We start from the raw sequence: 72,089 nt of genomic DNA on the forward strand, positions 1-72,089 counted from the left end.
GATTAGTGAAACTAGCCAGAAAGTTTCAACTCAACGCAAAACTTTCAAACAGTCAAAAATGATAGCCGATCAAATAGAGAAAGATATCTTTCCAACACTGCCAAATCCAACCTTTAATGAAGATTTTGAAATTCAAAGAAGTTAGGGATAATATAATGTACAAAGATGTATAATATCGAATTATGAATAATTGAAAATATATTTATTTTGTGTATCTAAAATGTTCGATATTTGATTAAAAAGTATTAATGAATTTTGATATATAATGAGAAACAAACGAATACCCTGAATTATTGTGAAATATAAAATAATCTCGTAAATTTCAATTTAATAACACCTTTTTCCCCCTAATTATATTATAAAGAAAAAATAATAATAGTTTATCGCAGAATTAGTAATAGATCTCTTTAGCAAATTTCTGGAGCATAAAATGAACATGTTAAAAAAATCAAATAAAATATGCATCAAAAAATTTTTTTTTAGATATTCAAACATTAATTGGCATTAATTAATATAATTTTGGTAAAGAATAAGCAAACTATTTAACTATTCTCTAATTTATTAACATAAGAAGATAGACTTCTGAAAATTGAATATTTTAATTAATAAACATTTTCTTATAAAAATAGGGCTTCATCGTTGTTGATTAACATAGGTTACGGATTTGAAGAAAATATCGGATAGATATATAAAACCAATTCGATGCCAATATTTTTTTTATTAGATTCATAAGTAACCCGTTCGATTATACCGGAATGAACCTTTTTCTGAACCTTAACCCAACCTTTATAACAAATTGCTAAAAGGGGTGAATTGAACCTTTATAATGCCTCTTTAAACTCTTTCTGTTTTATATATATAAATTTTAAGATCATATATAATGATAAGTAACTTTTAACGGTAATTTTCTAAATATTTTAATTTTTTATTGCCTGATTATATTTAAATTTATTATTTATAGTGTTTGACAAAAATATTCATCCCAATTTAAATTCTATTTAATTAAATTGCCAAACAGATTATTTACGTTCTAATCAGTGATAACGCTTTAATATTTATTAAACGTTATTATAGTGGATATTATACATTTTCTCAATAAAATTAATACACTTTTTTGTCTGTCTTTTCCATATTAAAAAAAAAAATTTCAAAAGTTTGACAAATTTCTAAAATTCCACACAACCTATTTTTCTTAAAGAAGATTTAGGACACTAAAAAAACAATGGGAATTTCCTTGTGATGATACCAATATATTTAATACTCATAGACTAATTAGATAGTCTATTTACATAGGAGCAAACATAGAGAATTAGTGCTGTAAACATTTCTAAAAAATCGAAGATTATTATTGATATTAATTATCCTTCACTACAAAGGTGGGGTAAATACGACCCCACAACTTTTCAACGTTCATTGACAAAAATCGAACGCGTTCAAGTTCATTTTCTAAAAAAGGAACGCGTTCAAGGTCAAGAACACGTTCATAAAATCGTTCAAAATTTTATAAATTTTTTTTAAATTTAATTTAATATGAATAAACTTATATTTTTTAATACAATATATTTTAGCCATGTTAAAAAATAATATAGTTTTATTTTGATAATATAATTATAAATATAATATAATATAGCGAATAAAAAGATATTTTTATTTATAAAAAATTTTTCTTATTAAAATTTTAATAACAATTGTTTTCAAAATATTTATCTGATAGACAGGAACAATTGGCATTTAATACGGCATTAGCTATACTAAAAACGCGATCTACAGGGGCAGATGAGGGGATTGCGGTATTATACTTAATAAACAGCTTTTTTAAAGTGGAGAATTAATTAAAAACATATTGTTTTGTTATTTGCAAAAAAATTGAGATAAGTTATCCTCCAATCCATTCTCTACTCTCGACAAAAAAAGGACGAAATTAACAGTTCTCTAGGGTTTTCATAGCATTTTTTTCAATGACGTTATAAGTTTATTTTTAATAGGTTCTTTCCGTGGAAGTTTTATCCATGGCCATTGAAGTTTGAATGCTGGATGTATAATTGCAGAAAGAACATATTGATCCTATATATGTTCAAATCTTTAAAAAAATAAAATATATGTAATTGAGTAGTAATAGGTTTAATACCTTTTATTAATCCCATTTAATACGGCGTCTATCAAAAGTTGACCATATCTGAGGCCACTTATTTTTTTAATTTTAAAATAACTATCGTTACTGTTGGGGTCAAATATCCCAGATGCATTATTTCTTCAAATTTAATGATTTAACTTAGTTTTATCATATAAAATCAAATAATTAATATTAAAGTCAAATGTCGTTTTAAATTGGAACCTGAAGATTTTGACAATATAATACTTTTTGGCCACTAAGCATTGGATTAGTTCCTTCAATTTAGGATGTTAATGTAAAACATTTATCATATTTGGCCATTGTAATGATAATTCATCTGATTTTGGATTTTCAGAATCAGATGATGAGGATTAAATAATAATATCCATGCTTATGCTAATAAATTAAATTAATAAACAATAATATTCAAATTAATAAACTGTGTTAAAAAAATTGAAATGTGAAAAGGAAATACCCAGCCGATTAAAAATTTAAATAATACTTTTTTTTAAAAAATTTGGAAATATTAATAAATAAAAATATTTTTAAAATTGAACGAACGTTAAATTCGAACGCGTTCGTCATAAAAAAGGAACGCGTTCACGTTCAAAGTTCGTCAAAAATAAAAGGAACGCCGTTCATCATTTTTTTCAAAAAAACGAACTTCGTTCACGAATTAGAGATATATAGCGGGTGGGTCTATTTATCGCTCGGCTGAAAATATCGCTCGGCTAGAAAATATCGCTCGGCTAACCACATAATAAATCATTTATTACTAAATATCGCTCGGCTAGTAAATGTCGCTCGACAAACCACATGATAAATTATTTATTACTAAATATCGCTCGACTGGGCATATCGCTCGGCTAACCACATAATAAATCATTTATTACTAAATATCGCTCGGCTAATAAATGTCGCTCGACAAACCACATGATAAATTATTTATTACTAAATATCGCTCGGCTAGTAAATATCGCTCGATTGGGAAATGTGGCTCGGCTAACCACATAATAAATCATTTATTACTAAATATCGCTCGGCTAGTAAATGTCGCTCGACAAACCACATAATAAATCATTTATTACTAAATATCGCTCGGCTAGTAAATGTCGCTCGACAAACCACATAATAAATCATTTATTACTAAATATCGCTCGGCTAACCACATAATAAATCATTTATTACTAAATATCGCTCGGCTTATATTTATGTATTAAATTTCCAAACATTTTCCAGTGGGTTTTCACTTTCCTAATATTAATTAAGAATAAATTAGTTTATAAATAAGATAAAGGTTTGGACAGGTGTAAAAAATTATCTATTAGATATTTTAGCTTCAATACTTTTATAAAATTAAAATTGCTCATAACCTTTTTTATTTATTAAAGTAAAAGAAATAATATTCCATCCGCTAGATGGCGTCTTTAAATTTTTTATTATAAAATTTAAAAATAATATTTTTGAATGTGTTTAATAAATTTCGCCATATTCTATCATGATGACTAAAATATTTATGATTTTTTTTATAGCATTATCTATATTTTGGTAAAAAATTAGTAGTCTTTTTTAAATTTTGCAATTTTTATTAATCAGATAAATTAATAACGATGGTAATTCATTTTATTCATTCATATATAAATCATAATTATTTTTACCAAATTGATATATAATGTTATTATAATATAATTATTGCGTTCATAAAATATAATTTGTTCGGCAGAGAAGATTTAAATATACATTTAGGATAATAAAATTATATATATTGATGAAATAGATTATGAGCAGGGGAAAATTGGGGAAAAATAAGGAATTAAAATTTATAAAAAATATTTTATCGAGTCCTTTCTGCTTTAATTCTACGTCGCTGATGTGGTTTTTTTGAGCCTTTTGGTTTTAAAACAGATAAAGTTTTATCTAAAGAATGTAATTTATCTTTGCTTTGACTATTAAGTAAATTATTTAATGTATCATGACAATCTATCGATTCGGGTATTAAATAATTGCGATATTCATTATTTAAAAAATATTCTCCTTTTCCTGAGAAGGATCTTTTAAATTCTTTTTCTTGTAACATTGTGATATCCTTAATTTTTTCGATTAATTCTTTTAAAGGACGTTGTTTCCAGTTTATATATGATTTTAAAACATGGTTCATAGATTCGCAGTTGTTATTTGTCCATAAACAATTTATTATTTTATTTTTTAGGGGAATGTAAACATGTTCATAAATTACTAAATATTTAAATTTTCATTATTACAATAATTGTATAAATCGTTTAATTTTTCATTATATATTTGGTCATTCCGAGAAAATAAAATCCCATTAAAAGAAAAAATATCCTGTATAATTTTTTTAGACATAACAGCATTTACAACTTGTTTTTCCGACAAATATTTTCTTATATTGTCTTTTAAATGACGTGTGCATATTAAATGAGTATTAAATTTAAATATTTCCTGAATAGGTTTTACTATAGCCTTTTCTTGGTCACTACCAAATATGATATTTTTAATATTTATTTTATTTTTTAAAAATACAGAATGCAAATGAGAGAAAAAAGTATGATAAGTGGTCATATCAGAATCTCCATGCAAATATATTGGTCCTAAAAATATAGGGGATTCATCTGTTTTATATCTCTTAACTGCTATATGTTTAAATACTATAGCAGTTAGGTATATCACCCAAATTAAATGTTTTATCAACGCCTAATATACAGAAGTCAGATTGGTTTGACAAAAACTTAATAGTTTTAATAATAAAATGAGTATAACAAATTATCGATGGTATTTTCTCTTTGATGTGAATTATTGATTGGATAAATGGCGAAATATGTAGATCATTAGTAATTTGTAAAATATTAATCGCAAAATTTAGAGGTACTTTTGTATCTTTTTTAAGTTTATAATTTAAGTTATAAATTTGTTTAAAATTTTTTGGTTTAATTGGGTCTTTTTGAAATATATAATTATTATAAATATTGCGACATGTTTGATTGTCCTTTATTTGATTTCTAATGTTTGATAATAACTGATTTGAAGTCCGTACATAAGGATTTACAATCTTTTTGGAATTCCCATGGCAAGCGGGACCTGGCCATTGTCCTATATATTCAACTAAATATATATCTTTGAAATCGTAATTAGGCTTTTCAATAAAATTAATTTTTAAAATTCGGCGTTTATACTCTTTACTTCTCTTTAAAATACTATAGTATTTATAAAGAACAATTATATTTTTGGTTAAAGGTTGAGGTTCTATTTTTTTAAAAATTCTAGAACCACCTAGATGAGTGTCCTGCCTAAATAGGCCATCTTTAAAATATACGGACCTTGAACAATATCATTATATATATTATAATATAATTTTCTTGAGCTTGATTTTGAGCCTGTCCATGGCCCACAATCATCTATATATAAATTTTTATTCTTATAATTTGTAAAATTATTATTAGAAATTAAAAAATACATATTATATTTTATACCTAAAGGTATTTCGTGCAATATATTATTGGGAGAAAGCAAAATTTTTATGGATTTTACAATGTTTAAAAAAAACCCATAGTTTGGATGACCTCCTTCGGCTATAATATTATTTAAAAAAAAAGGTAAAGATTTTAATCGGATATCTTCGCTACATGGTTTTTTTAGAATATTTTCTATCGAAAATGATAAATCTTTTATGATATTGTTGGACAGTTGGGGTTTTTTTGTTAATGTATTAATATAATTATTTGATATGAGAGATACAAAGTGATTAATTCTAATATTAAATATATCATTTGAACATATGGTAGATGTCCACATGATTAAAATATGAGGCTTTAAACTCTGGCTTACACCCCTGCCATAAAGGATATCGGTAAAAGCCTTTAATATTTGATGGGCATTGGTTTGCCAAGAGCAGCACTTAATGCGCATATATGAATTTGCTCAGCCCAAACATTTATATTTAGAGCCGAATCGAGTATCTCATAATACTCATTCACCCATATATTTGGATTAATTTTATAGTTTTGGAAAAAATCAGGATGGTTTTTATCATAATATTGAGGATTTATAATTATTTCTATTGCCGTTATCAGTCTTAAAAAAATATGATGTGTTTGTGGTTTATATAACTACATTGAAACCGCCCGGTAAAAGCAATTACCATCAGATTCAATTTCCTGCGGAATATAATTTTCTAAGATTGGAGATTGCGCCCCATTTGTATAATTTTTTCACTTATAGAATCTTTTGATATTTTCCTTAACGTTATTGGTTGTGGCTCTCTTAATTTATTTTTTTTCTATTAAGGCCATAGCTGGATCTCTTTTTAATCTGCAAAAATAGAAAAAATTAATTTTTTTTCAAGTGATGAATCTTGAGTAAATAAAAAGAACGAAGATAACCCTAAATCAAATAAGATTTTTATAAAATGTAACCATATCAAGGTTTTATTAAAATTGACTAAATAAAATTTCTTGATATCAAATAAAATTGCCAAAATCTTTGATTTCCAATTTGGATGTATGAAAATGTGAGTGCTGTCTGAACCCTTGTGCGAATATTCAGAGTCGGCACACAACATTGGGTAAAATTAATATTTATATTAATATTTTTTAAAACAATTCAAAAACTACCCTACAAGTCTAATTTCCTAATAAAAACAGCGATTTGTCAAATTTTATTAAATTATGGCCCTAGAATGATATTATATAGTTCCATATTGTTTTTTTAAATGATGATGGTCACCAGAACTCCAAATGATAAATATTTTTACGGTGAATTCTTAAACTAAATATAAGATTAATTTTAATAAAAAATTTGTATCTGTTATTTTAACTAAATTAAGTTTTTTCTGGGCACCGAACCTGAATCCCAACCTGGTTCAGATATTTTTTGCACATAAACTCGAACCCTTTTTTAATAGGGTCACAGTATGTAACAACCTATGTATCTTTATTTGAATAAAAAGTAAAAACCATAATAAAATAATTGACTATATTTTGTGAATCATTTCATAGGTAAAGAAAATATGAAGAGTAATCCTCCATTGTGAATATGAATTCGAAAAAAAATTGATGATATGTAATAAATAAATGATTATATTTTGAAGTGAATTGTGATTGTGAATATGAATTGGAAAAAAAATTTATGATGTGTAATAAATGATTATTTTGAAGTGAATTGTGATTGATATTATGTTATTTTAATTTTTAACTATTAATACTTTTTGAATCCTTTTGCCCCCTGGCTGGCATCTTCATCTTAAAATGTGAGTTTTATTTTTTTTAATATTAATAACTTCCGTTTTTTACATATTTTTTTTTCTCATAATAGCATAACTTTCAATTGTATTTCCCTCCCTTTCCTTTTTTTCCCCAAAAGAAATTAAATAATAAAAATATTATTTGTTTCCATCTTTTTTTTCAAAAGTTGAAATCATAATTTTCATCTATTTCTATAAAAATCTATCATGTTTTCTTTCCAAGATGTCACAAATCTATACTTTTTATGTTATCTACTAAATTATAAAGTATCAAAGCTACCAACCGATTTATCAATTCTCATATTTTGAGATTGCCCTATATCGCTTAGAATTAAATCAGAAATAATGCTAAAAAAAATCCTCAAACGTCGAGAATAAATACTCAACTTTCAGAAAATACTGAATATAAGAAATATTTCCGTTATTTTAGCGGCAGAATTATTTTTGAAAATTTAAACAAAAATTATTTGGGAATTTTTTTCCGGTTTTTTTTCAAGGATTTATTTTCCCCTATATTTAATAATTTAAAACTTAAAAAATGGGTGTATTTGCATCTAGATCCATTTAAAAAGTGTATTTTAACAACTCTGGGGATCATATATATAAAATAATAGTTTGTATAATTTTTTATAAATTTGATAATATATAAAATATTTTTAAATATAGAATCGGCTCAAACGGCTTATTGAGCCGCACTAGTCTGAGCCGTTTTTTACGACTACGGCTCGAGTTCAGGGTCAATAAAACTCGACTATTTAACTATACTACCCTGAACCGGATTCAGAGATTTTTCACTGAACTCTCACCCGAACCCATTTTTTTAGAAGGGGGGTTTACAACTCTGATATATATTGATGAAATATATTCGATATTCTAGAAATATTGGATAATTATGATTATCCTATATAATTTCTTAATACAATAAGGCAAAATTTATTAAACGCATTCAAAAATATTATTTTTATATTTTATAATAAAAAAATTAAAAATATTTAATAGAATATGGCGAAATTTATTAAACACATTCAAAAATAATTTTTTATTATATTTTATAATAAAAAAATTAAAAATATATAATAGAATATGGCGAAATTTATTAAACACATTCAAAAATATTATTTTTAGATTTTATAATAAAAAATTTAAAGACGCCATCTAGCGGATAGAATATTATTTCTTTAATTTAATAAATAAAAAATGTTATGAGCAATTTTAATTTTATAAAAGTATTGAAGCTAAATATCTAATAGATAATTTTTTACACCTGTCCAAACCTTTATCTTATTTATAAACTAATTAATTCTTAATTAATATTAGGAAAGTGAAAACCCACTGGAAAATGTTTGGAAATTTAATACATAAATATAAGCCGAGCGACATTTAGTAATAAAAAATTTATTATGTAATTAGCCGAGCGTAATTTAAATAATAAATGATTTATTATGTGGTTAGCCGAGCCACATTTCCCAATCGAGCGATATTTACTAGCCGAGCGATATTTAGTAATAAATGATTTATTATGTGGTTAGCCGAGCGATATTTCCCAGTCGAGCGATATTTAGTAATATAAATAATTTATCATGTGGTTTGTCGAGCGACATTTACTAGCCGAGCGATATTTAGTAATAAATGATTTATTATGTGGTTAGCCGAGCGATATTTTCTAGCCGAGCGATATTTTCAGCCGAGCGATAAATAGACCCACCCATATATAGCATATGATTTAGTTTGTAAAATTGTTACAAGCACATTGACACAGGGGGGCAGGGAGTTAAGCATCCTATAGAAGTTATGATTGTGAAAAAATTGTTTTCACGGGACTTTATATTGATATGAAAATTAGCTCTCATTTCTTTTAACTGCTTAATTCTATAAAATTAGTTTAGAAATGTATTGTCACTGGAATAAGAGGCCGGACATTTCGTACCAACCGCCCAATTTATACTTACAAAATCAGACGGGATTTCTATAATTCCTCGTAAAATTATAGTAACCAACCTGGACATTCAAATTTTCTTTTTTTTTTATTTTCAAGCTAATATTCTAATTGATAGTATTTAAAAATAAATTACAATAGGCTTTTTTTTTTGCATTCTGAACTATCTGACTAAAATTTTAATCTATAAATTATATAGTAAATTCACAAAAAATTAAAATATTTATTTATGATTTGATCATATTACAAATACAGATATCAAACATTTGTTTTAAAAAAGGGTTGTAGAAATAGGTAGCTATAAAGGAGATATATATATATATAAGCGCTATTGAATAGGAAAAAAAACAGATATAGATATTAAAAATGTGAGGCGGGAAATTTCGTACAGAAAATTAAACTGGTCGGGGTAGACCTTCGTTAAATTCGTAAGGTAAACTTGTATAAAAAAAATTTAAAGGGCCAAGTTTTGCAAATATCTAATTCTTCTATTCAAAAAATTCAACGAATAAATAGTACTATAAGGCACATTTGATTTTTACACAATTTTTCTTAATAGATGATGTATAACAAATTAAAAAACCGTTATGATTTGAATGGGATCGAAATCTAACCTTTTCTATTTCCAAGTGTTAAAGCTCACTTAGTATAATTTTATTAAACAATCTCTAACTTTATCGTTTGAGAATAAAATTACCTTTTATTTAATTCCCATATCAAAAAAACTTATTTTTTTTACCCCCCCCCCTCTTCATCCACCTCCCAGGCCAAGTCATACCCATCAAGACCAGAATGAAGGCTTTCAGTATTTAAATTAGCTTTTATTTGATACTCATATCAAAAAAACTTATTTTTACCCCCCCCCCCTTCACCCATCCCCCAGAACAAATCATACCCGTCAAGACCAAGAATGAATGCTTTCAGTCAAAAGATATTTAAATTAGCTTTTATTTGATACCCATATCGATATTTTATGTTGATAAAAATATTCTTGACCCCACAAGACCTAGACCCTCCCACTGATTATTATTATTATTACAATAAAAACACTTTTTAATTACCTCTTATTTGATACCCATATCAAAAAAAATTATTTTTTTATCCCCTACCCCACCCCCTCTTCACCCCCCCCCCCAGATAAAGTCATACCCATCACGGCCAAGACTTTCAGTCATAAGAAATTTAAATTAGCTTTTATTTGACACCCATATTGATTTTTATGTTTATAAAAATATTTCTGACCCCCCAAGACCTAGACCCACCCGCTTTTAGTGATTATTATTATTACAATAAAAAAAATATTTTAATTTCCTTTTATTTGATACCAATATCAAAAAACTTATTTTTTTACCCCCCCCCCTCTTCATTCACCCCCCAGGCCAAGTCATACCCATCGAAACCAAGAATGAATGCTTAGAGTCAAAAGATATTTAAATTACCTTTTTTTTGATACCCATATCAAAAAAACTATTTTTTAACCCCCCCCCCTCTATCCGCCCCCCCCCAAGACCAAGTCATAACCCATCAAGACCAAGAATAAATGCTTTCAGTCAAAAGATATTTAAATTAGCTTTTGTTTGATACCCATATCGATATTTTATGTTTATAAAAATATTCCTGACCCCCCAGACCTAGACTCGCCCATTACGACGGAGAGATTGACCTCCAGTTGAATAGATCTTTTTATTAGCTCTCGATTGATACCCTATGTTAGACCTAACTTATTTCATAAGACCAATAAAACAACATTGAAAATTTATAAATAACAATAAAATTAAAAAGAAATAAAACGAAACGCGCGTAAAACGCTTTTTAAAATAAGATTCCTCTTTATCACGGTAAAACGTGATAATACCTTATTATCTTTCCTTAACTTAAAACCCTAAATTTTTAGTTATCCCTTTAAAACCCGTGAAGATCACGGATAGTCATGATCCCTTTAAAATTTACGACATATACATTAATATAAAAGCATGGTAATAATTTATTCCAAACAAGTATAAGAAATTTACTAATAAAAAGTAACAGACATATTTGACAGTTAGAGAATATATTACAGTTTATATTTTAACAAATTTTAGCGTAATCAACTCTCTTGTTACGTGCTTGGATACATAGAACTATAAGGGCAACAATTTGGCATTCAATTATTTATCGCCATCTATTTATTTTAAATAAAAAATTAAATAAAAAATGATATTATAAATTAATCTTTGTATTATTTATCCAATGTGTTTAAGAGATATTTTCTGATGTCCTTATCAATATTTTATAGTTTTCTGTAAAATATATAATTCGCTATATTGTTAAAAATTACTTAATTGTCATATGATAATTGGTAAAATTAGGTATTATGTAAATCTACCACATATAATATTTCACTGTTTGTATTGTTCTAATTTTTTTATTTAATTCATGATTTAATTTTATCAATAGTTTTATAATTATATTTTACTTTTATTAAGATTAAGATTAATAAATTAAAATTACTTACTTTATAAAAAATTTTATTTGATATATTATATTATTTAGTAATTTTATGGATCTATTATTAATAATTATAATACATTTCACTTTTGTCTTAAGACTCATCTTTGGCTTATATTCCATTTCTTAAAAAACATTTTTGGTTTTTATATATATAAATGATTTTTTCCAAATATGTATAAAATATCAACTTTTACATTCTTTCTTTCAAATTATTGTTTAAGATATATGCATACATTTTTGAGAGTCAGGGTGTGGGGAAAGGACTAAGGGGGTTATTTTTTATTAGCTTAAAATGATATTCACAAAAATTGATAAATTTATTAAAGGTGGATTTCCCCTCCCCCCACCTGGCTACTCCTATGGACATAATGAGTATTTGATCTTTAACAAAGAATTTGATTTCAAGCTAACAAAGTGAAAATATAATTTATATATATATTAATCTATTCTAATAATTAAAATAGCAATCATATAATAAAAATATAGATAGTCTTATTAATTAATAAATTAAAATCTTAATAGAATTATCAAAAAAATCGTAAAGGGGGCTAAAAAATTTATTTTTAGTTCAAGGGGATATTAGGTAACCTTAAAAAGGGGGGGGGGCTATTCAAATTATCCAGGATGTTCATAAAAAGTATTCGAATCGTTTCTGATTTGATAATAGATGACTGAGACCAATTACAGGGAAATGTTTAGTTGTAAAAACACAACCATGATAATAATGCGAAAGCCTGAGAATTTTAGATTGACAAGTTGGTATGAGTAAAGAAAGCGATTGGTTAGGGATGAATACCAGGTAAGATTGTAAAACGAAAGGAGTATGGTCGTATGATGAAACATGCCGATCAATTGCGGGACCGATGGGAGTTGCACCAGAGAGAGGTTTCGGAATAAATTCTGGAATGTAATATAGTATATGTTGTATTATAATAAATATTTATTTATTATATAAAAATAATTGATAAAAAAGTAATATTAAAAAAGAAATATATTATATTTTATAAAAATCGGCATTTATTGATTATTCTTTTTTTGTTGTAAAATCGTGAAAAATATATATAATAAAGAAAAATAAAGGAGTGTTAAAAATATTTTGTATTTGACTCTAAGAAAATCCAAGAATAAAAAAGTATAGAAAATAAGGTTAGAAAAGTGATAATTAATTTGCCATAACCAATTACTACCACTTATATGACGGCTAAAATTTTTTAAAAAAAGGAAAAATTCATAATGATCAAAGGTATATTTAATGTATTTTATAACAATTTTATTAATAATAATAGCTTTAGCGTATTTTTTTTCATTTAAAATTTTAAAGATTTATATAATAAAATTTTTAATAAATTTATTATAATTACACAAAAATTTGAATAAATTGTAAGGTAAATTTAAAAAAATAATTATGTTTAATAAAAAAGTGATAAAAGCTTATAATTATATTGAAGTCAGGAATTTTTCACAATGTATTTATTTAATATTAGTTTTAAGTCTAATATTAGGTATTTAGATTTGGTATAAAAGAAGAAATTTTAATAGAAAGACGAATAAAATAAGATTGTTAAATTAAATGATAGAGAAAAAAATGAAAAAAATGATAAAATGGAAAAGTTATATAATGAAATATGTTTGATGAAAAATGATGAAAAGTATGGAATATTAAAAACAGATATCTTTGGAGATTCTAAAAAAAGAAAATTTGGAATTAATGTTTATAAAATAGAGATTATTAGATATTTTAAAAAAGAAAAAAATGAAAATTGATACGGAAAATAAAAATATAGGAAATGAAAATAATGAAATTGAGATAATAAATATGATAAAGGATATAGTAATAAAAGAAATAGAGATTAAAAATATATATAAAAGGAAAATTGAGAAAGAAAATTTGGAAAGGGAAAATAAAGAAAAAGAAAAATAGGAATACTTAAAAGTGTTGAAGAGATGAAATAGGAAATTAAAAAATTGAGTGAAGCAAATCAAAGGTATAATAGTGGAACGGGTTAAAATATAACGTGTTATAATTGTGTAAAATATGGACATATAAGCAGAAAATGTAATGAAGGAATGAATAAAAAAATGTTACATGTAATTTGCAAAAGATGTGGAAACCGAGGACATAATGCTGAAGATGTTACGTTCCGGCATATAAATTATTAAATGAAAAATAAAAAATTACAGCGGCGTGTGAAAATTGTGGAAAGTTTGGGCATAATCAGGATAAGTGTTATAAAAATCAACAGGGAAATTCCAAAGCATTTCCAGCAGTAGAATATAGAAAAAATGAAGGGAATAATATTTACGAAAAAAGAAATGTAGAAGACATAACGTGTTTTAAATGTCGTAATATTGGTCATTATACGAGAGATTGTACAGTAGGATGACTGTATGATAGTGAAATAAAAAAATTTGGAGGAGTTACATCAAAAAATCAGTTGGATCAATTGAAGGAAAATATAGATAAAAATAAGGTAAATGATCATAATGAAATAGAAAGAAAAAATGAAGAAAATGTAAATAACATTTATGGGATTTGTAAAAATATGTTAGAAAATGAAACACGAAAGAATATACAAATTAGTAATTTGCCTATTTTAAAGTTGGAAGATAATAAAAATTTTGATCAATGTCCAAGAGTAAAAGTGAATGTAGGAAATAAAATATTTTTGATGTTATTGGATACAGGGGCAACAATATCTATAATGGGGTATGATGAATTTTACAAATTATGACCGAATGATACAATAATTAAAGATAAAATGAGAGTTAAACAATTGAATATATCGGAAATTATGGTAATGGGAAAAGTAAATTTACCGGTATTAATAAATAACGGATTAATAAATTTGGATCTTTGGATATTGAAAGAAAAAATTGATACAGTTTTGGGATGGAATTGGATATCAAATTTTGGATTAGAAAATATTTTGTTGAATATATTTCAAGGGAAAATTGATAATAAAAATATTGAAGGATTAAAAAAATCTGTAAAAGAGGTATATGTAAAATATTTGAGAAATAAATTAATGAAAGAAATTTTAGAGAATATTAAAATTGAGAATATGATAAATAATAATAAAGAATTTGTGACAATAAAGAAAATGAATTTTTGGAAAATAAAACACTAAAAAGTGGTGAAATTAAAAATGTATTAAATAATTCTGAGGAAATTCAGAAAAATGAAGAAATTATGAGTGATAAAATGGGTCAGGAAAAACTTGATATTTTGGATAATAAAATTGACATAAGTATAATACCTAATATTGAAATTGAAAAAAATATTGACTTGAAAAAAATATTGACTAGAAAATTGATTATATTTTAGTTGATTTGGAAGTTGATTATATTTTGGAAAATCCAAAAATTGAAAAAAATATTGACTTGGAAATTGATAATATTTCGGTTGATATGAAAGTTGATAATATTTTGGGAATTGATGATGAAAATTTTAATTTGGAAATATACAATGAAATAGTTTCAGAAAAATTGAGGATGTGAATAATTATATAAAATGTGATGAGATTTATATGACTCAAATTTGGAAAGGGAAAAATTACCTGTATCGAAAAATTTTCCGGTGAAATTTGTGAGAAAAAAATTAAAAAATGTGTGGTAGAAGAAGGAGAAGAAAATTTAGTTCTACTAAGGAATGATATGATTGATTTAAGGAATAAGTATAAAAATTTATTTGATGAAAAATTGGGCTGTTTCGTAGATTATAAGGTAGATATTTGTTTAAAAGAGAGTGGAGGATAATAAAGGGGTCAAAAAGCATTGAAAATAATTGAGAACAAGAAAGGGTATGAAAATGTAGTTAAAAAAAAAGAAGGAAAGAATTAAAGGAAAAATTTAAGAATATGTATGAGAATAGTACACTAATATCTGAGAGAATTGTAGAATTATATAATATTTTTTTTTAGGGTAAAATTGTTATCGATTGCTTAGTCCAATTGTAAAATGTTAGATAAATTGGATCGCTTAGTCCAATTGTTGATTGTAAATGCTTATTATCTGAGGGAATTGTGGAATAATATATTCTGAAATTATTTATGGGATAAAATGATTTTGGATCGCTTAGTACAATTGTTAATTGTTAGATGACTGGGATTGATATGTTCAATTTTATAAAGTGCTAGATGAGTTGAAAATTTGATAGTCGTGTGGAATTTAAATATTAAATATCGCAAAATTGGATTGTTATTGTTAGTGTTGTTAATAAGAAAATTGCAGTTGTTTAATTTTTTTTAAAAAACGTTATATTAATAAAATGTTGAAGTAAAATATGTGGGTCAATTGGTATGATGTTGAAGTTTAAATTATTTTATTTTGTTATTTATAGTTGGTAGATGAATGAGTTGGGATTGTAATAAGGTTGTAATATAAAATTGTTGTTATAAAAGTAATTAATTATTAAAGAATTAAGAAGTAAAATTAGAAAATTATAAAAATGTGAGCGGTATTGAGAAGAGAAGAAACGTAAATTGCGAAAAATCAACTGGTAGTAAAATAGAAAAATAATTGAAAATATAATGGTAAGAGTATAAAAAAAACAATAAAATGAAAATAAAAAGGTTGTTTTTGTTTAATTGTTCGTTATGTAAAAAAAAGGGTATTGTGAATATTTAGTTGAAGCGGTTAAAAAAAAAATTTGACTTACTTACTTTGTGTAATATTCTGTGTAATCAACTCAATAAATTACAATGATGCAATAGATCTGACTTACTTACTTTGTGTAATATTCTGTTTAATCAAATCAATAAATTACAATGATGCTCACTCAATAAATTACAATGATGCAATAGGTCTATTATACATTAACCATAATTTCAACAATGCTAAGGATATCAAGCTTAAAATAGAATGATCATGACTGACCAATGATGCATTAATCAGGATAATTTTTGATAACAACCAAAACCATCGTTTAATCAAATATCAGATAGTCGTATACGTCAGAAATGAACGTTATAAAAATATCAACGATATGAAGTTTCGCTCAATGTCGATATAAGAAAATATCAACGATATAAAGTTTGGCTCAAGGTCGATATCAAGAGAATTTCAATGATGCGAAGTTTTGAATCAAAAGAATCTAAAAAAATATATATTCTTAAATTATAGTTACGGTTAAATGTGGCATGTAGTACCTTGAAAAAGGGGTACATGTTGTATTATAATAAATATTTATATATTACATAAAAATAATTGATAAAAAAATAATATTAAAAAAGAAATACATTATATTTTGTAAAAATTGGCGTGTATTGATTATTCTTTTTTTGTTGTAAAATCGTGAAAAATATATATAATAAAGAAAAATAAAGGAGTATTAAAAATATTTTGTATATGAAGAAAATCCAAGAATAAAAAAGTATAGAAAATAAGGTTAGAAAAGTATGGTGAATAATATTTGCACCGATTGACATATATATATTGAACGTTGTCTTTCAATGTGCTTATTAATAAATATCGTAGACTACATTACTATAGTTATGAATGGTAAAATAAAGACGTAAGAAAAATAAAAGTTAATTCAAGATAAAATAACAATTTGATTTAAATTACCCCAAAAAATAAGTTAATTTAAAACAAAATGTAACATTTAAAAAATTGAAAATAAATTACTTAATTTAGGATACGCGCATAATGCTAAATAAAACAAAAATTCTAATATCAATGAATATATATTATATTTAATTATTATATACAGCCTAATTAGATGGATTGGAGTAATACAGATCCGGCTTGCGATAGTGAGTGTTGGCAGTAAAAATAGTTACTAATTCCTAAAATTATTATATAAATATTGTAGAATCATGTATCCTAAAATCATCATATGGTTGATAGTCTTAAGATAATTTTTGTAGCATTTTTATTAATAATCCTTGCTTTCTTCTTATCTAATTTAAATATTTATTTATTATATTTAATATGTATTATTAAATTTTTATTAATCTTTATTTTATATTTTGATTTTAGATATAAAATACATAATTTAAATATAAATTATGATAAACTAATAATTTTAAAATATAATATAAATTATAAAGATATAAGATTGATTTTAATATGTTATATAATTATAACCCATCTTATGTTTCAAATATATGTTTACAGTTTTATGGAGATTTTATTAAGTGAAAATCTTTTATTTATTTTTTGTAATGTTTTAACTTTATGGTTTCTACAAAAATTCTCTATATCTTTTAATGATAATGTAAGCTTTAAATTTAATTCTGACAATAATAGAGAAACTTTTCAATCAAGTTATAAATTTGAAGCTGAATCTAAAAACCTATTAAAGGATTTCAATTCAAAAGTTAACTCAAATAATTCCATAATGGCTAATTCCTATATAAAAAAATATTTTAACTTTGTTAAAAGGTTATTTATATTTTGCTCAATATTTAATATATTGTATTTATAGGTTAATATTTGTATTTTCAGAAAATACTAAATATTATAGTATGATGTTTTTGTTATCCTCCTTCCTAATGGCAAATTATGGTAGTCACCTCACATTAACTACAATTTGTACTCCTAAACAACTTTTTGGCTACTTTTTATATCCAAATGATTGTTCAAACCTTTCTTCAAATTTAGAGTAAGTAATCATAAAATATGGAAACAATCTTATATTATAAGATTTAATATCCAGTATTATATATTGAAATAGAAAAAGCAAAGAAATAATAATTATTAGAGCCCTGCATGAATGAATCCAATCTCAGATTGGCTAGACTTTACTGGCATTTTCTCATACTATGACCTTGATTTTTTAATTTATTTTGGATTATATTATGACCTCAAAAATTATATTTTTTGTTTTCCTAATGTTTTATGGATTTTAACAAGAATTTACACAAAATTGTTTATTATGTTTAAATGCTTACCACTTTTTGATTTCTTTGATATACCAAGATTTTTTAACAATTCATTGGGGGGAAAAAAAATTGAATTGGATATAGGCCTATTTATAAATTAAATTTTTTTATTAGACTTGGATCTCTCAAAAAAAGTTATTTGGATTGGATCAGGCCTGAAAAAATATGCCCAATGCAGGGTTCCAATTATTATCTTTTTATTTATTTATAATTCAATTAATCTAATTAAATTAAAAGAAATAAGGATGAAGAAAAAATTAACAATGCCTTGGTTTAAATTTTTTTTTTTATAAATTTATAGCATAATATACTAAACAAAAATTGATTTATGAGAGTTAATTATCATTGGTACTGACCACGGGAGTTAGTAATATTTAAAATATTGGCCTAATACCAATAACAAATATTAATGCATTTGGCATTTTTAAATAAATTTTTGGCAAGTTTGAATTGTTGGAAAATTTAGTATTTTTTTATAATATTTTTTTAAAAACATTTTTTTTTTAAATTTTATAAAAAAAATATCTCAAAATATAAAAAAAAACCCTTTTGCACCTGACTTTTTTTCTTAAAATTTATTAACAAGACATAAATAACACATTTCAAAAAAAGTTTATTCCAGATGTTTATATAGAAATGTAACAATAACTACAAATGGAATCATTGGTACATTATTATGTAAAAAAATATACAACATATCATTTTTATTTTTTTATATTATACAATAAAAAACAATTTATATTATTATTTAGATTTAAAAAAATACTGATATAAAATCCACAGTTGTTACGTACTACCGCTATGCTATTAGCGCACTATCAGTATCGCCACTCATCAAAAATAAGGTAGCGCGCTATTAGCTACTATTTTTTAAAAATAGCTTTAGCTACTATTTTTTAAAAATAGCTTTAGCTACTTTTTATAAAAAAAATTTAGAAACAAATTTGTTTTTTTTTGCTTATGTAACTGTATAGTAAATAATATATAAAAATCAACATTTATAATATTTAAATATGATTAGTTTTGATTATAAAAAAATTTATGCAATAAAAATAAATATTTATGGTGATATCTTATTTGCATTTTAATAATAAAATCATTTCAATATTATCACCTGCAAGTCTAGAGCCATGATCAGAAAGTATAATTTTTGCCTTACTAAATAATCTCTCAACACTAGCACTTGAGGGCAAGGCAGTATATAATTTTGTATACATATATTTAATATAAGAAAGATTATCAAAAATACTCATTTGAGAATTTTCAGATTTAAAAAAATCTAGGGTATTTTCTATTATATTATCTTTAATTTCAAAAAAAATAATCAGTGGAAGTCATTTTTGTGGTTATAACTAGTTTGGTATGAGCAGGGTTGTGCAGTATCGCGGATATTTGTATCTAAGATATGTATCTTGTATCTTCTATCTTTTTTTAAATTTTGGAAAATATCTTGTATCCAGTATCTAAGATACATATTATTTAAAAGTATTTGTATCTTAACCAACTTTGTATTCAAAAAGATACAGATACTTTAAAAAAAATTTATATTGGTTAATTTAAATAGTATTAAAATTTAAAATGATATTGTTTTAAGATTTAAATGAAAAATTTAATCAAAATTTAGATATTTTACGATAATTTTTGATATATGACGTTGGTCGTCATATAGCAATTTGCTAACAATTAGAACTACCATATTTGAATCGTTTTATATCTGTCTATTTTAAAATTATGGAAGAAGAAAATAGAATAATATGTTTATCTTCGTCTTCAGATGATTCTTCAACCGAAAATTATAACAATAAATTTAAACTAAGCATACTTAATGGCAAATTTTTTGAAGTACTTCAAGATGATCATAATAAAGAAATTCATCGTGACTTTGGTTTTGCGAAAAAGTTATAGCAACTGTTACAGATAACGGCTCTAACTTTAAGAAAGCTTTCAAGGAGTTTGGATATTCTATGGAAGCTGTAGAGAATGACTTTGACATCAATGATGATGAATGTATAGAATTGAAATTAATACTTCAACCAAATCTTCAATTGATGAAGATGATGATTACTTTTGCCTTAAAAGTATCACATCCAATTCTAATAATTCAATAAATGATATTGAAATAGAGGTCCTAAATTATATGAAAGATGACAGGCGGAGTATAAATATGTTAAATAGTTATAAATATATAAAAGAAATATTTATTAAATATAACACAATATTACCCTCCTCAGCCCCCGTTGAAAGATTGTTTAGCTTTGCTAATATGGTTAATAGACCAAATCGTCAAAGATTGAACGATAAATCATTTGAAAAATTAATAATATTAAAAAATAATGCTGATTTATTATTATTTACTAATTATATAATTATTAAATGGAATATCGCATTATCTATTATAATAAATTTGTTATTTTCTACAATTTATTTTAAATATTTTTTTATAAATTTATATTATAGATAAGAAAATAAAGCTTTATACATTTTGATTTTGACTATTTAAAGTTTTAAAAAAAAGTATCTTGTATATTAGATACTTTTTTATAAAAAAAATACTAGTATCTTGTATCTTAAATACAAAATTTTATAAAGTATCTTATCCGAATACAATTTTCTGAAAATTTGCCCAACCCTGGGTATGAGACTATTCAACTTTACCATGAGCCTATTACATTGATCTTTAGCATCATCGGAATTGATATATGCCCAATTTGGTGAATCACTGCAGCTAATAAATTATCATCATTGTATAGGTTGGGGAATTTTAACGTTATAAAAATAGAGTATTTAAAATATATCTCAATCATAAATTTTAAAAAATTTTAACTTTATGTTAGAATAAATTATTCAGTCAAAATCAAAACAATATAAATTTTATTTACCTTCTCTCAATGCCTTTTAACATAGCTACTGGGGGCTGGCATAAGATTATATTAGTCAATCTCTGTAATTTTGTAATTAGGATACTTAAAGTGGGAACATAATACCCCATCTCCATATTATCCTCAACCTTCCAAAATTTCAAGGGAAAGAGCCACATATTGCATAATTTCAAAAATTAAAATTATATGAAATTGAATAATTATTATGCTCTTTTATAAATGCTCTTCATCGTTAATATATTGAATTCCAACATGATCTAGAGAATATCCATTTCTAATCTTCCTTCACCCAGAAAAATGTTATTAATTTGATAGCGTGGTATGAGCTTACTGAGTTCTATCTAGTGGGGTTAGTTAATAAATATCTGCCTAATTTTTTTTAAAGTATGTTTGAGCCTTTAGAAGATTTGTTCTGCATATTCTATAGAGTTTTACATTCATAAAAGTGGATCTTGATACCTTTTAAAATCTTCATTTGTTAAGGCTCCTTCAGCATCCATTGTTGCTATTAAATTTAGATTATGGCATGAGCATCTCTGTTTTTCACCACTTTTATCTGCTATCTTATTCATTAGTGTTTGGCGACATATTTGTACCAGGGGATTTTAATCATCATGGTAAATATGAATCATCAACCAAGGACATAGGCTGAACTGTGTCAATTATAAAATCAACAATAATTTTATCAGCCAGTTCCTGAGAAATATTGACATAAGCATTATTAATCATTTTGGTTTGAATTGAATTGGTCTTTGGATGTAGAGTCGCCTATACGAAAATTATTTAGATGTTTTTCTATTTCTGTAAAACTGTTGTCATGAACATTTTTATAAAATATCTACTATTAGAATTTAAAAATGACAATTACCTTTAGGTGTTTTTTGAGTTTATAGTGAGGATATATTTTTTTACATTAAATAAATAAATTTATAGCCAGGTTTGGTTTTTATATTATTATATTTCCAAATTTTGGAAATGGGAAATTTGTATTGTTATTAAGAACATTTTCTTCCCGGGTATCTTCCATACATTAATATCATCGTCCACTTTCAGCTATTTAGATATCCATTTGCGATGACATTTTAAATAATACACATGATTTAGGTTTATAATTCAAATTGAAAATATAAATTACAAATTGAAAATATATTTCAATCTCATAATTAAATAATAAATCATAAAAATTATAATTAATTATGTTATGATATTATATTTAAATTTTTATGTATAAAGTTATATTCATTATATTTTTAAAACAAAAAAGGAGCCCGCTAAAAAAATAAATAATTTCAAAAGTAGCGAATTTAACAACTTTGATAAAATCCTAAAATAGCCTACATTCTTTGCATTGTTGCTTTTTCGTTAACGCCAATGGCCAATTTTATCAAATTTTATACCCAATATTGGTTTAATACTTTTCGATCTCTTTTTTCACTCTCCAGTGTAGGTCTGCCTACTTTTCATCGTAACATGTGTTACTGCTATAAATTTTAAAGCAAATGAAATTTTAAACTCTTTGATGACATAAAATGTACAATAATAACACATGGTAATATTAAGATCTATCAAAAGTGAGGAAAGTAAGAACACATTTGAGGCGAATAGGAACTATATGTCAATCATATTTTTTTGTCAGTTATATTGATTTTATGTTCAAAGTTTATGTACATAAGTAGAAAGAAGAATCCGGTCATATAGTTGATGAGATTAAACAAAAGTACTAAATCTTTACAAATAAAAATTAATATAATGATTAAGATAGCATGTCAAACAAAAACAAGTAGTATTCACCCTGCGCCGTGCTGAGACCTTTAGTGGTCAAGTGCATAATTTACCTAGGCTTTTTGATAATTTTTCTTAAAGTAATCCTTAATACAATGGATATATTTGGTAAGGTTTCCTTTAACCCAATGGAGTTTTTATGGGATACTTATTATATTTACTAAAATTTTTAATTCACTTAGTAGATTTTGTGGATAAATTTTCTAACTAATCTGTAAATAAAATATTTAATTTACAACATTTTTCCTTTAGCTCCCTTTCAGGCACATTTATCAATTCTGGTATATTAAATAAGATCCAAAATGATCTTTAAAGAGCTTTAACTGCTGGAAACATCTCTCCTTCTTTATGGAGCATGGAGGCACACGTATAACATGGAGCACATTTATAATTTTTTTCCATATTCATATCAGGCCACCAAACATATTCTCGCGCATATGATTTTATTTTATTTCTGCCTTGATGACAGGCATTAATAAACATAAAATCTTATTATGCAATTTACATGATATTGCAGCACGATTTCCACGCATTGTACAATGGTCCATACTATTCTTAATACGACGAATGTGGTCGAATAATATATATCAAATTTTGAAAAAAAACTAAAATTTTTTAACGAAAAATAAATTAAGTTTTTTTTTCTTACTAAAATATAAATCAAATTTTTTGTTATAATACATATATGGCTAGACATGCCAAACCTTTTTTCAAAATTCATACATGGATTTTTTACGAAAAAGAATAATGTCTTGCTTGTATATAGTACATACAAAATTAAATTCTTATTTTTCAAGAGGCTAAAAATAATTGATGAAAATTACAAAATTTGGCGGCCCCTAATATTGTTTAATTTTGGCGAATCGATGGCGGTTACCCGCTCAACCCTATTTGCACCGGCCTGGGATTCATTATATGATCGGATCCCCGTTCCGTGAAAACGGATATGAATAATTTGTGGATTAATGTTTTTTTATTCCATCATATTATTATTTTCGGGGATTAACACACTGTGTAATGTTGTACCTTTAGAGCATATATATGCTTGATTTCCTACAATGAAGATTGAATGACTCAACAATATAAACAAATTTTTAAGGTATAAAATGCATGTTCAGTAATGCCATTAAAAGGCACTCAATGCTACAATGTCACACCAAATTAGTCATAATAATTCTATGCCTTGTGCAAATTCAGATGCAAAAAAAAATTGAATTTAGATGCACTGTTAAAGTTATTTCTTTTTTTTATGAAAAAATTATTGATACTTTCTTTCAATTTGAGAATTTTACTGTTTATATCAAAGGCCCAAGTAGGCTAGGAAAGTAGGATTTACATAGATTTGAGCTTTGATAGCTCAATTTTTTTGATATCTCTTCTATTTATTCCTCATATTCAATGCATGTTATTTAGAAACCTTTAAATATTTCGTCAATTTTATTCAATTCAAACGATAAAAGTTAACTTTAAAAAAATATTTAAAAGAAAAGCACATTAAATGCTAAACGTCCTGATTTATCTAGGATTAGCCCGATCCCGATTTCTATAATATTTTTCATTTAAAATATTTTGTTTAAAATAAAATTTGGAAATTCAATAAGATTAATATTTACCAGAGACTTGCAGATAGAAGTACCATTTGCACGGCGATTTTCTACCCGGCCGGGATTTTTTATATATACATTTATTCTTAATTTTTATAGCTAATAATTGCAATTTAAAATATTAGGTTTTAAAAAAATTCTGAGGCCCGCCCTGGTGAAATAAAAAATTTTAGGCCAGGCCCGGGTATATTTAAAAATCATTTAAATACGGGCCGGGCTTAAGGCCGGGCCTTTGATATTAATTATTTGTTTCTAAATTTAAAATCATATAAAGGTTATCAATAACATCATATCATACTGTCAAATATCGTTTTTCTAAGATATAAATTTTATATTTTCTTATAAAATTCATAGATTCTCAATCCCTTTGAGTTTAGCAATCTCATATATAATAGACTCCTCGTTCTCCGCCTTACTAATAGTGCAATGGATGAAATTGACTTTTGTTAGAAAATAAAACGCTGAATGATTTTGTTCTGTTTTACAAAGAAATTAAAATTTTATAGACATGTTAGGTTATTCGCATTTATAAATTTATTACACAAAATATTTTTTAGTTATAATTTATAAGATAATGAAAAATAAAATAAGTTTATAAAATAATATATCATGATATAGAATCAATAGTCATTTTTTTAATACCGAACGATGTGATGACAATTTTAAGAATCACAGGATATAAAAACTAGTTAGTCATACCCTCCTAGTGAAGTAGAAATATATATGGATTGCCAATCAAGATTAGCCAAAGGTAAAATGAATGATATTCACTTTATAGCATCAGTAATTTTTCATTTCATGAAACATACATAGTAAGAAGAAATTGTGAATTTTTTTCTCTTACATATACTAATGGATTTGTTAAGTAGATAGAAAATTTACTTCAACGCGAGAGAAGATTGACAATAAATCTTTTACATGGAATATATTTATGATAACAATGATATTATATACTATATAATGAGTTTTATAAAAATCGAAAATTTTGCATTCATTTACTAAAAAAATTTAATTTTATTGATTAAATCTTGTTTTTTTTTAAATTTAAACCAAATTTTAAGTAAACTAGAAATAATCATAAAATCTAGCCCTAAATAAAAATAACTTCAGCGACAAAGTTATAAATAAAGCATGCATACATTTTTATCTCATGACAGCTATTTTCCTATGAAATATATGAATAAATTATTATTAATCTAGCAATAATTGACTAAAAATAATTCATTTATGATAATTATACATACTTATTATTTTTTCATAAACTAGAATTAATATTTAAGAATTGTAGATCAATGTGTAGCACAATCCCTCACCTACAAATAGTGTTGTTAAACGACTTATTTTGAGCCGATTTTTAAAACGGATAACTCAATATTTTACCCAAAAATAGTGTATAAGTCTCGAGATTTCTTTAATAAATGTCTAGACCTTTGTTCCTTCTATGAGCAAAATCTTCAGGCTTGCGTAAAATTTTTCAGGATGAAATATTGAGTTAGCCGTTTTTAAAAATCGGCTCAAAACGAGCCGTTTACACTACCTACAAGATAAAAAAAAAGATATGATTAATTATTTAAAGTGTTTTTTCGCCATTTTTCCCCAATTAAAATTGAACACATTATTGTTTTCATGAGCGTAGACAGGATTTTCTAAGGGAGAAGGGAAAATTAATAAATTTTTGGGAGGCCTCGACCTCCAGACCGTTCTTTTGACGTGTGGGTTTCCTTAGATTAAATATAGCTCGAAAATATTTTTGTAGATAGGTTAATTTATTTTAATAAAAACAACTTATCATTATTTAAAGTATACGAAATTGGCTATCAAGAGACGGTATCAAAAAATAAGCTGTCTGGAACAAATAGGAAATTTATTTATAGTTTGTACAAAATATAATAAAATCCATATATATTTATACAATCTTAGTATAATTTATAATTAGATCATTAGTAAAATTATGTATATTGCATTCTTTCAAATTATTGCTTAAGATATATTCATAAATTTTGTGGAGAGGGGGCTAAGGAGATTTTTTATTAGCTTAAAATTATATATTTTTGAATGGGATGGGAGAAATTTCTCCTTGCCACCACCTCCCACCCTTCCTCCGTTAAACCTAAAGTTTTACTGAACGGAATATAAGAGATTTTATTACTTTTATATAAATTAAGAAATTTAAGGGAAGTTTGCCTATTTCAGAAGAAATTTCATTTCAAATATTCCCTACATGTGCGACTATTTTTAAAATTTTTATTCCATATAAGACTATTTATTAGGCCATCACCTGGTTCGTTTTATTATCAAATGGGGTAAACAGATTTTGAATAAGGAGTAGTAAATTAATAATCTTACGCCAATATATTTCTTTTAACCCTTTCGGTGGCGGTAGTGCAAATATAAAACCACCTTACGACCTTTATATCTTTTAATGGAGTTAATCATATAAAATGAAACCAACACGAATATATATTAAAAGATATTCTTTTTCATATGTTTGTGGAGGAGTTATTTTTTAATTTTTTTTTTCGCGCTTTTATTTCAAAATACGTTTCCAACGGGAATTTTTCTTAAAATTCTAAATTTAATTATAAGTAAGTGTATTCATCAAATATTTTTTAAATATATATATTCCTCACTATATTATCTATCTTTCTAATATTTATTTTCCTCAAAATTTATATATTAATTTGATCTTTTTAATGTGGTATATTAAACTAACCATTGCCACTTTACAACAATATTTTTAAAATAATTGATAAATTTTGCAAATTCATTTAGCAATAATTTTAGCTTGTTATATGGATGATTATCTGGATATTTCATCTGAAGATTCTTCGTTATACTCATCCACTGATACCAAAGATGATTATGAATTTGATACACGTTACCAAATTGATAGTGATGACTATGAAACTATGAATCAGAAACACGTTATCAAATCGAAATTGATGACAGTCGGAACAAGTTATGAATGATCAATCTGGTACAAACCATAATAATCCTATCTGGTGCAAAAAAATATTTTTCAGAACCAGTATTAGAATTTGATAAAATATCAGGTCCAATATCATCCCTAAAAAAGGACTCATTGTATCCATCTGATATATATATAAAATTTATTAATGATTCATTAATAAATACAATTACATTCAATACCAATTTATATACCCAACAAAAAAATATTAAATATCAACCAACAACTCCTACAGAAATAAGAAAATTTTTATGTCTTCATATACTTTTTGGAATTAAAAATATGGCAAATTACAAAGATTATTGGAGTTCTAAACCAGAATTCCAAGACAATTTCGTTTCATCCATAATGAAAGTAAAACGTTTTATTTGGCTTATGAGCCACATCCATATAAATGACAATATCTTAGAACCATCAAGAAATGATGAAAATTATGATAAATTATACAAAATAAGACCATTCATTGATAATATCCGTTCCTCTTGCTTGAAATATTTTCTTCCCTTGTGGAATATCAAGCAAATGACGAAGGAATGATTAGGTTCAAAGGCCGTATAGCATTTAGGCAATATATGCCTAAGAAACCTACTAAACGCGGTTTCAAGGTAATATGTGAATTTTGTCATTATTTATTTCGACTAAACCATATTTTTAGGTATGGATGAGGTGTGATAATTCAGGATATATGAATGATTTTAATATCTATACTGGGAAAAATAAAGAGGTTGAAAGTAATCTAGGTTATAATATTGTAACAAAGTTTTGCGAAGGACTTCAAAATCATAAAATATTTTTCGATAATTATTTTACGAGTTATACTCTATTATCCGATTTAAAAAAGAAAGGTATATATGCTACCGGAACATTAAACAAAAATAGGAGATATTTGCCCATAAAGAATATGTAAACAAAATTAACAAGAGATGAGTTTGACTGGAGAAGTGACAAAAATATCCAATGATGATAAAGATATATAATAAATTTATGGGGTCTGTTGACCATTTCGACCATTTAAAGTCTTTATATGAAATCTCGCGAAAGTGGCGAAAATGGTGGCTGCCAATAATCTTTTGGCTGATTGATGCGGCAATTATCAATTCATTCATAATCTACAATATTCTTACAGATAATAAACTCTCATTGAAAGAATTCCGAAGACAAATAATTGCTAGCGAATTGGCACACTGCAAAAATGTTGATAGGGATGATAATATTGAGAATGATAATAATTATATATCAATGCAAAGAAAAAATAATAAGCCTTATATCCTTTCAGAAATTAGACTAAAAAACTCAGCTCATCAACCTCCAGAAGGTGTGCCCACTGTAGTACAAAGTTAAATCCCAGAAGAACAAGGTGGTAGTGCAAATCATGCAACGTACCACTATGTCTAAATAAAAATAGAAACTGTTTCGAAAGTTTTCATAAGGTGTCTATGATATGAATTTGAAACCACCAGAGAGAGCCGCCATTTTAAATTAAAAAAATTTTTTTTGTGGGTTTTATATTATACTATACATGAATCAATAAAAAAATTACTAAATATCGTGTTGCATCATATTAATTTTATCAGGGAACTTAAAGGGTTTTTTTAACATGTCAAAGTCGGAATTTCCTCTCAATAATTCTATTATCCCAATCCCATCCTTCAAATATATTTCCATTCAGAACTCATCTTGGTTCTCCAATTGGTGGTGGCACTGCAATTAAGACCTTTTTAGACAAAACCTATCCTAATCTAGTAAAATTCCAAATAATTGCCTGCCCATCAGTTAAAAATTATTTTAACATACCAATCGTCTGATTCTATTACAAAATATCATATCCACACAATGCTTGAGGGCACCATCAATATAAAATTTGCAGATAAATTGTGGCTGCTGGTCTCTCTTCCATGAAAAAATGGTATGGTTAGCTTCCGTTCCCCATCTCTGCTTTCTCTTGTTACTTTTATCTCCTCACGATTAAGCAGTTCAAGTTTAATACCTAGTAGTGTTGTTAAACAGTCGTTTTGAGCCGATTTTAAAAACGGCTAACTAGATATTTTAGCCAGAAAAATATTGTCTAAGCCTCGAGATTTCGCTTATAGATGTCCAAACCTATGTTCCTTCTACAAACAAAATCTTCAGGCTTGCGTAATATTATTCTAGGTAAAATATTGAGTTAGCCGTTTTAAAATCGGCTCAAACGAGCCGTTTAACAACACTACTACCAGTCATGATCTTGAAAGCGCTATTCGCACCTGGGTGAGCAATTGTCAGCCTAGAATTAGTAGACCACATCCATCCTTCAAAAAGCTTAGGATATTCCCCTAGTATATCATTCCTAGCCATGCTAATCTAAATTTTAAATCGGGCTACCAATAGCTGCCGGCTATTCCAAGAAAAATCCTGGTCTTCCCTGAAGAACTTCGTATTGCTATTTCACTTCGTCTCTGGTGCAATACATCTCTTCCTTTCATATGTAATTGTTCTTTAGAATCTGATTCCAAATGAAACCATCCTTTAAATTGCCAATATTTCAATGCTGCTCCCATAACATACAAACATAAATAAGTTAATCCCAAAAGTGCCAGTATCCCAAATACCCTAAAGCCGAATAATTTATGCTTAAGTAACAGAAGACCCGATGGTATCATTCTAATACGTTTGTCTTTAAGTTGCTTATCATCATACTTGCATCTATCAACACGATCCAACATTAGCAATTAGTTCGGCCGAAATCTTGAAAAAATATTCAGACATTACTAAGGTAATTTTTATCTTACTTCCCCAATACTCTTGGTATTTTTGGTGAGAATTCCTTAAATTTATAACATTATAAGGAAAAAATTTAGCCAAATAAATGACAACCGTAATAAAGTCTTCTATAAACAAGCCATTACTATGGCTATTCGTCAAAGTATTTTCATTGCTAATCATAGTTTATCAATGCAAGTAAACCGATCTCACCTTTGATCTTTATTACCTAGTTTAATAGTTTTATTTTAATTTTTTATACATATATATGCTATATCTTATAATCATCATTCATTTTTTATATTGCCTTTGTTTTAAATTCTAAAATAAGTGTGAACATTAAATAAATAATTTAGTTTTAAAAAAGTCACTTTCTTTTTAGGCTGTTTTGAGGAAGCTATATAGAGGTTACACAGATGACTGTTCCGAAACGGTCTAAATCATATGATATTTAGCACATCATTTGATGAAGATATATTAACAAATTTATTGTATAATATTTTACACATAATTTTGTCAAACTATTTTTTCCCGTCCATTTCAGCCTTTAAACTAGTGTTAAGTTACATTGGAGCTTAACTAGTTTAAATTCTAAAAAAATATAGATACAGTAACATTCTTAAAAAGCTCAGTTATATTTCAAAATTAACTAGTTACATTTTAAAAGTTATTTTGAAATTATTTATACAAAATATAATTTTAAAAAATTAACTGACCACCTCATTAACGTTTGATCCACTAATGGGAAGTGAAACGATTATATTTTAATTAAAAGATAGATCTGTAGGCTAGGAATGAGATATTGAATTATATTGTGAGGACCATCTACACTTGAATGATTTATTTTAAACAATAATTTTATTATCCTAAACTGTAAACGATAGAGCTAACTTTAATGTTTTTAATAAGGATAGCTTAAAATTATAAAATTTATTTAAAATTTAAAAAAATTTCAAATTAGTAAATTATTACCTACTTTAATAATTGTGATTTGGTTTACGGCAGCATATAAAAGGTATTATAATAAACGACGAAAAATATACGCTTTAACAGAGAACTAGGATTGATTTGTTGACAAGTGTTATAAAAAAAATCTATAAAATCAAATATTATGGAAAAAAAATGAATTAAAAATTAATGATGTTATTATATGGACATTCCTAAGAGCTGAAGGGCCTTTTTTTGAGCTAACACAGTTTCACGCATAGCGATTAAATGAGCCAATTCGAATTCACTTTTTACGTACAGCATTGCTTTCTCAAAATTTGCCAATGCGTCTTGAAATCTACCGCTTTTTTTAACAATAAATATTATTAATATATATATTCAACTAGAAATTTATTCTTATAAAACATAATTATAGTTCACAATTTCTTGATGTTTGCGAATAACTCAAACCTTTGCATGTATATTGTTCCCAGCGTTTCGTAAGCAAATTCACATCTAGGCTCGATATCTAAGCATTTATGGATGTATTCTATAGCAATCTTAACTTGGGATTCTTGATTACTGGCGTTACTAGTTTCTAGGTTTAACTTTTGCAGGTTAAGGAGAGCCAAGTGCACTAGCACACTGAAATTCTGAGGATCTGTTTCTAAAGCTAAATTTAAATGCATTTCGGCCTTATCGTAATTCATAATGTCGGAGTAAGCCTAAATTGAATAGAATAATAAATATGAAATTATAATGAAATATAACCAGGTCAAACTAAGTTTAAAAAATAACTGAAAATTAGAAATAACTGTAAAAAAAATATATATATAATTATTAAACTGTTTTAGTTTGTAATAGTTATTGTTGATATTTATTTTAATAATTAAAATGTCAATCAAAAAATCATTTTATTTTATTTTGTTAAAAATCCCTTATGTTTTATGATATAAATTATGGGAACATATTTTTCTTCGATGAAAAAAGAAGATATATTTTGGTTTTGAGTTTTGTTTTTATTGAGAAAAGATCGCCATTATTTTTATATTTGAAGCATATGCGATTTTTTTATACATATCTGATAATATATTGCAATTACACACATATTGATTTTTTTATATTTAAAATATACATTTTTGTGAATTGGATATGATTAATTTTTTTCTTGAAGATTTTTTGTAAAATTAATTAATTTTTTGGATCATTAATTTTTTGATTATTAATTTTTAATCATTAAATTTTTTGAATTGGATAAATTTTTTTCGCATCAATTAATTTTTTTTACGATCAAATTGAATAAAAAATATTTAGTATTAAAGGTTTTTCCGATTTGAATATTTAGTTTAAGGGGTTTAAGTTTAAATTTTTTTACTTACCATTAATTAACTAACTTTTTTAACATTCTTTGTTTTTTTTTAAATAAACAAGGTACGAAAATAAATAATATTTTATAAATTAAATAATCAGGAATATATTTAATCATTTTTATAATGATTTAAATTTTATAAGGTTACAAGGTTTATTATTTCAGATTAATTAGTGTTGTAGTAATTTTTTGTAGGCTTCAAAAATATTTTTTAACGATATGCTTAAAAAACTCATTAGTAGGGCATGCCTAATTTTATTGGATAGGCCCGAATATTAATTATCTTAAATAACATATCGATAGATTCGATACACCAAAATGGTGGATAAAAACATAGTTTTGGAATTATAGAAATTAACTTCAGCCTGGCCCTATTTTAATTTTTCTTCATACATTAAATTAATATATTAAATCAATAAAATAATCTCTGGAATTTAGAAATTAGTTCTATAAAAATACTGTGTATAATTTTCCTATTTATATGAGTAAAAAATTACGGATGGGGGTCAGACTTGAAAAATAAATTTAAAAATAAGCAGAGTTGTTAAAGGATCTAGATACATTAAAATGTGGTATCTGTATCTATATCTAGATAGATTTTTGATTTAAATATCTGTATCTAGATATTATTTTAGACGATGTATCTGTATCTAGATCCATTTAAAATGTATCTTTTAACAACTCTGAAAATAAGGTTAAAACTCAAAAAATAATAATTGGGCTTTAGACTGAAAATACTTAATATGTTGAGCTCTAGGGGGTCAACCTCCACCCCCATAAAAAGAACGAGATAATTTTTAATAAAATCGCATACATAAAACAAAGTATATAATTAATCTGCAGTTAATGTTATTAAAGTTAATAGAATAAATAAATTAAATTACTGATTATAAAACTAACTACCCAATTATAGCGTCAAAACAAATTGTAAGTAGGATGGAAAAAATATTAGATCTGTGGCCAATATTGGATAACTAAAAAGAGGTAAAATATACCGTACCCTTCTACTAAAATATTATTAAGCTTTCCAAATTCAAATATAAAAATTTATTTCCGAACAATATAAAATAACAAAATCTATTTAAATTTAACTAGATAAATAAAAATATAACTAGAATATTCCTATTCCATAAAAAAAAATAGGGAAAAACTAATCTAAATATATTTTTTATATTTTAAACTTAAAATAAAATAATCCAAATTTCTATACTTATTATACTAAATCAATTTGTTGATTTTAAAAAAATTATGAAAAGTTTCAATTCTAAGTACAGGGTCTAATTTTTTTTTTAAATTTAACAGTTTTATTTTTAATCTCTACATATATAACAAAATATATATTCTTCAAAAAAAACTTGCGCCAAAAAAACGTGAGCTTCAGAAAAATTTTCCCCCTTGTCGGTTTGGCCTTTTATCATTTCCAACATTTCTTTATTGTAACAATGCGGTCCAAACTCAAATCCGTTAGCCGATAAAGAGGTAGAATTTTGCATCAAATTGATCAAACAATCTTTAAGAGTTGTTTCAATGCCGTCATGTATCAATTTTGTAGCCTTTTCAGCTAATTCGGTTTGCTGTTCTTTATTAAGAGTTGGCCCTAAACCTGATAGACCTGTGGGGAAGTTGCGTAGTGATACACCCGAACTAAATTCGGCGGATGCTTCAGTATCGGACCCGGTTGACTCGGCGAGAAAAATTTTGAAACGCGTGTAGTCTCTTTGGATGGATGGCAAAATGGATGACAGATTTGGAGTGGAGTGAGAAGCAGCAAATTCAAAATCGGTTTTTGCTTTGTCATAATGACCAAATAGAGTTTGAAACTTGATTATATTTTTTTAGATATAAATTATTTCTAAATAAAAGTATATTATTATTTTATTTATGGGTCATTGATGTCCAATCTCCAGACCTCTTGGGACTTGGGTGTAATTTTGTATACAAATTAAAGTTCACGTAACTAAGCAGTGTTTAAATTTTGGCATCCTAACTCTTATATTTTGGAAATATCAAGGGTCAAAGTTCGATAACCTTTCAACTAATGATTTACTAAAAACACTAGAATTATAAATAATGATTCTAAATCCTAGTATAAAATAATGCTTGTTTTTAAAAATCGGAATGCCAATTATTGGCTTTCTTGAGGAAAATCGTTAAAAACATTGTTCAATAGATAGCATATGAATTAATTGTTCTATTATTATAATGTATTTATGGAATATTAAATTTTTTAAAATTCTGAGGCTGGATGTTTTGAGAAATACTTCTATAATTTAAAACAATTACATATTGATATTATGATTTAAAAAAATGTTTTAGTGGTTTCATTGATTTTTACCATGAATATGAAAACTTATATCCAATATTTTAATACAAATATAGATTGGTTTTGCTGACATTTGGATAAAGTTTTATAAAATCAAAAAAACTCATTATTTTTTTTATAAGAATTTAAACTTTTAAATGGGGGTTAATGGACCGCCACATTCTAAAAAAACTTTTAAATAGGGATTTACCAATACCATTTTTTGGAGGCCGATCTGATATTGCCGATACTAATAGATATCAGCCGATTATCGATCCGATACCATATCTTATTTTTTATTCTATAAACATACTAATTGGTTTGATTTTAAATGCATACATCTAGTGTTGCAAAATCGATTTTTAGCCCATTTGTAAAAACGGTTAACTCAATATTTTATCCCGAAAAATATCAGACAAGATGAAGGTTTTGCTCATAGATGGCACAAAGTTTTGCACTATTAGCGAAATCTCGAGGCTTTAATATTGAGTTATCAGTTTTTAAAAATCGGCTCAAATAGAGCTATTTTGCATCAATCACTATATACATCTACTCATCTCATATAATTTTTAATAGTATAACATTTATAATTTAACTACACCACAGCATAAGTCATTTAAATATATTGTAATGATCAGTTATAGTTTTATTCATGAATCTAAAATTATATTAAATATTTTTATTGATAAATAACTTATTTATAATAACATTAATCCATTTACATTATAAATAATAAACACATATATCGTGAAATTTGAGATAAATTTTTTAAAAATTAAGACGCCATTTTATTGGATCGGGAAATTTTATAATATACGCCGATAACCGATATTAAAAAAGGTGAAATATCGGCCCTATGTGATATAAAATATCGGTACATCCCTACTTTTAAATGAATAACGTACACAAAATATCACCCAAATTCATACGGATCTCAAGAAAATTGTGTTTATTTGAATTTGATTAAGAATATCGAAGCAAATTATTTGTTCAATACAAATAATAATTAGAAATCGGTATATTAGTTCTCCATTCTCAGTAAAAATTGTTTATTGTTAAGTAAAAGGACCAACTAATATTTTTATAGACTACTTTTTTAAATTATACATTTTTTACTTTATAAGATGAACTTAATTAAAAAGTAATTATGAATTGAGTCATCTTATTTATTTTTTAAAGGAATAAGATATTAAAAATTTTATGACATTGACTTGCTTGTAAGATATTATTTTGCCGAAATCAAATATTATATTATTATAAAAATCAAGATAATACTAATAATTTTAGAAAAATAGCTACGTAATTTTTCATCGATTTGATATTCTCTAATATTCATACAAAACCGATCCGATAACCTATATGTATAAGTATAACAACGAACCAATGTCATTAAAAAATCAATATCTTCTGCGCAAAAAAAACTAGCTTATACTAATGGGCAAAACGAAAAAACATTTTATTTTCTGTTTCACGTGGCCTTTCTCGCAAAGATTTTTTTTTTATTCCCCAAAACTTAATCATATTATTTAAAATTATGGGCAATGTTTATGATAAATTATTTTAATTTTTTTTTAACACAATTACAAATAAATTATATTATTTATTAGGAAGATATAAGTAAAATAGAAAATATTATATAATTTATAAAATCATAAATTAGCTATAAGTAATAATAATAATATCGGATCGGTATTTTTGAAAATAGAAAATACTAGAACAAATAAATATTCTCGTTAAAAAAAAATTCCAAAGTTTTAACCTGGCCTCTATGATAAAAAATATCACAATTATTCGGATCTAATTTGATTGCTCTGTCAAAAAATCCTAAGGCCTCTTCCGAATCGCATTCTTGGGTTGTGCAACTAGCAATTTTAATCAATAAATTAGCGGCAAACTAATGAAGAAAGATTAATATAAAATTTATAGAGAATCGAAATAAGAAAAAGTAAAATAAGTAAGCAACTCATTATTTAAGAGTACAAGGGCCATTTTTAATATATTTTACGAGTAAATAAATTCATAACGGAAGGCGTAATAAGCTAATGATAATGATATCAACAATCCATATTTAAAGTTTAAACAAAAAAAATCTATTTGGAATATTATTTACTTACTGATAAATTTATAGAAATTAACCTTATGATCTTTTAAAAGTGTGAGAGCGGAATCAGTGAATTTTATATCTTTCAAAAGTTCCATATCAACTTTATGATCGACTTGGTTAGTTAGGTCCAATAAAAATTCAAAATTAGATTTGGCTGATTTGTCTCCCATGAGTAGATAAAAGGTTGAGAGTAATAGGGCCATCAATAAATCCTGTTCGTTTATTAAACTTGGCTCGATATCTAAAAATAATTATTAATATCTTAATTAAATAATTAGTTAACATATATTTATTAATTATGAAAGGAAAATGATATCAGGTTTTATTCTTAGGGTTGGAAATTTAAAAATTACTAAATATTCAGAAACAAAAAGTTTTATATTTAAGTTACCTCAAAAAATCATCCAAAGATACTTTACATGCATAAATTACACTTTTCATTAAAAAAAATCATGTTGCCTTAAATTTATGATATGAGGATTAATATAAAACCTCTTAACCTAAATACTTTCAATATTACTTTTTTGACTATTAAGGTCATTCCATGTCAAATCGGTCAAGATTCTCCTAACCACTATAGATTTTAGTAAAATTTTGTGTATAAACTTTAAAAAAAATCAAACTAAGGTACATGTAAGCTTAGATCAATCTATATCTGTATTTAAAAAAATTGGAATGCCAAGTTTTCACTTTCATAAGAAAATAGATAAAAACAAAAAGGAAATATTTTTCTATTCAATAGATAGCATGAGTTAGATAAATATCCTAAACACGGACTATAAGTAAACAAAGAAAAGAAGGAATATATGGTGATAGGAGGAGATGAAACAGAGAGCATTGATATAAATGAATGGCAGATATCGGCAATTGAAAGCTGCAAATATTTGGGCTTCACTATACAAACAAACGGCACAATAGGAAAGAGATAAAGAGTAAAATTAATGAAGGGTGGTTAAAGTGGAGATCTTTATCTGGAGCGCTTTTTGACAAAAGAATCATGTACAAATTGAAGGAAAAAATATACAGTTCCATAGTACAACCAACTATTCTATTCTATATAGTTCGGAAACATGGCCAACCAAAGAATCAGACGAGAGAAGTCTACAAACTATGGAGATGAGAATGCTGAGGATTAGTGTTGTTAAATGGCTCGTTTTGAGCCGATTTTTAAAAACGGCTAACTCAGTATTTCATCCAGGATAGTATTACGCAAGCCTGAAGATTTTGTTTGTAGAAGGAACAAAGGTTTGGACATCTCTTAGCGAAATCTCGAGTCTTAAATAATTTTTTTCTGGCTAAAATATTGAGTTAGCCGTTTTTAAAAATCGGCTCAAAACGAGCCGTTTAACAACACTACTGAGGATGATTGCTGGGGTATCAAGAAAGGATAAGGTGTGAAGTACAAGTATAATAGGAATTTTAAAGGCAGTACCTATTATGACGGTGGTATGGATACAAAATGAGAAGGCCTATAAACTATAGGAAATGAAGTTAAGAGGTAGGAAGTGATGGGCAAACGTAAAAGAAGGCCAAGGTTTCATAATAGGAATTTTAAAGGCAGTACCTATTATGACGGTGGTATGGATACAAAATGAGAAGGCCTATAAACTATAGGAAATGAAGTTAAGAGGTAGGAAGTGATGGGCAAACGTAAAAGAAGGCCAAGGTTTCAATGAGGCCATAAAGTTAGAGCCAATATGAAGAAATATAAATTGATAAGGTGCGAAGTACAAGTATACTAGGAAGTTTAAAGGTAGTATCTATTAAGACTAGGATAATGGTGAACTGACTTAGGTGGTATGGATACACAATGAGAAGGCCTATAAACTATATAGGAAATAAGTAATGTAGTTAAACGGCTCGTTTTGAGCCGATTTTTTAAAACGGTTAACTCAATATTTTAGCCAGAAAAATATTGCCTAAGCCTCGAGATCTCGCTAATAGATGTCCAAACCTTTGTTCCTTCTACAAGCAAAATCTTCAGGCCTGTGTAATATTATTTCAGATGAAATATTGAGTTAGCCGTTTTTAAAAATCGGCTCAAAACGAGCCGTTTAACAACACTAGAAATAAGGTAAAGAGGTTGGAAGTGATGGGTAAACGTAAAAGAGGTAAGCCAAAGCTTCAATGAGGCCATAAAGTTAGAGCCAATATGAAGAAATATAAAGATGAATGAGATAACATGAATAACGTAAAGTGGAGAGAGATATTGAAGCATAATTAATGTTTTATAATATTATTTAAAATGTATTTATATAATAATTTCTGTAATAGTAATCTACAACACTGCAAAATTTCAAATTTTACAAATAATTTAAAAACAAACTGAGGTTGGATAGTTTAAAAAATATTTTTGGGTGATATGTTAGATTTAATTCATCTTATTTTAAGTATTTTCTTACCAAATAAAAATTAAAATATTGCATGTGTTTTCGATTCTTTACTATCATAAAAATATCATATAAAAAATAGTTTAAATAATATTAAAATAATTTATTATTGTTAAAAAAATATTGTAAAATGTTTTTTTTAATGTTTTTATCCATTTTTCTCATGAAAGCCAGAAGATATTTGTTCTTTGGTATAATATTAATGCATCTCTGGTAGTGTTGTTAAACGGATCATTTTGAGCCGATTTTTAAAAACGGCTAACTCAATAATTCATTCAGAAAAATATTACCTAATTTGCTCATAGAAGGAACAAAGGTCTAGACATATATTATCGAAATCTTGAGGCTAAGGCAATATTTTTCTGGTTAAAATACAGAGTTAGCCGTTTTTAAAAAATAGGCTCAAAACGAGCCGTTTAACAACACTAATCTCTGGTATAACTAATTAAACCAAAAAAAATTCCAAAAATGAGTTTGATTCAGGTTTACAAGGAGTTAAAAATGAATTTGAGTGTAAGATTTTCCTTAAAGCCCATTCCACAGCATTGAATTCATCAAAGCCATGACATCTATGGAATTTTTTTTATAAAAAAACCTGTATTTAATTTTTCATCAAATTCCTTCAAAAACACTTTGAGGATAGATTTAGTGAGAGCTTGTTTGGCTAAATAGTTTTTACAATTTTTTATGACAACTTTATATTCTTGATAATGTAACAACTCTAATGCTTTAAGCAGTTCTATATTATTTTCCTTTATTTTGTTTCCAGGTGCTTCATTATCACCAGATTGATAATCCTTTAAATTTTGTAATGAGCTATCATTTAATATGTTATTATGATTAATTTTGGGTGTGGTGTCATCAGTGAAAGTCATGCCATTTTGTATTGGATTAACACTATGTGGTGAGTTAGGCAAGGAGTGATAAATGTTTTCATGTTCATTTTCTTCCATGCTAAATTATGATACATAAATTAAATTATGAATTGAGTAAAATCTTAAGTTTATCCCTATTCAAGACTTTAAATGAACTTCTTAGCTGGGCTATTTTTGAAATTTGCTCAAATTTATTGTAAAGGTAATGTACCCCATCCCAAATAATTGCCTAGAATTTAAAAAAGGTAGAGATATATACACAAAATCTATATTTTGAACGGGTATTGCAGGTCAGGTTAATTCATTTTTGTATCTCTTGGGGAAATTGAATCAGATCTATTGCTGTTTGTTTCAGAAATTTTTTTGCCAATATAAACAAAACCTTTGATCTTTATTAATACTAAGCAGGGATTCAAACCGAACCTGAACACAGAGAAGAAAACCTGGGATATAGGAAAAAAATATAAACCCAAACCGAACCCCAGTTTATAAAATTTTAAAAACCCCGAACCGAACCCAGGAATTTTATTTGAACCCGGGTTCAATCAGGTTCAATGTATTGTTAATCATATTTTAAATTTGTATAATTGTAAATACAAATATATAATTTAATTGAGATTTTATAATATTTTTAAATTTCCAATTAAGTGTAATGTTAATAAATTTTAAAAAACGTAATTTATTTACACCATTTTTAAATTTTTTAAAATTAGATTCCTATTAGAGTGTTAATAATTTTTAAACAATTAAATTCATTTACGCCATTTATTTTTAATTTTTAACTTATTCTCAAAGATTATTAATTAGAGGAAAATAAAAAAGTACAAGTCAAGTAAAAATTATTATATTGGAGTTAATTTAAAGATATTTAAAATTGATACATGACTGCTTTGTATTTTATACCAAATTTATGTCTAGATTTTTAATTGTGATTTAAATATAGATTTTTTTATCAATTCAAAAATTCTTAAACCTGAGTTGAACCAGGAAACCCAGGTTTAAAAATATTTCCTTGAACCTACCTATTTTTTTATCTTCCGAACCTGAACCTATCTGGCAAAAATTTTGGCAGGTTTGCATCCCTGCTACTAAGTATTATATATAACTAAACAAATTATTTGTTATTCAACATTTGATTCAATTTATATTAAAAAAATATGAATACAAAATTTAAATTATTCAATTCAAAAACTAATAAGGAAAATATATTTTCTGTTGAATAATTTTTTAACTATTATTCCATCAAATTATTTGCATAATTTCAAATTATTTAATAATTTGTAAATCAATATTATTCATATTTGAAATCATATTTTTGCTCCTTGTGGAGTTTATATTTTTCCCACACATCTATAGATGTCTTAATAAAATTTTATTCATCCATTTTTTTTACATTTTTAAAGAATTACTTATTGAATCAAATATTTAATGAATCAAATTGAATAATGTTTTTATTATATATATACTAGAGATGTTAAAAGGCTCAATTTTTAAAAATATACTCATAATTGGCAGAAAAGTTTGGACACTTATTAATAAAATCTCGAGCAATTAAAAAAAAACAACACAAATTTTTACAAATAGGGAATTTATACACAAATATAAATAATATAATTATTCCATTGGGAAATATAAATTGAACACAAATAATTAATATTTTTGTTGGCATACTACTAAGCTACTGAACCACAGAGGCTATAAAAGAATTTTATTAAATTAGTATGATATACAAAGGAAAATGGTGTAGTATAACCTCTTTCATAAAATAAATATATTATTAATAAAAATATATTATCATCAAATTGTTCAAATTATATACCTATCATTTGCATTAGGGAAGGTAGTTTTTTGAATATTATAATTAAATACTGGATCACAATTAAAGGATTGGATAAATGAGTGGATAAATTTTTCTGCTGGCAATTCAGGGTTTCTAGTCTGTTTAAAAATATATTATACAAATAAAATTATTTTACCTTTGTATACTCTTTTGCCTTTTCCTTAGCCATTTTTTTTAAAATTCTATCAGCAACTTGCAAAGTTTCCATGTTAGAAAATTGTTCAAGAAAGCATACAGCAGTGATATCTGGTTGCCAAAATTATATTCCTGATAATAAAAAATATTAACTTAACCTATGTAGCCCTCACTAAAATGATCAAGCTTTTCATGAGCTACAGCTCTTCTAAACAGAGCTTTTGGATATGATTTTTTTAATTCAAAAGCTTTTGTGGAATCTTCTATAGTTTTTTCATAATTTTTCTTTACATTTGTATAAATATAATCTATGCCAAATATTTACCTCATGAAAAAATGCTACTGCTCTATTATTGTAAAAAGTTGCCAAATCATCCGTTTTTATAGCTGGACATAATTTTATAGCCTCAGTATAATTGTTAATAGCTGCTTCATAATTTCCATTTTTAACATATTCATTCCCTTCTAATTTAAGATCAATTGCTTTCTCAAAAGGTGGCTAAAACTCATTATATACAATTATAAAAAAAAGAAAAACCTTGTCCACAATTTCTATATCTTTATCAAGTATAGTTTCAGCTTTCTTATCTTCCTTCGAAATTTGTATTTTATTTTTTTTATATTTGTAATATATAAGCCCTATAAGTATAGGAGTTGTAACTGCCAAGGATATGGCCAATACATGTTTGGAAGATAATTTATTAACCATAAAAAGTATTAAAGAGCTTTTCCTATAAAATCATGCATGTACTGTATTAAAATGCCAGCGGTACGTCGACAAATAGCAATAAGAAAATTTAAAAGTGTATGTAGTAAAGGTCTAAATGCATAATGTCCTTAAATTTACCAAGAAATTCTCCATATTTTATATTAGCATTTATGCCAAAATATTATTAAAACACCATTATGTTTTACTGAGGGTCATATTGTACCCGTAGATTGTTCACTAACAATATAGGCAATATATTTTATACAATATGAAGCTTAATTTTTGTTCTATCTATGTTTATTATGCATTTTTTACGTTTGTCATGTAAACTATTAATCAGAAAATTTACACCCGAATCCTCTACTCTATCAGGCCAGACCTCTAGAAGTTCTCATCCCATTGCATATTACTTTAACCCAATTGCAGAACGTCTGAGATTTGCCCCTGGTTTTTTTTAGATCGCAACTAATCTGTAGTAAATTCCTTGGCCTTTTAAATTGTTTTGCCAACCAAGGGCTAATCCCAGGCGTTCTGCAATAGGTTTAAAGTATGATGCAATGTTCTAAGGACTTCCAGAGGTCTGGCCTGATAGAGTAGTAGATTCGGGTCTCAATATTGTGATAATTGGTCCATATGAAACGTAATACTTAATAAACATAGAACAAAAATTAAGCCTAGTATTGGATAAAATATTTTTTGTCTATATTGTGCCTATCAATCTAAGGGCACAAGATAGCCATCATTAAAATAATATGATGTTATAATAATAAATGCTAAATATAAAATATATGTAGAATCCCTTGGTAAATATAAAGACTAAGATTATGCATTTAGGCCTTTACTAGATACACTTTTAAATTTTCTTATTGCTATTTATCGATGTACCACCGGTTTTTAAATACTGTACATGCATGATTTTATAGGAAAAGCTCTTTTGGAAAAAATGGTATTCTCACATTTTACCTTCTTAATTTTATCTCCTATACACTCATTACTAAATTTCACTATTACAAAATCGGAAAGAAGTTCCAACTCATTATGTTAAATTACAACTGGGCAAAAGGTTTGTTAATATCCTTGAGAAAAAAATATGCTTAATTTTATGAAGGGTAGGCCTTCATATAATTCACGTTCGCTCAATTTGGATAAGTCTATGACCTACGTGCTAGATAAGATAATAGAATACTTTTTTTTACACTAAAGCTATATACCCCAATTTTTGGTATTTATGATAGATCACGTCATCCAACTTGTTAATTAAATATTATCTTTTCAAATTTATACGCCATATTTAAAAAATACTTTTGTGAATAATTTATAAAAGTAACTTAATTCTCTACTTTGGAATTTACAGAATCTGATAGAATAAAGGTACACTTATATATAAAATATATTCCTCAATTTATAACTTAAAATAACTTTTATGAATATTTATATATTTTGCATTTAATTTCAACATTGTCTTTTATATTATAATGATTAATTTATTAATTAACTCAATTCTCTAATATGGAATATACAGAATCTGATACTATAAAGGTATATATCTTATAGAAAATAAGGCTATGACTTTAACAATTTGTATATAAAATATTATATTACTCCAATTTATAACTTGAAAAATCTATTTTCATGATTATCTATATATTTACGTTTATTTATAACATTGTCTTTTATATTAAACAAAGGTAGCAAATTTAATTCTAAAATGGAAATTGATTTAAATACAGCTTTATCAACCTATTAAAAGCAAATTAGATTTTAGCAAGATTATCAAAAATTAATGCTAAGAATAAAATAGAAAAACAGCTTATAATTGTTAATAATGATATCTTTTTTGTATACATTAATTGTTATGTTTATATATATATTGCTCATATTCAGGGCGTTGCTAGCTATTACAATCTCAAAGGGCTCAACTAAAAAAAAATTATGAGGGCGAAGCCTCCATATTCCCTAATTAGGCCTTCGGCCGGATTTTATATTAATATATTTAACCTTTTTAAAATTTGTTAACTCTGAACAATTATCCTGAATTTCATTATTTTTGTCATTTATTATATTATTCTTACAAAATAAACTAGCATATAAATAATTAAAACAATATAAAACATTTCTAAAATTAATATTTTTTAATATAAAATCTATTTATTACAGTATAAATATTTTCGATTGCTAAAAAATTTGCGTCTAAAGAATTACAAATGAAAAAAAGGTTAATTACATACATATGCCTCAATTGATAATGGTTATTAAAACCACATAATATAATATAATTTTTGGCAACTTACATTGACTAAAGTTCATGAAAATAATATAACTCTGTTAACATTTTAGTCAATGTTTTATAGAATGGAATAATAAGGAAAAATTTATAGGCCTAACCAAATCAACAATTCTTAAAGAAGAAAATATAAACGACCAATTCAAATCATAAAACTATATGGTGGTTAGAGCTTCCTCTTAGATGACTTGATGTAAGCTAGATAAGTAATCGAGAAAATTATTGTGAGATATTAAATTTATAAAAGATTATCTTCCATTTTTAATGATACATAAACGACTACACTGTTGATCATTATTGCTTATCTAAAATATGCAATAGTAATCATCTTAACTAACATAGCCACACAAATAATAGATGCTGGTTAATTTGCAGTCGTAGCCATGACACTCAGCGTCACCATGTTAACTAATAGCAGAATTTATTATGTTAGATAAATTGATAAAACTAAAAATCTTTAAAAGAAATTATGCAAATATATTGAAACCTTAAGTGATTTACACAGCAAGGGTGCCATATAAAAATGAAATATTTTGTAACTATAAAATAAGGCAGAGTGATATGATAAAGAATTAAGATTTATATTTTATTATCATACCAACTATAGTTGGTGCGATGTATCTTAAAATAAATTAGTTTGTAATAATATCAAAAATATACACGTGTTAAAATTTTAAATAAAAACTTAATAAGGTATCGCGTCATTACAGAGAAACCATTATAGAGAAAAAAATTATAGAGAATATCGATTTTAGAGAATTATTTTATAGAGAATGTATTTTGCAGAGAATTTTTATAGAGAAAACAATTATAGAGAATGTCAATTATAGAGAATGTCGTATATAGAGAATTATTTTACAGAGAATAAATTTATAGAGAATGATTTTATAGAGAATGATAATAATTTTACAGAGAATGATTTAATAGAGAATGATTTTATAGAGATAATTTTATCGAGAATGATTTTACAGAGAATGATTTTATGGAGAATTATTTTATAAAAATGTATTTTATAGAGAATTATTTTATAAGAATGTATTTTATAGAAAATTATTTTATAAAGAATTCTACTTAAAGATATGATTATTTATAAAAAAATGTTATATATAATCATAGGAAAAAAATTTATAGTATTTAATTTTAAATATTAGAATTACCTTATATAAGCGATGTTTTTCGATTATTAGATGAATTAATGGTAGAATAAAATTTAGACATGATTTGTAAGGAATTTTACGAAATTTAATTTTAAAGATAAGTACAAAATAAAATAGATAATGTTTTTATAAGTTACTTTGGCAATGTAATGCAAATAGTTAAGTTAGTAGTTAAATTTGGGAAAATATAACAAGTTACAGTTAATAGTTTTCTTTTTTTAAATTTAACTAGCCACTAGTTACAATTATTTTTAGTGGATAGTAGATTCAGGGCTAGCCGGATCGATTAAATTACGTTAAATCGAATATATTTATATTAATATAAATTCATTGGCTAAGATTTAAATCATATAGTAAAAGAATATTAAAAAAATTTACAAATTTAAATTTATTATTTAATTATATTTATTGAAATATATATAAAAATTAAGTAACCAGTTACTTTTGCGCGGATGCCTGTTTCATATGTCTCAATGCATATGGCGCACGGTTCATAAAAATCCGCTAATTTGTAATGCATACAAAACCGAAACAAATTTTGCTATGTGCATAAAAATGTTAATGTCACTGGCATATGTACCAATTGAGGATGTAATTCATGGATTCGAGGAATTATGTGCCTCTGAATTTTATCAAGAAAATAGGGATATTCTCTCCCCCTTGATAAAATACTTTGAAGAGACGTGGATTGGAAAAATGATAGCGATGGAGAGGAAGTCGCCAATATTTAGCATTTCTTTATGGAATTGCTATGAATCGACACTATCTCGTGAACCGAATACAAATAATTCAGTAGAGGATTGGCATCGAAGTTTTTCGTCTCATATAAGTTTCCATCATCCAACGATCAGGAAATTTATAAAGAGTTAGTAATTATATTATATTATAAATTTTAGCATTTTAATTTTTAGCTCTCAAAGACGAAGATAGCCTGAGTTGTTACAAATTGGAACAATATTCTTTAGAACTATTGGCTCCGCTGTCAAAGAAAGAATATCGCGAAAGATCCAAAAGGATTTTTCTAATTGTTGAAGATTTTTATTCAAGAACCATGCTGGATTATTTAAGGGCTTTATCTCATAATTTAAATTTAATTTAATTTAATCATATAATTGTATATTGGTATATATTATTTATACTATGTTTATTTGGATTTTTTATGAATAGAAATTTATTTGATATTTCGAAATGAATATATTGCTAAGCTCAGTAAAATCATTCTCTGTAAAATCAAATCATTCTATATATCATTCTCTGTAAAATCATTCTCTGTAAAATTATTCTCTATAAAATTATCTATAAACGACATTCTCTATAATTGTTTTCTCTATAAGTGCATTCTCTATAAATGTCATTCTCTATATAAAACTTTCTCTATAAAATTTTCTCTATAAACGACATTCTCTATAAAATTATTCTCTATAAACGACATTCTCTATAATTGTTTTCTCTATAAGTGCATTCTCTATATAAAACTTTCTCTATAAAACTTTCTCTATAAAACTTTCTCTATAAACAACATTCTCTATAATTGTTTTCTCTATAAGTGCATTATTATTTTTGTTTTCTCTATAAAAGTTTCTCTGTAAAATACATTCACTGTAATGGTTTCTCTGTAATGACGTGGTTTAAAAAATAAAAGAGATTTAATTTATTATATCCATTGTGAGATGTATATTAAGATGTTTTATTTTTAATAATATTTTAGATAATATTTACTGATATAATATGTTGTCAAAATGTAATAGCAAATAATTAATTTTTTTTAAAAGGTAAAATAAATAAAGGTGAAAAATGTAGAAATAGAGTTTACTGGAAAGGATAGGGGATAAAAAAAGGAAGCTAGAAATATGGAAGGTTATTCAATGGAAGAGATAAAACTTAGATGGTTAGAGCGAATAATGGCGGTAGCAAGTCTTTGGCGTAGGAAGAGGATTCCTAGAGCAATAACAGGTTTTTATGAGGTAAATATTTGGCATAAATTATATTTATACAAATGTAAAGAAAAATTATGAAAAATCTAAAAAGAATTTTTAGTTGAGCCCCTTAATTGTAAAGGCTAGTGATGCCCCTGGAGTTACGCCACACCATCCGACTCAGGCTTAATTGCGATATAGTTATACCATATTGTTTACTATGTAAACTCCTGTTGCTCAAAGGCTACTCCCTGCATTGCAAGATGTAGTGAAAGATTTCTAAGACATACCAAATGCAATGACACTATCTCGTGTCCTGAAATTTGCTGGAATTTTATACCCATAAGCCACTATAACACAGATGGTAAATATTTTGAATCCTGATATTCTGTCTATGAACCTATAGAAGAGTTGTGAGTTCCTAACCTGAGACATTTCCTGTGTGGATCAATCTTGCACCCTCAACTAGTATTGCTAAATGGCTCAATTTAAGCCAATTTTTATAAATGGCTAACTCAATATTTTATCCAGAAAAATATTGTACAAGCTTAAAGATTTTGCTCATAGATGACATATAGGATTGAACATCTATTGGCGAAATCTTGACGCTTAGGAAATATTTTTCTGCCTCTTATGTTGAGTTAGTCGTTTTTAAAAATCTGCTCAAATCGAGCCGTTTAACAATACTAGTTGTGATTAATATTTTTATTGATACTATATATTTATTTTCAGGACATATTAATATTATTAGTTTATATTTTAAATACGTTTATTGTTGTATATTTACCTGAAAGCAACCTGTTCAGATTGATTTGTTGCCTAGAAATAAGGGGGATATATATTTAATTATATATATATATTTATTAAACTAAACATGAGTTATATAGACAAGATCGGTTTATAATATTGAAGGGAACCTAGATGTACATTGGTAAACTCACGTGCATGGTGTTACAATTCCTTATATGAATTGTAATGGGGAGAGACTTTAATGAATTTAATGGAACCTAGTATTAATAAAAATGAATATATAAAAAAATTAAATAATTCGGTAAAATCTTACGAAACCAAATCTCGAAATTTATACCACAAAAATAAGTTTCTTGAATTATAAAACCATACACTGACTTTTATTTTAAAATTTTTTCATTTATATACATTTTTTTAATATGCAAAAAAATTACAAGTATATTAAAAATTCATAAAAAATAATAAAAATTACAAGTATTCATAAAAAATTATTAAAATTATAAGTCTATTCAAGTTCATAAAAAAAAATTCCTAGACTGCATATTCAAATTAATACTTAACAATCGTCGATCACATATTCACAAAGCGAATATAACACATGGCTTTCCTCTTAAATCATCATAAAGACCCCTATAGGACTATGCCATTTTGAAGTGATAGATCAGTTGATTTCACCTGAATTGGGAATTCAGCTTTATCTAAGATTTTGGCTATTATTATATTAATTATTCTATATTTCCAGATCCAACCTATAGAGTTGGAACAAGAAGAGCAGAGTCTTACTTTACTATATAGACTAATGAAGAGTAACTCGTGCACCAAAATAGGCAAGGTGATATCGCAAGACCAATCTAGATCTATTTCGATTCTTCTTCGCCTCAAAACAAAAATTACCAAATAAACATTTTTTCATTAATATTTGACGAAGCTTCCAATACGAATGAAATGGTAGATAGTAAAAACAGGAATGCATCAATTTACCAAATTTGAAACAATATGCCCTATATAGATAAAAATAATTATAGATCTTTGCCTTTTTACCCCACCTGCTATATAGCTCGGCCACCCCCACGTCAATTAATTTATTCAGTCCATAACAAAAACTCTATAAATAAGGTAGGCCTATTCAAAAACGTATTCGAATCGATGAGTGCATTATTCGTATTCGATTCGTTTAAACGAATCGAATAATTTACTATTTGAATTCGTACGAATAATAAAATCTACTATTTGTATTTGATTCGAATTATTCTAATAATTTTCGAATAATTGAAATGAATTTTCTTAATAAAAATAATCATACTCTAATGTATTGACAAATTTTTTTATTGCAAATTTGATTTCAAACAGAAAAAATTATAATAATCCGATGACAAATAAATATAATCAAGTTATAAACAAAATTAAAATATTATATTATTCATTTAATTTATAATTTTAAGCTAATTTTTAAGGCAAAGGGGTTTTCTTATATTTTCTTCTTTATACGACATACGGTTTTTTGACAACAAATTAGTGCCAACTGAGAAAAGTCTTTCACACGCAGTTGATGTTCCTTGTATAGATAAATAATCTCTTGCCATTTTTGAGAGTATGGGGATCCTATGTCCATTTGTCTTCCACCACATTAATGGATCAGTATCACTCTTTGATCTTGGCTCACTCAGGTAAAAATCGATTTCATATAGTTAAACATAATTTTGTTTAAAAACAATGTCAAGCCTGTTTTGTTGACTTTCATTCTTATTTTGGCAGTTGTAATTATCAGCAGCTTATAAAATAAAATGATATGTATTTAAATGGGGGTAAATTAAATACCTGTATATCTGCTGTAAATCTCTTTAAACTTGTCTGTTAACCTGGATATATCAATATCATAATCAAGAGATATTGATTTAAAATTTTCTATTTTGAGCCTGGGATCCAATATTTTAGCTATTATTGCATCATCTGCAGTTAAATTGTAATAGCCCAAAAATTTATCACATGCCACTTTGAAATCATTGTTAGAGGTTTTATGGAAACAAGGTTTCTCATTTTTTAAGTGTTCAAGAATTTGAATATAATAGGGTATAACCAAATTATAAGTAGGATAATTTTCCCCACAAACCATATTTGTAGTCTCATACAAAGGCAATAGGATAGATTTAATTTTTACAAGATCGTCCCATTCCTCCTGTATGTTATGTTAATAAAGTATTATTTACCTATTTATAAATTTTAGTTCACCTCTGATAATTGTTTTTCTTGAAGAATTATAATATTAGTTATAACTTCATTAACTAATTTTTTTATAGCAGGCTTTAACAATAAGCCCCTTTCAATCATTTGTTAGGTGCTATTCCACCTTATTTCACAATCCAATTTGGGTTTTAAAAAATTTATAGGAGGATGTAGTGAACTACATATATTTTTTAATAAATTTAATTTTTTAGGAAAATTACGTATCATCCTAATAATGTTTCGTAGTTTTAAAATTGATGGATTTAAAATTTTTAAAATTTCTATGGATATTAAATTAATAACATGAGCAAAGCATCGAATGTGCCCTATTTTTATTGATGGATATTTTAAAGAAAATGTATCAATAAATGTTTTATTATTAGTAGCATTATCTAGAGTTATATAAAAAATTTTATTCTCCATATTATAATTTTTAATTATTTTAATAAAGGCTTTAAATATGTTTTCACCTGAATGTTGTTCATTTATTGGAGCAACATCCAAAATTATGTTATTTATTTTAAAATTATCATCAATAAAATGGACTGTTAACCCTAAAAAAGGAACCTGAGTTGGGCTAGTCCAAATATCAGATGAAAAATTAATCTGACTTTTATCTTTGGATATTATATCCTTTACCAACTGTTCTTTTTCTGCAAATGTATTATACATATGCAATTTAAGAGTATTGGAGCATATTGATTTTATAGAAGAATCAAGATCTATAAAATTTTTAAAATCAGGTGAATTAAGAATTTTAAAAGATAAATTATTATTAATAAATATTTTAGTAAGTTATCTTTATAATTAATTTTTTTAGATAAAGAAAAAGGTGATATAGGCTTTAAAAAAGTGTCAATTTTATTACTGTTTTTACAGAGATGTGAATGAAACCTATTATAATGATTAATAAGAGGCGATGTTGTTTTGCCTTTGCATTTAATAATGCTCTTGCAATGATTGCAAGCAGCCTTTTCACCATTGAGTTGATATTGATCCCATATAATCGCTCTTTTTTGTGAAGAAATTTTGTCAACATCAACCATAACTATTTCATCAGAATCATTCTCCTCTAACATAATTAGGCTAGCTAACAATATTTTATTATAAAGATATAATATATTTTTATATACCTTTGGTTTGTATATATTTTTATATACTTTTGGTTTGTGTAATTTTTAATATAATTAATTTTGAAAAAATACGGTAAATTAAAATTAAAATTTTTGCTAGTCTTTTTATAAACATATCACCTGTCAGATTGGCAGGTTATCAAATAGAAATGACAAATGTTGATTTATTTTTAAAAAAAGCAATTTATTAAATATTACGAATAATTCGTTTTATTCGAATAATTCGTTTTATTCAAATAATTCGTTTTATTCGAATCGAATAAATGATTATTCGTATTCGGATAAAACAAATAATTTATTATTCGTATTCGTAATTATTTGTATCTATTCGAATTATTCGAATCGAATCGAATATTCGAATTTTTTTTGAATAGGCCTAAAATAAGGTAAACAAAGTTAAACCAAATAAGTAAATAAAGTGATAGGGAAAGGTTTAAATAATAAAAAAACTCGAATAGTTGGATTTTAGTACCATCTCAACTAAACGTTTTCTTATCTTTAATTTCTCTACTAATAATTTAATACAAATATCTATTTTGCTCGCAAATCTTAGGTATGTGTCAACTTTTTCTCGGCGAACTAATATCAAATTAGTTTCACTGAATAATAATTGATCTTAAGAATGGGCTTATTCGAGGAGAACCTAGATCTATCTAAAATACAATGATATTGGTAAATTAAATTCTAATTATTAAATACAGTGTAATTCCTTAATATTCTAAATTTTGTTCCCTTTTTTTTATACATTTATCGATTATATATCTTTTTAATTTTTATTTCAAACTTTCATTAAAAGTTAATGAGATAGATGATCTTGAAAAAAAAATGTAAATGTACGTAAATTAAAATTTAAAAAAGGGAATTTCACCCCCCAAAAAAACGCTAAGAAAAAAAATATTCTGGGCTTATTCGAGGAGCCTAGATCTATCTAAAATAAAATGATATTGGTAAATTAAATTCTAATTATTAAATACAGTGTAATTCGTTAATATTCTAAATTTTGTTCCCTTTTTTTGTATACATTTATCGATTATATATCTTTTTAATTTTTATTTCAAACTTTCATTAAAAGCTAATGAGATAGATGATCTTGAATAAAAAATGTAAATGTACATAAATTAAAATTTAAAAAAGGTAATTTCACCCCCAAAAAGATGCTAAGAAAAAAAATATTCTGGAACTTTCATTAAAAGCTAATGAGATAAATGATCTTGAAAAAAAAATGTAAATGTACGTAAATTAAAATTTAAAAAATGAAATTTCACCCCCCCCCCCCTCTTAAAAAAATGCTAAGAAAAAAACAATTCTAAAAAACTAAATTATGATTTGGCAAACTATAATCCTATTTTTTAAATCTTATTGTAATACATTAAATTACCAAATTTGGTTATTGTCACAGTAACAATTTTCACGACTCTTCGAAGTATAAAATATTCTAAAATTAGGTATATATATATATATATATATATCCATAATCTTTAGATTAGACATTTAATATTCTTTGAGTTATTTTTCTTATATACGCCTGATATTATTAATTTTTAAAGAATTGATCTTCACCTAATTCACTAATGGGGAGATATGAAGTTGTCAAAAATGATAGAGATTTCTTTGTTAGAGTTTTTATAATGATATCCATGTGGCTGATCATAATCATAGCCAATTCCTGGCTGATGCTAATATACTTGACTTCGGGTAAATTGAAGAAGATGCCAAGGTTTAGAATAATTTTTTCTCTAGCTATCGCTGATTTTTTATTTGGGTTGATTATTATATTAGTCGACGTATTTTATTCGGCTTGGGGAGTGTGGATGTTTTCTTACGAATCCTGCAAAATTTGGAAATGTTTGGATATCTTCTTATCCAACGTTAGTCTGCTCCACATAGTATTTTTGGCCATAGATCAATATTTAATCATGAAAAACGCCCTAACTTACAATTGTGGCAAAATCATAAAATGTTATAATATTTGTTTGCCCATCATATGGCTGAGCTCTTTGATATTTGCGGCCTTAGTTTACATATTCTGTGATAAGTGTTTTCCCTCTTACTGCGCCTTACCCAAATATGTTTCACCCATACCCCGCGAAAACTTTTACAAATCATATAATCAAACGACAAACTCCTTGTGGTGCAATTATTCCATATCGTTAAATGCAAATAAATATATACAAATGGCACAAAGAAAATGTTACATAAAGATCAAATTGAAAGCAGCCTTGATATTTTCTAGCTTTTCATTCTTTCTACCTATCATTTTTATGATAATATTTTGCACATTGTTAGTGACTAAACTTAATAGTAATACCAGTAATATATTTAAAATAGGTAATGTGACAAAAAAAATTAAAACCAACCGAATTAATGAGAATCGAAGAGCGCTTAAATTAATAATTTTGCTAGTTTTGAGTTTTTTGATTTGTTGGACACCCTATTTCTCATTAATAGTGATTATGTCGATCTTTGATCATGTATATGCTAAAGTTTATATTCAAATGGTCCCTGAATGGATATTTATATTTATAACATGGATATCTTATTTAAATGGCGTTATAAACCCTGTAATTTATTTTTTTATTCACTATAATTGGTTAGGTAAAAAAATTATACACAAATTGGTCAGCCATGATACTAATAGTAATGGTAATTTACAATTAAGTAATATAAATACTTCATTTTACAGCTGATCAAATTTTCCAAATTTTAGAGTTTTTCAATCTTAAATATTTTTGTAATAGTGTATATATATATATAATAAATGTAAAGTTTGAAAAATATTATATGATAATAATAATTTTGAATGTAAAATTTTGTGTCCAATATGAGCAATATTTTTTTTTAAATATTATTTTATTTGATAGGCTTTCTTCTTTATTAACATTATTATTTAATATATATTTTAAGTTAAAATAAATTTTTTAAATCTTTATTTTTTAAATTCAGGACTATGCTTAATAGACCCAGTTTTTAAAGGCAAATTTTAACATTGTAAATCTATTTTTTAAAGATTTGATTTTCTAGGTATTCCATTATGGGTCTCCATCCTGGAAAGACCTTTTTTTCATAAATTATTATTTCTTAATTTAGATAAAAATCTATATACAACAATTAATATAAATTAAGGGTAATTCAAAAGTTTAAGGCAAAAATCTAATATTCAATACTTATACATGAATACGACTTCGGCATAATTATATTTTTCAAATTAGAAAAATAAAAGGAGCTAAAAATGATTTAAATTTTAAAGATTTGCTAAATCCCTTACAATATATATTATATTAATTATAAATTAATATTTAAAAAATTTAAATCACGGAAATATTTCAATTAATATAATAAATTCATATAAAGCTAAAATGTAAGAAACAATAGTATCTTCTAAAGTGAGATATAATTTATCACCAAATAATAATATGATTTGTCTTTATTCGATTATTTAAAAAACAAGGATAACATACAAAAGTGATAATAATTATATATAATCATTTTATGATAGTCAATCGACTAATCAGTCAATATTATTTTATAACTTGTCTGAAATTGGTAGGGTAAGTATTCTACAAATTATTGAAATGCATTTCAATAAATAGACAATTAGAATGTAAAAAATGTGAAGATAATTCACGGAAAGTTGGTAAAAAGCACAGTCGTCTGATTATTTTCTTTCTTTAAAAATTTGATTTCACTGAAAAATATTCTTATGTAATACCTATCCTATATATTTAAGACAGATGATCATAAACTTTTTAATCTTTCCATATACTAATAATACGAGAATTGACTAAGATAACGCAAATTGACTGTAACATATATTTCGTAAGTAAATGTGGAATCTCTCAGGATTTGGAATCTCTATCTAGCTATTTGGTTTTAAGGAACTAAATTATATTTTTATAAATTTGGTTTTAGACCGGATACAAGTTTTTGGTTAGCAGATTAGTTTTACAAAACCTTTTGGGCTAGTTTGAAATAATGCCAGTAAAATATTTTAAACAACTTAATTTTTGTACAAGTTTTGGGTGATAGAAAAGTATTACAAAATCTGAAGAAGTAGTTTGAAAATTCTTTAGAATTTTAACTACTCCAAAATGGTTTAGGCCTACTTACCAAAAATTATTCAAATTTGATTCTGAGCCTATTATATGAGAGAGCTGGTACAGGTTTGCTTATTCAGTTAACCATAGAATCCCCTCTATCCTAACAGACACAACCTTCGATCAGAGATGGTTTTTTACAAGAATCTTTGGTTATGTTCTCCTTCTTTAGCCTATTAAGGATTTAGTTCTCAGATTGTTTGACCTCCTTAAAGTGAGCCCACGATGAGATATGGATATTGAGATGCCCTTAGCCCTAGCGGTATAAATGATAAGAAATTGTAATTACTTTGCCTACAATTTTATTTTGTTAAATTGCTTAATATACCCATCAAAGAATATATCTATGGCAAGGATAATTTCTCGGTTGTCAGCCGTCAGGTGGTAATTTGATCAGGGAATTTAGATAGTATACAAACAGGGGGTGATATTCGACGTGTTAACTGCGGTGTTTATATTGCAGTGGTGTTAAAAGCTATTTTTAAAGACACGCTACGTACTTTATAAAAAAAAGAAACGTGCTAGCGTTAACGTTACTTTTCGAAAAAAGTGCGGAATATTAATATACGAAGTTCAAACACTATAGAAATCTCAATATGTCATTATAACAATACTGGATTTGTTAGATAAAATTACTTTTTAAACTTAATCCATTTAAAACTTTATCCTTAAAAATATTGTATTTAACATAAATTTACTTTGTTTTATTTTTTTTTATATAATATTTCTCAAGTTCTGGAAAAGAAATACCCTTAGCAAATAGACGGCTACTAATGTAAAATTCCGTGAATTATGAAATCAAAATTCTCGTCCTGGGAATAGAAGGAATTTTGGTTACTGGAAATTTTTTAAATACATTTATTACAAATTGGCTTTTTAGCTTAAAATGATTCATGCTTGATTCCAATGAATTAGATATACTAAATAGAAGAAGAACCAAAAAAGAAGTCATAAAATACAATATATTAATTTTTTATGTAAATATTTTTATTTAATACTTAAAATACAAGATTGTAATATAAATAATGCTCTTCTTCTATAATTACAATTTCAGTTGAAATAACTGGATGATATACATGAAGTAACAATTATTTTATGGTAAATATAAATTACATTTTATGGAAATTAATTTCTCATTATTGATAAGTTAGTCTATTACTATTTTTGGATTCGTTCTTCAAGAATAAGAACAAATTCTCTCCAAAGCAACATTCGCCAGAGGAATAGATAAAAGTCTTATAATAAACAAACTCATAGGTTGATGCAAAGATCAATCCACCATGATATAGAACATGTTTTATACTTTCCAATATTCTCACATTTTCCCGAAAATAATTTGATCAAAATTCTGTGAGATTGGCTAAAACAACTCCGATATAAAGTTTGAATTCTAATTAGGGCATTGACTACGGCCATGCCAGATGTGAAAAGAGGATTAAACATGTTTGCTGTGAAATGAATATTCTAAAATAAATATATAATTTTGCGATATATTTATATTTGAAATATTCAGTTAGCCTTTTAAGGATATCAAATAAAATCCGCTTATATAATAATACCATGAGGAAAATAAATCAAAATATTGTGATATAGTATATGATGAATGATTTTGCAAGTATTCAATTTATTTTAAAAATTTTCTATTCAAGTTAATTTAAAATGTTGTGGGGAATTTTAATGGAAATTTTGAATTTCATTTCCAGCAATATGCCCAAATTCCCGGGAACATTTCTGGCTTTATATTAGTTTAAAGTTTTGCCATTCAAAAGCAAACTATATTCGAAATGCAAAAATATATTGTTATAAACCTATTTTACCAATCCTTAATATTCTTTATGACACATTTCATAATGGCATTGGCATGTAGCCTACATCATAGTTTTAGTTTTGATGATCTCACACATATCTGTATCTATTGTATGAGCTAATCAAAACCAACTCAGAGCGAATCTTGATGAAATCAAACTTTGGTGGATGACTTTTTGTTAGTTTCTAATGATAGTCATCTAAGCATTTCCTGAGCATAAAACCATTCCAACAACGTTGATTTTAAAAAACCATTACAACAACGTTGATTTAGTTAGGCTTTCGCCTAGCTCTTTAGCTTTGAACCCCCTTTGTTAAAAATTTCTGCAAATTTACTGTTCTTCTCGTCATTCCCGTGTTCTAGCTGAATAATCGTATTTTATTACAATAAATTTATTTAAGAGCCATTATGAGTCAGGCACTACAACTATTTCATAGATAGCCTTTCCACGGGTCAATTAATTATGCATCGCTTGCAGGCGCGTACGCAGCGGAGGGGGGGACAGGGGGACAAATCCCCCCAAAGCCAAAAAATGCAGATGCCGGATTATATTTTTCAAAAATATTATTGTTAATATTAATTTATATTTGTTAATATTTATTCTTATCTCATATATACATATATATATATATATATTTTATTTATCACATTCATCTACTAAGTTATTTTATCAATCAATTTCGATTTCAAGTTTTCCTTGGCGTAATTTACCTATTATTTTCAAATTTTAGTGGCGTAATATTTATCTAAATTTCTAATAAAATAATAATTATCTCTGAAACTCCTTGTCCAACAGGGAGAAAAAAATTGCAAGCTTGTCCAACGAGATCGAGTCTCCGCCACAATAACAGCTATTTTGGAGTTAGAAGAGCTGATTATTAATGCTATTACTGAAATATCACAATGGCTTGAAAGAAATATTTACTCAGAAGCAAGAAAATTATTGGATTCAATACTTATTCCAAATTTTTTTTCTCATTAGAATGTATTATTTAATTATACAACTATTTTATGTAATACTTTTATTAACATAACATTGACTTGATTAAGAAGATGAGAATAGCGGAGAGCATTTTATTAGAACTCAAGGAAATAGAGCTAGTGTTGTTGAAGAATTTCATATTTTATATGTTATTGTTGAGTCAAAAGCAGAGCTATACGTGTTAAATATTTGTCCCCCTCGACTTGCAGCAAGCAAGCTCATCATCAAAACATTAATATAGGATCAGTAGAAGAGTATTATAAAACAAATGTCCCCTCTCCCAACCTTTTTCATATGGTGATAGAAAAAAATATAAATATTTGTTATATTTTTATCATGAAGATGTTAAAATATCTTATGATGCCTTATTAGCTGAATAACTATGACTAAAAGATTAACTATGGTTGATACAGTCCCAAAAAATGCTATGGATGCTTTTTATTTCAAATACATTTTAGATTATACTCCCAATTATTAAAATGGTTATATATATATTAGCAGCTCTTTAGTAAACTAATGAGAGAACATTCACTTTTTTAAGTAGAATAACAGAGCCTTGCAGAGGTACCATTTGCAGGACCAGGCCCAGATTTTATTTTAAAATTTTTCCGGCCCGGGTTTTTTTTAAAAAAATTTTCAGGCCCGGCCCGGCTGGCTTAGCCCGAATTTTTAAAAATAAATTATATTTATTTTTGATATCTATAGCTAATAATGGCGATTTCAAATATTTGGTTTTAAAATATACAACTCGGCTCGGATATTTTTTCTTAAAAAATTTTCAGGCCCAGCCCGGGTGTTTTTAAAAAAAAATTACGAGCCCGGCCCGGGTATATTTAAAAAAATTAAAATACGGTCCGGCTCAGGGGCCGGGCCTGCAAGTCTGTGAAAAACATACCTATGAAATACAACATCTGAAAGTAGATTGATTGATTTGGATCTTTTGAATATTCATAAACATTTAACGCCAAGCAAGGATTGATAATTGAAAAATTAGCTCAAAACATACAAAATACAATTATTCCTAAGAAACTTTTTGTGTATTAATTTATATTTACAACATTTAAATTTTTTATACTTTATATATTTTAAAAGCTCAAAAAATTCAAATTTCAATTTTGGGTCATTTAGGTGATTCATATCGTGAGTTATATTCACTTTATATTTTATGATTCACATTTAAATGCCGGTTTATATATATAATTTTTTTAATTCACATTAGTTTAAAATTGTGTATTAGAAAAGTTATTAATCCTAATAAATTTATGCTTAGTATTTTTAATTAAAAATATTATTTCTTAAAAAAATTTATTATCCCCCCCCCCCCAGACCAAATTCCTGCGTACGCGCCTGATCGCTTGTTATGATAAAATCCCATACTTATATTTCCTAACATTTTCAATTATTAAAAATAAATCTAAAAAAAATCTTACTAAAGATATGGAGGAACAAATAATGTTGCAACATTAAAAACTCCAGAAAAAATAAAAATTAATATTCCTGGCCATATAATAGGCATACTTTAAATAAAAGACTATTTTCATTATCATAAAAATTTAATTATTATTCCGAATCAGTGAAAATAAAATATTATTAAAAATCGATAAAAGTAGTTTATAAATAATTTATAATTAATTTCTAAAATGTTGTATAGCATATACGATGTTTGTGCAATTTTTCACATTTTGAGGCTTCTAAACTCAAAAAGCATATTCCCTTTACTTTTTTTGTATATATTATAATTTAAAATATAAAAAAAATAATATCATAAATCATAATTTTAATTTTAAAAGGAAACTTATTTTACGGGAAGCCTTAAATTTGGATAACGGAGTTCATATTGCTAAAAGATCCAAACCCAAAGTGCCCTCATAGGTTTTCTATCTTAATTTATATCGTTATAATTGAAAAACATCCAAAAAAGCAGGAATTCGAACCAAACCCGAACCCGGAAAAGAAACCCAGGTTTTTGGAAAAAAATCTGAACCCGAACCGAACCTGAACCTATTGGAGTGTTAATAAATTTTAAACAATTAAATTCATTTACGCCATTTATTTTTATTTTTAACTTATTCTCAAAGATTATTATTTAGAGGAAAATGAAAGTGAACGTCAAAGTAAAAATTATTATTTGTTAATTTAAAGAAATACGTCTAAATAAAATTTTTAAAATTGATACATGACATGACTTATGCTTTGTATTTTTAACTATATTTTGCCTATAAATAAAATAAAAAATTTATTTTTTATACCAAATTTATGTCTAGTATTTGAATTATAATTTAAATGTAGAATTTTTTTTTATCAATTCAAAAATTCTTAAACCCGAGCTGAACCCGAAACCACCCGGGTTCAAAAATATTTCCCTGAACCGAACCCAAACCTAATCCACCTATTTTTTTAAACCTTAAACCGAACCCGTGCAAAAATTTTTCCGGGTTCGCATCCCTGCAAAAAAGCAAACAGTAACTTTTTTAAAAAAAATGTTTGTATACTTTAAGAAAGTGAACAAGTTTCCTGACAAAAGAAAAGGTGTAAGATACCAGTGTTATGGTGAATCCTATAAAGGTCATATATTAATAAAATCATTAATAATTTGTCGATTAATAAGAGGTGTCCCATTTTGTTCCTTTTACTTATAATAGGATTAAATCTTATAAAGCAAATATTTTACTGTTTAATTTTATTTTTTCTAAAAGATATTTTCGCTAAACATGTACACCGGCAAGGTAAAATATTGATCCTTTACAAAGGGAAAATAGAAATAAAACAACGTTGCGACATAGCGATAATACTCAACGACCAATGATGTGCCGTGGTTTTAATTTGCTGGTTCTTATTGATTAGAAAAACAGATTGATGAATTAGTAGGTGCTAATAATGTCATACATAAGTATGAAATCAACTATTTATTAACGTAAATATGATGATGCTCCCATAACTTGGATAACATTATACTTAAGACATGATATCATAGTTTTTATTTGGTTCATAAGTTACTTTTTTGGAGCTGGCGAAATGGATTACCATATTAGTTAGAATTCTATATTCTCCATAATAAAAAATAGAAAAAATAATTATTTTTTAAATTAATAAAAGATGTATGCATTATATGTAAACAGGATTATAAAAATTTTCATAATTTAGATGATTGGTGTCAATGTCAAAAAAGATTATTATTTTATTTGTTATAATTGTATATAGAATATTATATAAATAAAGCATCATATATTAAAATCTAAAAAATTTTTTTTTAATCTCATAAGAAGCCTAATAAACCACTTGATTCGACTAGCCTCATCGATGATCGACTAACCACAAAATGACTTTTTCTAAAACTTTTTTAGAGAAAAAATTATTAAATATTTAAAAAATATAAAAGTATATATTTATAGGTAGAGATTGGTATTTTGTAAAATCTTATACGATCATTATTTTCGGAGCTATGATGATTTTGAAAAAAATTGCGCCGACTAGCCCTGGTCTCTCCCCTATACACAAAGATTTGATCCACAGTAGAAAATCCCTGGTCTAATTATATCTTTATCAACTTAACATAATTTTATCCAATCCCCAACCCTTCCAAATACTTTTTAATTTATAATGCCACTTTTAAACAAGTTAATTATTCAAAGCCATTTCCTAGACAAGTTTTCAGGAAAATTTTTTTATTCCCAAACATATTATAAAAATTCGTCGCAAATCTTTTGCCTAATAAAATATTTTTGTAAAAACTTGCTAAGGATAAGTGGCATCTCAGACGCCATTTAATCGTTAACAATTAAATGGTGGCAAATCTATGTTATGCAAAAAAATAATTTGACAAGTTTCCTTTATTTAGAAAATTTAAAAAAAATTGGCGGAAACCTGCCTAGGAAACCATTTTCAAAAAAAAACAAATACTTTCTGAAGTCTGTCTGAATCATAAAACTTCGAATCAAAAAGAACAAAAATATTGAGAAAGAACAACTTAAATACATTTTACTAAAACGTCTCATAATTATGAATTACTAGATTTTCATCATTTAACACCTATTATTAGAAAAATTTAACACCTCCCCCCCTCCCATCTTTAAATAAAATCCTATATTTTTTTTAAAACGATTCTAAATCTAGATTCATTTTTTTGATAAATCGGCCCATGCCCTACTAGGTATTTTATAACCCAATTAATTAATAAGATAAAAACTATATTGAAAAACAGAGGTTTCGATTGTGCTTGTTCCTTTGAAAGATAATACAAATAGTAAGGTTTCTTTTCGAATGTAATGCTTTAATTATAAACTCCAATTTGAAAATTATTGATATTTATAGAATTTATATAAATAATTTATAATTGACTATGTATGTAGTATATATTGATTTAATATTCCGAAAACAACGTGAAATTTAGTTTATTCACGGGTTTAAATGACATTTATATTTTGATCTTTTTGATTGAAAATATGCTCTTTTTAAAAATCTTCTTCTCATATTAAATAAATTATTTTTTAGCAGATTTATAAGTTAATTTTATTCCTTTTCATATTATGGTTCTAAGTGAAATAATATTTTACTTAAAATTAAGTGGGATGCTCTTGCTGTGGGTATGCATAATTGGTGGAAATATAGCGGTAATTTGCTCCTACGTATATTGGAAAGATGTTCATTCTAAGACTAGATTCAAAATCATTATCTCATTGGCAATCGCTGATATTTTATATGCCTTGTTCGTTGTATCATTCGATCTCATTTATACTCTGTGGAACGAATGGTATTTTTCTCGTCCATATTGCGTGATATGGCGAATTTTAGACGTAGCTTTATCGACTACGAGTTATATTCATTTATCTTTACTTTCGCTGGACCAATTCCTAAATTTGTACAAACCTTTGTCCATTATATCAAATAAATCGAAAAGAATGAGAATTTATAATATTTGCATATGTCTCATATGGTTCTATTCATTCACCTACAGTTCGACGTCTATGCTAGTAAATACGGATTATTTTAGATGGTCAATGTCAGCAGATTATATAGTGTTGGACCATTCGTCGAGTATTAATCTTACGGAAAATATTTATGGCAATGAGAGCATCATCATTAGAAAATTCTGCCCATTTGTCATAACCGAGGGGCATATCATTCTATTTACTACTTCCTTTTTTATATTCATGTTTATTAATATCATACTTTGCGCGGCTATAGTCGTCGTACTGGTTAAAAATAATACAACCATTTTTAACAAGTCCTCCTTAACGCCTGCAATGCAACATTTGAAAATGCGTAAGACTATAGGCGCTATCAAATTTGTGATAGCAATGGTAATATTCTTTTTGCTGTGCTGGTTACCATTTTTTATTCTACTTTCACTGCAACCATATTTGAAAAGAAATGCTTATAAACAACCAGTGTGGTTGTTTAATTTATTATTATGGATAGCTTATATTAATAGCGCTATCAATCCTGTTTTATACTTCTTCATGCATTACGAAGTTAGAACTAGACTAAAGTTAGCAATCACTCGAAAGAAATGTTTAGCCTTTTTAGAAATATCATAATACCTTATTATATATTCTACTATATTTAAATTACTTTTATCTCATTAATCAAACGAATTATAATAATTCCTTGTTTATTTTTTTCCGGTATTATAGAAAATAGAGCTTCACTCTGGAATTATTTATTCATAAGACGAAATAATGCCCTAGGTGATGGCAAATATTAATTTTATTGATTTATTAAATTAAACATATTATATTATATAATTTTAGATTATCTAGGTATATTAATTTTTTAGAATTTTGTGATATTAATAATGTCAAATGCCAATTTAGATAAAATTTAGCCTTATTCAGGTACTCCATTTAGTTATTATAATTTATGCAAATTAATTTCATACTTCTAAAATGATCATTATTAGTATTTATAAAATTTATATAATATCTTTTTAAAAAGAATCTATACCAATACTTTAAATGAAATATTTTAATTTCAGGTTCCTGCAGCTATTATAAACTGTTCGTGTCGTTAATTAAATTTTAATTTTTTTTATATAATAAAATATTTTTTAGCAATCGAATCTCATGAATTTTTTTTTAAAAAAAAACAACATTAACATGTATGTATCAGGAAATGCATCGCTAGTTTGTTTCAAATATTTCTCTTTTCCGCTGCTCTCCTCTCATGCCAATTACGATCCATTATAAATTATCGAAAAGAAGAATAATCTAACATTTCCTCATATATCTGTCAGATATCATATTCATGCTATTAGTTATATCAACTCATTGTTCGGAGGCTTAATATTTCTTCAAGTCAAAGGAGTCCTAATAAAATTAAACTAAAAATAACAATAACTATGAAGTAGTCCGTTTTAATTTCAAATTATTCAAATTTCCTGGCCATTGCCATAAATGATGTACCATATAGTTACTATTTTTTTTTTTAAATGCCCTTATTTATTAATTTATTTTTTAATCCCTTTTTATGCACAATTATATTATAGTATTTTAACGTTATAATTTTTAATATATATTTGAAACAAATAAATATGTTTTGATGGTAAAAAAAAATATTCAGCCCTCGTAAGGGCTTAGTTTTGTTAAACGGCCCTATTTAGATCGATTTTTAAAAACGGCCCGATTAAGATTTTAGCCAAAATATAATTAGGTAAGCCTGGTGATTTTCCAAAGACCCTAAAACCCAATCATTTATGCCCAAGCAACTACAGAAAACCATAGGGTATTAGTAATTTTTGGTCTTTTGGTCTTTTGGTCTTTCAGTTGCTTGGGATTACACATGCATTGGGCACGATCCAACATGCTTCAACAATTAGTTCGGCAGAAATTTTAAAAATAAATATCATGGCTAATGGTTCCATATAGCAATGCAAGTAAGTCGGTCCCCTAATTGTTTTTTTAAATTTTTATATTATATGCGCTCTATTTTTATAATCGTTGATTGTTTCTATGATCTTTTAATAATAATATTTAAGAATAATATAGTTAAACCAACTCCTTTTAGGTGGTTTTTAAAAACGGCTAAATCAAAATTTTAGCCAAAGAAATATTGAAGCTTTAAGATACCGTCAAAAGATGACAGATATTTTTTATAATAATGTGTTTATTTGAGTTGGGGAACATCTGATACTGAAAATATTTTCATGGAGACTGTTGACTAGATAAAAAATACCTTTTACATAATATACGATATTCTCGTTGATAAACATATCGCATAATCTATGTCAGTAATCTTAATAGCATATTCATCTTCTGGTAGTTAATATGGTAGTAGAAGAAAAAAAAATGTGGATGCATTAATCTGTCAATTTGATTTCTCAAATTGGGCTTATTTTTATTTTTATGATATAAAATTTTTGTTTAAAGAATAAATAATATTTAAAATCGTAAAAATATAAATTTCTATGGTCGGGAGGGGGGGGGGGAATCTTACAAGATAATATAAATAATTTAAAATTAAAAACAGCATATTTCAAAAAATTGAGACCAATATGACGCTTATTGCCTTCCTAATTCAACCTATATTTTTACGAGCATTTTTAGATTTGAGGACAATCAAATAATTGGGGTTAATTAAAATATCTAATTTATTATAACGAATTCTGTAGGGGCATTGCATATTAATCCATATCTATATTAAAATGACAACTTTTTTAAAAAATATTAGATATAATTCAATTTTAAATTGTAATCCTCATTACGAATATGTTTGATGAAGCGTGCATATTAACAATTATTTGTAGTTATTTTGTCTAAATTCAAATATAAAAAAATAATAATTGCATTGCTATCATTATTAGAAAAATATTTCATTAAGCCAATTATCAAAATGTTTTTAAAAATTTTAATCCTAAAGGTATGAAAAATATTCAATTAGATAAGAACATTAACAAAATATAGTTTATACTCAATTTTAATCTCGAGTGAATGGCAAATTTAAAAAATTAAATATAATTTAAATGTCATAATTGTATTATGGGGTTTCGGATTTTTTTTAAGAAATAAATATGAGTTTTGCTGAAAGAGAAAAATATTCGAATGGGCGGAGATATTAAAATCGAAAGAATGATTTTTGTTTCCTTCCTTTATAAAAAAAAATTAAAATATATTATATCGATATTTTAATTTTATTTATAAACCTGTTAATAGACTTATTTTGAGTCCTGAAATAATGACAGAGAGGGTGACAAATGTGCTGTAGTGCAGAGAAGAAAGCCTATATATTTTCGGTATTGGTCTTGAAGATTATTTAATATTTTTTTAGAAATATTTAAAATATAATTATTTATACAACATATTATAATGCGGTGTAAGAAATAAATTTTTAGAATTAAGAAATAAACTGCTACTATTGAAATTGGGACACTCTTCTACAAGCAACTTTAATTTTGGGGAGTTTTACTTGGAATCGCTCCAATTCCAAATATTCCCAAAAAAGATCCTTAAATATTTTATTAAAGTTGGAATAAAAATTAGTTTACCCAAGAGTTGACGCACGGAAAAAGCATACCTAATGTAAAAAATCCTAGCAAAGCAACCCCAATATGTTTAGAGCTGCCTTTTTTATTCAGATATATGAATTTGATTTACATATGTATCATATTGGGATATGGAAACCATGGTAATTTTATATATTTTATTAAGAGCAATTTTAAATTTGGAAAGTTTGATTTTACCAGAAATGTATTTCAGCATGAGTAACTGCCCTGTAAATTTAAGACAATTTTTGCAATATTTTTCAATTTATTTGAAAAATATGTATACAAATGAGAAGATAAATTAAGTGTAGGCAAAATTACTTGAAATTCACAGTGTTGGTACTCTATAAGTTCTGGAATACACTTCTGGTCAAATCAGATGTTTAAAAATTAAAAATCATTCTTAGTAATTGATTTAAAATTGAGAGGTTCCAAATCCTTGTAGATTCCATCTCCTAATACGACATATATATCTAATAAAATTTCAAGTATATTATTAGAAAGAATACCTGTAGTACTCTACTTAAATACGAAGATAAAAATGCCATGGCTATAACTATCAGTCCTTAAACAACTACCAATATCTAAGAAACGACACCTCATTTAGTAGCGATATTAAGCAAAATAAAAAATTAAACACCATCTAGTAATGAAACTGCTGCTAGCGTTAATACCAGGATGACATGGAACCATTATGAATATATTATAATAATGAAAATATTTGTCATAAAGATCATTAGAAAAATCTAAGGAAAAAAACTTCAGCATTTAATCGGAAATATAATCAAGAACTTTACTCATATATAGTTTTTCTTTTAAAAAAGTCCCTCCTATTTAGATCGACATTAATTCTCGTCTAGTGGGATAGGGGAAGTTTATTATATAAATTATTCTATCTCATATCACCACAGAACAATACCGAAATAAATATACCAGAGAGACCTGATTGATCATTTCCAAGACTAATAAAGGTAACATCTATCAGAGTCTGCTTGAGAGCATATTCACTAGATGCAAACACCTCCCTCTAACAACCTATCTATATACCCTTTAAAAAAATTTGCCATCTGTGGCGGCGATATTCCTTCATTATTAATTATACCTTTAATTATTATATTAGTCCCTTTATAAATTCTAAAAAGAATAATTTAAATTATTAATGCTATACTAACAACTATCAAAATTTTGTGAATAGTTCAATTAAAAAACTCACATTTACAATAAATGCATTATTATTGTGTATTGTTTGGCATGAATATGAGTTTAATGATAGAGTCTCTAACCCATTTACATTTAAAAGGATAGCATATTCAGAAATAAGTTTTATTTAGAAAATAATGTCTATAATTGTGTGAAATATATAGATTTGATCGATGTTTAGCAATATCATAGTATTATAATAGTCTATAATAAAAATATTACAGCAATATATTTTGCCCATAAATATATAATAGGTAACCACCAATAAATTTATACCCCTAGTCTACCCCCTTTAAATGCTTACCCCTTTCAAAAAATGGATGCAAACTGTTCCTACCTCCACCGCTCATAAAACAACTGATACTAAAGAAAAATGAGATTATATTTATGATATCATTCTATTAATTTGAGCACTCCTAAGTATTTTATATTTAAGAAAAACGTAAAATGATATAAGCTAGTAAGCCAGTTAGAAACCTTCATAAAATGGATCGGCTCTCGGCGCAGGCCTCATTATTATATTTTCTACCGGGCCTAAATTTTTGGAAAATAAATTTAATGGGCTTGAATCTAAAAATTTTTTTTATTAATTAAGTTTATTTTAAGGATATTTATTAGGAGAATAAAAAAATTATCATAATTTCATTAATATTATTTTTCCGTAGTAAACTCACCTTGTTTCAAAATCGTCCTCTTCTTTGTCCAAACAGTTGCTAGCTTAAAAAAATACAATTTTATTAATAATAAATTTCAGTATTGCAAATTGGTCAAAATACACAGTTTGGTCCTTAGTGTGGATATAACTGGTACAAAAGAATCTATGAGTGACGCTCAAAATAGGACCATCTTTTTAATGCCCATCATAATCCTTGTGTCTATGAAGGCATATGCCGAGCCAATTAGGGATAAAAATAAAAAGCGAGTAAGATGTAATCCAAAGTGGAAACGTTTGACGCTAGATGCGGTTGCAACCAAATCCAATATTTAAAAAAAATATTTCTAATAAAATGGTAAGATAAATTATCAATGATCTGAATAAAGAAAATAAAATGTTATATATTTTAAAAAAAACGAGCAACATATTGTAAAATCAAATAATTTAATTGAAGATAAAAGATAAAATATAACTATAAATTGAAAAACTAAGATTTTATTGATTACTAATGTACCAATAGGGGATTGATATATATTGCTGAGGCTAGTGGGAGAGACTGAACATAATGCAATATATATAATTTATTGAATTTGGTAATCTTACTGATGTTACCCTCAGTATAATCACTAGTCTGAGATCGTAACTAGATTAATTCATATCCTTTTTCTGTTTTTATCTTCAAGAATGATTTTCTTTTATTTCAAATCTTTTTATTTTATTCCACTTATATTCCAAAAATCCAAATTTCGTAAAAATTCATAACAAAAATAAGTAATGAAAAATTATATGTTTCTTTTTCAACTATAATCAAAAATATTCATATTCATAGACATTTTAAAATAATTGTATTTATTTGCATACAACAAAATCAATGAAAGTTCATCTATATAAATTTGAATACCACCCAATTAAGAAGGGCTCATCTAAATATATATTTGCATACAACACCTCCACCCTTTAAGATTAGCTTTCCAAGGCTTCATTCGTTAGTGCCCCACCTTCTTGCACTTCCTACTCTGAACCGTTCATTGAGGACGTTGTTGTCGTCGGACAAAACCTTAATTTATGCATTCCCCCGCATGCCCATCATGCTAATCGATTCTTCCGAACCCAATATGGCTCCACTCGTCGTTCTATCCTTTGTCTTCTGGGTGTTTCCTGCAGTAACTCTCCGTATCTTTGTTGCGCTTCTACTCTTGCTGCTTCGATCCATCTGTTTGATTCGGCCGATCCATTTGCTTCCCTGATTTCCATCTTGATAATCTTGTTTCCTACTCTGACATATGATGCCATCTATAATATTACTATAAAAATATATATCTTTCCTAATCTTCTAATAATCTACTATTCACTTGATAATTTCTTCACCGTTTAAACCCTCATAATTAGGTCTATCATTAAATTTATTTCCTCGAGAATGATTATTCTTCTCATTGATCTCTTGAAATTATGATTCTACTAATTATGTCTATCATCAATTTTCTTTCATCTAACAATATGATTCTCAAATTAGGTCTATCATCAATTTATCTTCTTTTAATTGTATCCCCTGATAAATTATGATTCTCATCATTTTGTCTATCATCAATATGATTCTCATAATTATGTCTATCCTCAATTTATCTCTTTAACAATTGATTCTCATAATTAAGTATATCATCAATATGATTCTCGTAATACTGTCTATCATCAATTTATTTCTTTTAATTGTATCCCCTGGTAAATTATGATTCTCATCATTTTGTCTATCATCAATATGATTCTCATAATTATGTCAATCCTCAATTTATCTCTTTAACAATTGATTCTCATAATTAAGTATATCATCAATATGATTCTCATAATTAAGTATATCATCAATATGATTCTCATAATAATGTCTATCATCAATTTATTTCTTTTAATTGTCTCCCATATCTTTTACTTGCCCTAGGCTTCTCAGTCTTACTTGTTTTAGGTGTCTAGTAAAAGTGCCTTCTTGCCCTTCAATCTCTACTTCTACTTTTTTTTACCTATATTCTTACTTATCATACCCTTTCCCCATATTCTTACTTATCATACCCTTTTCCCATTTAACTGGACCCTCTAAGAGTAGAATCCATATTAGAC

General features: G+C 26.1%; 3 protein-coding genes and 1 long non-coding RNA gene across 5 annotated transcripts in view; 3 read left to right on the forward strand and 1 right to left on the reverse strand.

Moving 5' to 3' along the window:
• Window positions 1-162, forward strand: part of LOC135929670 (uncharacterized) — a 3,180-nt gene extending 3,018 nt beyond the window's left edge. The window contains exon 3 of the mRNA XM_065466355.1: window positions 1-162. This exon is cut by the window's left edge and continues 1,372 nt beyond it. Within this exon, the coding sequence (XP_065322427.1) occupies window positions 1-145 (145 nt within the window). The 3' untranslated portion in view covers window positions 146-162.
• Window positions 163-17,557: 17,395 nt separating this feature from the next.
• Window positions 17,558-25,483, forward strand: LOC135929882 (uncharacterized). 2 transcript variants are annotated; one of them, XR_010572656.1, is made up of 4 exons: window positions 17,558-18,013; window positions 18,064-18,180; window positions 18,224-18,400; window positions 25,300-25,483. It is a non-coding gene; the product is annotated as an uncharacterized LOC135929882 (long non-coding RNA). The 2 variants fall into 2 exon arrangements; XR_010572655.1 differs by having other exon boundaries at window positions 17,608-18,180.
• Window positions 25,484-31,546: 6,063 nt separating this feature from the next.
• LOC135929396 (mitochondrial import receptor subunit TOM70-like) lies at window positions 31,547-43,345 on the reverse strand. The gene is made up of 11 exons (XM_065465949.1): window positions 43,133-43,345; window positions 42,920-43,093; window positions 42,753-42,879; window positions 42,596-42,705; window positions 42,439-42,557; window positions 40,340-40,698; window positions 37,387-37,595; window positions 37,010-37,144; window positions 34,304-34,768; window positions 32,051-32,304; window positions 31,547-31,943 (listed from the first exon to the last, which is right to left on the reverse strand). Exons 1-11 carry the CDS (start codon window positions 43,301-43,303, stop codon window positions 31,799-31,801), a joined length of 2,268 nt encoding a protein of 755 aa, XP_065322021.1. The 5' UTR covers window positions 43,304-43,345; the 3' UTR covers window positions 31,547-31,798.
• Window positions 43,346-64,175: 20,830 nt separating this feature from the next.
• LOC135930150 (D(2) dopamine receptor A-like) lies at window positions 64,176-65,186 on the forward strand. Its single transcript, XM_065466934.1, has one exon. The coding sequence runs from the start codon at window positions 64,176-64,178 to the stop codon at window positions 65,184-65,186; it is 1,011 nt and encodes a 336-aa protein (XP_065323006.1).
• Window positions 65,187-72,089: the final 6,903 nt, after the last annotated feature.

The sequence above is a fragment of the Gordionus sp. m RMFG-2023 genome, chromosome 5 (genome assembly GCF_954871325.1).
Source record: "Gordionus sp. m RMFG-2023 chromosome 5, tfGorSpeb1-WG-v2, whole genome shotgun sequence".
In the NCBI taxonomy this organism is placed as follows: domain Eukaryota; kingdom Metazoa; phylum Nematomorpha; class Gordioida; order Chordodea; family Parachordodidae; genus Gordionus; species Gordionus sp. m RMFG-2023.

Coding starts and splice junctions, on each gene's coding strand:
- LOC135930150 (XM_065466934.1), top strand. CDS start 64,176: ATGGTTCTAAGTGAAATAATATTTTACTTAAAATTAAGTGGGATGCTC.
- LOC135929396 (XM_065465949.1), bottom strand. CDS start 43,303: ATGGTTAATAAATTATCTTCCAAACATGTATTGGCCATATCCTTGGCA. Junction 43,094..43,132: donor ATATAGAAATTGTGGACAAG/GTTTTTCTTTTT, acceptor AATGAGTTTTAG/CCACCTTTTGAGAAAGCAAT. Junction 34,769..37,009: donor TTTTTTATCATAGAGGCCAG/GTTAAAACTTTG, acceptor AATATAATCAAG/TTTCAAACTCTATTTGGTCA.